The sequence below is a fragment of the Vigna angularis genome, chromosome 9, assembly GCF_016808095.1.
Source record: "Vigna angularis cultivar LongXiaoDou No.4 chromosome 9, ASM1680809v1, whole genome shotgun sequence".
NCBI lineage: Eukaryota > Viridiplantae > Streptophyta > Magnoliopsida > Fabales > Fabaceae > Vigna > Vigna angularis.
In genome coordinates this window covers 23192782-23264870 of record NC_068978.1, presented here as the reverse complement: position 1 = coordinate 23264870, position 72089 = coordinate 23192782, and the positions used below count along the sequence as shown (strand labels likewise).

General features: G+C 32.0%; 3 protein-coding genes and 2 long non-coding RNA genes across 5 annotated transcripts; 4 read left to right on the top strand and 1 right to left on the bottom strand.

The window, feature by feature from the left end:
- Positions 1 to 10330: 10330 nt before the first annotated feature.
- On the bottom strand, positions 10331 to 11450 carry LOC128194069 (uncharacterized). Its single transcript, XR_008245355.1, has 2 exons — positions 10704 to 11450; positions 10331 to 10634 (listed from the first exon to the last, which is right to left on the bottom strand). It is a non-coding gene; the product is annotated as an uncharacterized LOC128194069 (long non-coding RNA).
- A 5300-nt stretch (positions 11451 to 16750) lies between these two features.
- LOC128194110 (uncharacterized) lies at positions 16751 to 18443 on the top strand. The gene is made up of 3 exons (XR_008245428.1): positions 16751 to 16971; positions 17419 to 17478; positions 18373 to 18443. It is a non-coding gene; the product is annotated as an uncharacterized LOC128194110 (long non-coding RNA).
- Positions 18444 to 20206: 1763 nt separating this feature from the next.
- Positions 20207 to 31773, top strand: LOC108322543 (7-deoxyloganetic acid glucosyltransferase). The gene is made up of 2 exons (XM_017554674.2): positions 20207 to 21065; positions 30705 to 31773. Exons 1-2 carry the CDS (start codon positions 20489 to 20491, stop codon positions 31640 to 31642), a joined length of 1515 nt encoding a protein of 504 aa, XP_017410163.1. The 5' UTR covers positions 20207 to 20488; the 3' UTR covers positions 31643 to 31773.
- Positions 31774 to 43403: 11630 nt separating this feature from the next.
- LOC108322535 (universal stress protein PHOS34) lies at positions 43404 to 45854 on the top strand. Its single transcript, XM_017554664.2, has 4 exons — positions 43404 to 43679; positions 43816 to 43925; positions 44025 to 44143; positions 45551 to 45854. Exons 1-4 carry the CDS (start codon positions 43505 to 43507, stop codon positions 45636 to 45638), a joined length of 492 nt encoding a protein of 163 aa, XP_017410153.1. The 5' UTR covers positions 43404 to 43504; the 3' UTR covers positions 45639 to 45854.
- Positions 45855 to 63044: 17190 nt separating this feature from the next.
- Positions 63045 to 67750, top strand: LOC108322537 (glycinol 4-dimethylallyltransferase). Its single transcript, XM_052868386.1, has 13 exons — positions 63045 to 63236; positions 63354 to 63404; positions 64758 to 65038; positions 65493 to 65579; positions 65676 to 65750; positions 65907 to 65990; positions 66073 to 66162; positions 66555 to 66656; positions 66757 to 66852; positions 66962 to 67033; positions 67121 to 67216; positions 67396 to 67500; positions 67595 to 67750. Exons 1-13 carry the CDS (start codon positions 63185 to 63187, stop codon positions 67634 to 67636), a joined length of 1233 nt encoding a protein of 410 aa, XP_052724346.1. The 5' UTR covers positions 63045 to 63184; the 3' UTR covers positions 67637 to 67750.
- Positions 67751 to 72089: the final 4339 nt, after the last annotated feature.

Here is a 72089-nt window from a genome sequence, read left to right as displayed (position 1 = left end):
AATTATCATACATAATACAAATCATTAACAATATTTTATAAGAAAAATTATTTCTTTCATGAAGAAAATCTTACCTTGAGATACAAGGACAAATAAGAGAAATGAAACAAAAATCTTTTCCATTTCTTATAAAACAAATACAAGTTTCAATTCTTCAATTTTGTTTAGAGAAAGAATATACATGTATTATTTATAGACCTATTTCAATGTACCATTAAGTTTTTTGAAATCAGAATTGAATAGTTATAAATTATAAAAATAATGTAAATTAGGAAAATAAAGATATAGTTTTAATTATACACGTAATTATGTAAATAAATACAGTAGGAACAAAAATAAAAAAATATTACAAAATAATAGTTGACTATTCATGCTTATATTTATTATATCATTATGATAATGTTCTTTCTCATTTCAAAACAAATCTTATAAAGGTAATGCATCAATAAATTCCATAATAGACACGTGTAATAATTATTTTTTCTCCTTATATAATACGACAATATTTAAGTAATTCACAGAAATTTAAAAATTGAATTGATATAGTTATCATTTTCTAATTTTAATAATTTTATCATTTTTCTAAAATTGTCTTTAAAATCAATGGGACTAAAAGTGTTAAATTAAGATGACTTATTATTGCTTAGAATAAAATAACAATATATTTTCTATGTGTAAGACCCAGGAAAAATAATTATCTTAATAGTAACAATTTTATTATTAGTAGTAATAAATTTCTTTGTGAATGGAAAATATAATAAGTTTATAAAATGTGGAAAGTTAAATAAAAAATTTTGGTAGCTTAATTGTTAGAAAATTTTGGTGATGGGTTCAAACTCTTTTCTACCTTTTTGTAAAAAAAAAGTAAAATAAAATTTAAAATATTGATAAAGGAGAAAGCATTCATATTTTAAGGCATAATTGAGGAATCCATTATGTAAGTGAAAATTAAGAAATTAATATAAAAAATAATAATAATATTAAAAAAAATTGATGAATAGTAAAATTTTTGAACTATAAATAGTCATGAAGGAGGAGGCTATTTTGCACAAAGAGAGGAAGAATCAAGTGAGAAACCTTGAGAAATAGAGAAGAAAGAGTTAGGAAGAAATTTTTAGTTGCAAGAAGAATAGAGCCTCTGGAGGGTTTTCGGGAAAAACAAATTCGAAGCAAGAGAAGTCTGGAATAGAGGTAGGGGAGCTAACCTTTCTATGTTTTTATATTATGATTTAGTATTGTTTTATTATTATTCATGTATTGAAATTCTGTGTGAATACTGTTAATGCTTATTGTATATCTGTCTATGTTGAATTTCGGTGTTAATATTATATGCTGGTGTTTCGAATCTGTAAATAAGAAATTTGTTAAAAACTAGTTGAGGAACACTTTGGCTAAGGAAAGACTTGGTACTTAAGTTGTCTATTGTGACGCACCTCTCTTTCTTGAAAGTTTACTCGACAAGTTTTTAACTTAAATCCTATTGAAGAGATTATGTACTATTAAATTATTGTGCAATATATCTGATGAATTCATGTTATTGTGGTAGATATGGAATTATGAATTATAATTGTGATAGTAGGATAGAGGAATCTTAAAAACCAGAGTTGGTACATCCTTGATCATAGAGCAGCCCTGGTCCAATCCAGGAAGTTGTGACTAGTCATATGTACTAGCGTTTATGGTGAGTTTGATTCGTCAAACATTTGATTCTTCTCCGGTGACCATTTATGATGATATTTTAGAATTGTTAATTTATTTTGTGATATATTCAGTTTGTATGATTTCCGGATTGATTGGATTTTATTGGATTTGAATTTATGCATCTGAACATGGTTGTGAACTATAATGATGTGATTTATGTGGGAAGTATGTGAATGTATGAGATATGTTGGATTCACTGTGATAATATGATGGTATCCGGTTATTCATGTCTTGGGTTAAGTTTCAAAGTGACAATATGGTTCATGGACGTAATTCCATGATCCTCAAGGAGAGCATACATGGTGGTGCCCTAGTAGTGTTTAGAATGAAAGTAGGAGCTCAGTCTTGGGGGTCATCCTGAAACTCCAATGGTCTTTCTTCTCACGTAGAGAGGATTGAACCATGTGGTGAGGAGTAGCAGGAGGTCCTAGTCTTGGGTGCTTCCAGTATGGCCCAGGGTGAGTGATAACGGACTAACCTCGTGAGTGTGGTAGGGTGGGGGAGCCCAAGTTTCATAAGCCACCACGAGTGCAAGATCCGTCATAACTCGACTATCATTCTAGTCCAGACGAGTCGGTTTATAAAGTAACAAGTCCTATGATGTAATTTTACCATGTTTGAGTGACTTTTGTATGTCGTGTGAGGTTGTATAACATGTTTTTTATATCTAGCTCACCCTACTTGTTTGTGTTTGGGTATGTGCGATGATCGTATAATTCGTTATACGGGAGCAGATGAAGGAATATCGTCTGACTCAGTGTCAAGGAAGGGAAAGATAGAAGAATAAAGTAGAAGAACTCAAGTTATAATTAGGATTTTTCAAATATGAGTTTACAACATGTATAGACATATATCAACTATAAATTTTTTACCGTAAATGTAATATTACAATATATAAACTATAAAATTTCAAGTGTGAGATTTTGGGATGTTATACTATGCATATCTTCATTATATCATTAATTATATGATAACATTCCTATTGATTTCAAAATAAACCTTATAAAGGTAATGCATAATAAATTTCACAAACTTTCCCAAAGACATGTATAATAATTAATTTCAAATAAAATTCCTCCTGAATAATTAATTTTGTGACATTATGTAATAATACATTAGTTAGGTAATTCACAAGAATTTAATTAATTTAGTTATTATTTTAAGTTTTTTTAAAAAATTATTATTTTCCTAAAATTATCTTAGAGTCATGGGGACTAGTCATATAAAATATTAAATTAAGATGAATTATTATTTCTTAGAATAAAATAAAAATATATTTTCTGATAATATTCTTATTAATTTAAAATAAATGTTATAAAGGTAAAGCATCAATAAATTCCATATTCTTCCCTAAAATCATGTGTAATAATAAATTTCAAATCAAGTTCATCGCTTAATAACTAGCCGTGTCCTTATACAATAATAAACTATTTAAGCAATATAAAAAAAGTAATTAGATTAGCTATTATTTTAAAATTTGGTAATAATTGTATTACTTTTTAAAATTGTAGTTAAAATCAGTGGAACTAATCATAAAATATTAAAATTTTATAACTTTTATTGGTAAGAATAGAATAATAATATATTTGTTACTTAGATACAGAATGATCGTATAAATTCGTATCATCACTTCGTCATTACTCTAAACAATTGTGACTTTTAGTCACTGTATTCTTTTATAATTATAGTAAATTCTTCATTTTTAATTTAGTATTGTCTTAATATTATTGATTCGTATAGTTGACACAATTGATTAAAATTAAAGAATAGATAGGGTTATGTAACCCAAGTTATCTTCTAATAATTAAATAAAAAACTTTATTAGACAATACTTATAAGAATACGCAGATAATGTTAGAAGCATACAAAACAGTAAAAGAGGTTTTAGATAACATAATATAAAATATTAAAAGGTATATGAAAAAATAGATTGATTGTCCAACTCTTCCTTTCATTGGTTATCTATTATCATCGTCCATTCATTTTATAAATATATACTTTGAATTAACTAAATTACTTTCTCATTCTAAGTGTTTATGTTAGAGATTATAATTATACTTACGCAATCCAAACATCTATGATTTAAGTTTTAATCTATTCTTTTTCCTTTTAATTAAGTTAATTAATATACAAGTGAATTAACTTAAAAGATTCATCTAGTTCTCTCTTGTCCCAAGCATATACAAATGAGAATCTATTACAAGTACAAAATATGATTTCTAACTCGCCTATTAGATTTAGGTTTCAATGAAAACAAAGTATAAAAATTTGTGGAAAAATTTTTGTAATTTTTTGCGAACATATATTGATTAGAGAAAAACTAAGGTCACATTCTCCTTTTGGCTTCGGTTAATAAACAACTAAAGCTTGAAGGTGGGTCACACAAGCACAAATTGAAAATTTTCAACTTAGTGCCCAACAACCAAACTCTATGCATGAAGCACTTCGAAAATGTAGAACACTATTCCATTCAGCTTCATAGGACGTGAATAATAGAGGGCTCTCATTAGGTTTTGCTTTAATTTTCGTTTTTCTATTTTAATATGCTAAACTCATTTTCCAATATTAATTATAATTTCGTTTCATTGTTCTTATATTTGCATTTGAGTTTTTAGTCTTCGATTAGTAGGTTAATTTGTGTTAGATTAGGGTGAGAGGAGTAGATAATTATTGGTAATCAAGGATTGGAAGCATTGTAGTCGAGCTAATAACCAATATGTCCTTATTTAGTGTTTGAATTTGTGTCTTTAATTCATGTCTTTATTCGTAAATTTGCTCACACAAATTCCCCACACTACGTGTTTGATCCATTGACTGAACCACATTTGGTCCTTGAGAGACGACCTAGGAGTCACTCCCTAGTATACTACATTTCTAATTGCACATTAATTTGATTCGAGTACGACCTCGATCAAATTTGGCGCCGTTTTCGGGGACCAACGGTTTTGTTTTAGGTTTGTGTGCTAGTGTATGTTGTGTTTTGTTTAGTGTGTGTCCTGTTTGTGTGTTTTTAGTTTGTGCATTTTGTTTTGTGGTTTTTGTGTCAAAATTAGGAGAATTGGAGCTATTTGGCATGTTCAACCACTATAAAATATTGAAAACCACCTTCAAAACCACCATGAATAGTGCCATGAATAGTAACCGATTTTCCTAATTAATTGGCGATTTTTGTTTTGGTATATAGTGGTGTTATTTTTCTTTGAATTTTTTTTACTTCTTTTGGTCTTTATTTTGTTAGAAAAATCACAGAATCACTTATGGTAGTCCAAATTCTTAGTTACAAAAAATTTTGAAAACAGGATTGGTCAAAACTTCAAACTAAAATAACTTTTGATCCTTTTATCAAAATTGGACATATCATGTATGAATTTTGTGAAGAAAAAAAGATAGAGTGATCCCTCGTATCTCCAAAAAGAGGTCGTTTTATGATTCTTTTTTATCTTTGAAGTTTTATTTCCTTATTTCTCCATAGGTTCTTTTATTGGTAAAAATAGTCATCCTTTTAATTTTTCTTTGAACATTTTGGTGCTATCTTTTCATGATTTTAGGGTATTGGTCACAAAATTTCATCTCATTTGGATAAGGTTTGCATATACTTTCAGTTGTAACCCCTTATGTTTGCTTGTGTTGTTGACTTTTCATGATATGCATTGACTTAGTGCATGACTAAGGGCAATCATGGACCATTACCACCCTTTGATCCTAAAATTGATAGAAATTTTCATAGATTAGTTAGGAATTTTAGAAATTTGTCTTTAGAGTCGATACCATTTGAGTTCGTACCATTATAGTCTGAGTATTCTACTTCTGCTTCTATGTCTACCATTCCTTACTTTATGCATTCTACATCTGCATCTACATCTGATTCTGACTTTGACCCTGTTGTTTTCTATACTGACAATAATATGGCTCAACCTTCACCTCACGAGAGACTCTTAGGGACATGGTTGTACCTTATTTCACTTATGAAAGTTTGTGCATCCAGTATCCTGATGAGGATGTTCCATATGATCTCAAAACTGGAATAATCCACTTATTGACAAAGTTTCATGGTCTTAAAGACTGAAGCCTTTCCTCAGTAACCCTTCCTTGCTGGATGTAGTCGTGAAGGAGAGGTCTTTGCTTGACCCAACTTCTCTTTCCCCCTGACTCAGGGAGTTTTCTTTCCCCTTCTCCACTTTTATTTCACTTTGTCCATGATCTTTCAATTATACTGATTGCTCTGATCTTATGTTTGTGACATTCTCGGGATACTGTGTAGTTTAAGTGTGGTCTATTGGGGAAGATTTTTCTTTGTTTAGTTTTTTTTCTTTTCTAGGTTGTTTTTTTGTTATTTTAAGCTTGTGTTTGTGGTCTATTGGGGAAGATTTTTCTTTGTTTAGTTTTTTTTCTTTTCTAGGTTGTTTTTTTGTTATTTTAAGCTTGTGTTTGTGTACAGTTTTGCATGTTTCTCTTTATTTTTGGATTTTGTTTAGGTTGTAGGTTCTTCCTTCACTTCATTTATACTGATTGATTTGAAAATCTTGGTTTTCTTTGCTTGGAAAGATGATTATGATGCTTGAAAGGTTGATTTGATTGTGAAAAAAATACCTTGTGTGAGGATTTGAGCCTTTTGATGTTCTTTCATGTGTGTTATATCTCTTGATTGTTTGCACATATGTCTTGGCTTGACTCTTTTTGATGATTTTTTATTGATATGCTTGTTTGGAAGTGATAAAGGCAATTTTGTTCTTGAGCCTCTCTAGCCAAGTAAGCCTACCTTGGTTTAATCCTTTGATAACCCCTTTGAGCCTATGTTTTTCCCCTTTCCTTTGTTTTGAAGCTCATACATTAGCCTTAAGTGAAAAACCATGATCACCTTAACATTAGGGAATTTTGGAGCTTTGGAATTATTTTGGGAACAAGTGTGGTCTTCATGGGATTCTTATGAATTGGCTAGTTGGTTTTCTTGGTTCCTCTTCTTGTTTGTTTTGTAAATATGTTATGTACCTTGTCTCTTACAATTTGTGTTCTAAAAAAAAGAGAAAAAGAAAAAGAGACAACGCAAGAAAAGAAAAAGAAAAAACAATTGAATGGAGTCAAGAAGAGGATTGAATTAGAGGTTTTGGGTGTGCTTTTATTGTATTTTCACTTGTTCCCCATTGTTCCTCCATTCCTTTTGGTTTGTAGCTTATGATCTATATCCTGTCCTCCCTTGTCCTTGGCCCCATTACAACCCATAAAAGACTTTTGATTTGAACATGCATATGTTTTGAGTGTTGATATTAAAGGCTTGCAAAGTCTATTTGTCACTTGCTTTCTTGAGTGCATTGAGTTGAAATGTTTACCTTAGACACTTGAGAGATACAGAAATAGTGCATCTTGTGAGGTTCTGGTACTTCTCATTCACCTCTTGAGCTCATTGATTATTTTGCCATGTCTTGAATTGCTTGGATGATTTCCATTAGTATCTAGTTTCTCTGATTCTTTTTTTGTTGGATATTGTCTACTCCTTTTCTTTTTCCAAGATTCATTGAGGATTTTGTAAATTTGCTTGTTTACTTTTGTGTCTTTCTTGTTTTTATGTCCTAAGGTTGTGTCACTCTTTTGATGTCTTCTGAGTTGTTCCTTGATCTATGTCTTGATTTTTCTCATGAGTGCAAAAGACTAAGTGTGATTTATTTTGATGAGTCGTTATTTTGTCTTATTCACTTAATTTTTTGCACCGAATTGAATTAGTGAATTGTGCTTAATTATCCATTATTTCCTTAGTTTCGTTATTTGGGCTTAATTTGACCCGTAATTCTTATTTTAATTAATTTGAATTATCTAAGCTTAATTATTCTTGTTATTATTTTTAGGGACAATTTTAGGATTATATTTTGGGACTTTAAGAAGGCTGCCATCTCAACAACCATTTTCCAACTCAGCATTTTATTTTTATTTAGTTTTAATTTCGTTTTTATTTGGTTTTGAGCTTTTGGGTCAAAATTTTGACATTGGGCCAAATTTTGGTCAATTTGGAAGAAGTCCATTTTAGGGGTTGACTTACTATCCCTAGGATTGAGTGCTCAATAGCCTCTCTTCATTCATGAAGCACTTGAAACACATAGAACACTATTCCATTGAGCTTCATGTGACGTGAACGGTAAAGGACTCTCATTTGGTATTGCTTTAATTTTTCGTTTTTCTATTTCTCTGTGCTGAACTCATTTTCCAGTATTAATTATAATTTCGTTTCAATTTTCTGGTTTCTACACTTGCGCTTTTGGTTTTACTTTAGTATTCAAATTTTGTTTCTGCATGTTCCAATTTCGTTTCTACATTGAGAATTTTGTTTCTAGGTTGATTTCCGTTTTTTGTGTTCATTTCATTTTCTAGGTTCATCTCGATTATCCAATTCGCATTGTCTCTGCTCTAATGTTGTCAATTTCGTTTTGCACTTCGTTTTAATGGTAGCTTGAATTCTGCTGGGTTGGTGATTAATGAGACTACAACGTTTTCATGAGATATTTGTGTTGTTATCATGATTCTCATATTTATCCTTACATCGTATAATATGTTTTGCACTTGTAGTTAGGTACTAATTTGTGTTTAATCTTCGCTTAGTTGATTAAACCATAGTTGCTTAATCTGTGGTAGGGCAGAATTGATTAAATGTGTGCCTAATGAAAACTGTTTTAGTCTTCGTTTAGTAGGTTAATTTTTGTTGGATTAGGGTGAGAGGAGCAAATAATTATTTGTGATCAGGGATTGGAAGCATTGTAGTCGAGCTAATAACCAACCTATCCTTAATCAGTGTTTTAATTCATGTCTTTATTCATAAATCTGGTCACACAAATTCTCCCTCCCTCTACGTGTTTGAGCCTTTGACTGAACCACATTTGGTCCTTGAGAGACGACCTAGGAGTCACTCCCTTGTATACTGCATTTCTAATTGCACATTAATTTGATTCGAGTACAACCCCGAGTAGTTTTGTATGATTAGGTGTTTTGTCTTGTAACTTGGAAAGTTGTTTTGTATCTATTTGTTTGCGTAAAGTAGTTGAAGAGTGTAGGTTTACGTAGTTCTACTTTTTCACCTGTGTGAAGTAGTAGAAATGGACAACCTCTTCGATTGTGTGAAGCAATAAATGAGAAGAGTTCGAGTATTGCACATTTCGCCTTTGTGAAGTAGTAGAAAGGGGATTTCCCCTCGGCTATGTGAAGCAGTGGGGAAGGAAAGTATTTTGACTTGAACCACCTAACCTTACTATATATAATTGTGTGATGATAGCATATGAGAGAAGAATGGGCGAGTTAACTTTACAAAGTAATAACAATAATACTACAAAGACAATCAGTGGAAATAAATTAAATAAATTTATATTATTCGTATAAATAGTATTGGTGAGTGTTATGATATTATATGTTTATTCTATGTTGTTCTGGTTAGCTCACCCTACTTGTTTGTATTTGTGTTTGTTTTTGTGCGATGATTATAGAATTCGTAATGTTATATGGGAGCAAATGTTATTAAAGATGAAGCAGGAGCCGTTTAGAGCGAGGATCGTGTCGGGAATTTTAAAGTTATATTAATATATTAATGGTTATTTTGTATTGTATTTAAAACAAACTTTTAGTATATTTCAATATGAATTTATTGTTGCATGGTTTTATTTGAGCTAACTTAGTAATGATAGAAAAAATAAATGTCTTTATCAATGAATATTTAAATTTTTTTTTTCAGTGGCACTTTGAGAAGGGGTGTTACAAAGAACATTTTGGGAATGTTTCCCTTGAAGCCTTCTACTCTGTCACATCGTACAAGCTATGTTTTGATAAAGGCTATGACAAAGCATTGTACCTCTGTAAGGTAGACTTGAGTCTGACTTCTCAACAAAAGGCTACATGTTCTACATGAAGTCAATCTTTTTTTTAATGGTTATCTCCCAAAAAAAGAAATAAATAGACAAAAGCTTGAAGAAAAAGAAGGATAATATAAAGAACTTGTGAACGATTAAATAAGCGTACTGTACTCATACATCATCTAAAGCAAAATATTTTCTAAGAGAGAAAATCCTTAACAATATCTCAAGTTCCTTTGTATTGTTCCTATCGTCTCTTTTAGAATTATCAATTTGTATTTTCTCATAACACTGATTGTATTTTAAGAGACGTTAAATTGGCGTCGAATTTTTTAAATTCGACGTCAAATTAACGTCAAATTTTGTAAATATATGACTGATGCGGCTGTCGCGGCCCATCAAATTTGATGTGCATTAAAGAATGCAGTACAATGCTAGGAAGTGACTCCTAGGTCGTTTCTCAAGCACCAAATTGTGGTTCGAGTCTTAAGCCAAACACGAAGTGGAGGGGTTTGATAGTGTTTTTGTGATTCAAATTTTTGTGAAAGAATTTTTTTTGTGAAAGAATTTTTTTTGTGAATGCAAATGACGAAATTAAAAATGAAAATGAAACACAACTGAATACAATTGAAGGCATTAAAATGCATGAACAAAGCATTAAACTGAACACTGCAACAGATAATTATCCAAACACAATTCAAGCTATGAAAATGTAATGCTTAAACTAAAACATTAAATGCACAATGCAGTAAAAGTAAATGCTCAAGGCAAGGTGTGTGTGACAAATTAAAAAGCAAGTAAGCTTGTAGTTGGACGTGGCAGCCATGCCCTTCCTCTAAATTAAATCACTTAAATTAAATGTATCACCTTACCTTTCCTCACCCAAAACATAACAGCATCTCTTTAAAAGAAATTGAAATTTTAAAAGCTTCTAAAAGAAAATCCTCTTTAGCAGTGACATGTTAAGCTTCCATGGGTTTCATTCTAAGAAAAATAGAAATGGGAACCATTTCCCTCTTCCAGCAGCGTGCCTTTCCAACATCCATTACCATTTTATTAACACTTGCAATTGAAATATTACTTCTCCACATAAGCAACGTGCACACCCTTGCAATTAAACATATAATGTAAAATATTCTAAAGCAAAAGAAATAAGAAAATATAAACTTTCTCTACCATTTCTCGTGACCCATGTGCTCTCCTCAAGCCAAAAGTAAATTGGAATTGCTTCTACAATGGACACCACCCGTTGCTGTTGGACCGTGAAGCTGGAGCGTGCTGGACGATGATGCTGTGCTGCCTCCCTTTTGAATCACCGTGCAGCACCTCACCAAAGCTGCTCCTGCTGGACCAAGGCCGTGACACTCCCTCCAAGCTCCTCTTGGACGTGTGCTGTCTTCTTCAAGGCTGCTGGACGCTTCTCCACCACATGCTAATTGAAATCAGCAGTGTGCTTCCTCTCCATCCAGCCGTGGCAGCAGCTCTCCAATAACGAAACACCTCTCCCAAAGAAGTCCAACGTGTGCACGTTATTCCAGCCATGGCACCACTTCTTCTTGCTAGCCGTGACACCACCATTCAGCTCATAGAATCAAATTGCTTTTTCTTGAAAGAAAAAGAATGAAAATACCGTGTGCTCCCCTTCCATGTGCGTGGCCTCCCTTCAACAAGTGGTGGTCCCCCTTTTTCTATTGTGGTGTCTGCTACTTTCTAAAAGAGAAAGAAGATTCCCCTTTGTGTGGCTGGCTGCCTTAGGCCGTGTGGTGTGTTGGTTGCAAACCAATAATTGTGCTTTAAAATTCAAGATATGAATGACTTGCTTCCCCCTTTCACGTCCAAACCCACTTTTACGTTCAAACCCATGTGCTTATTTGGATGTTGCCAAATTCCTTTTACCGTGCACTTCCTTCTATTTTTTAGCCAATCCAAACAGCATATTTAAGCTCAAGTCTCCACGGATTAACACATCTTTTTTTCCTATTCAACATAAAATAAATCAATGCAGCGTAGCTTCTTCCAATTAAATAACACACAGTGTGCAAATGAATATTCTTCCAAATGTCCCAGATTGTATTTCCAAAATTTTCCTTGCAATCAATAATTAAAATAATAAGCTCAGATAATTCAAATTAATTAAAATAAGAATTTCTGGTCAAATTAAGCACAATTAGCAAAAATGGGAAAATACTGGACATTCAAGCACAATTCTCTGATTAAATCCGCTACAATAAGCTAAGTGAAGTCAATAAAATATTGACTCATCAACGACGTTAACTTAACGTCGAATTTTGTTAATATACGACGTTAATAATTTTTTTTGTTTTTTTAATTAATTGTGATCTTTTTTTACAACTCTACGAGACCTCAAAAGAAGAAAAACAACAAATTTCAGTTTTTTGTATTTAAAAAAAGCAAGAACTATGAACGTAGTATCAATAACAAACAACAATAACCAACAACAAACAAGTTCAACTAAACAACAACAAACAAGTTCAACAAAAAAAAACAAAAACAAGGTCAACAAATAAGTTCTTCAAAACGAAAACGAAAACTAACCTTCAAAAGGTGGTTTGTCGGAATAAAGTGTCGTCACCGATGACAGAGAAAGCAGGATGCGCTTATGAATAACAAAAGCACGAAAATAATCGGTCAAAACAAATGAAAATCATAAATAAAATGCATTTGTATCAAATGAAAGAAAGATTACATGTGATGGTCGTCAAACTTCGTTTGAGAAAAGTTTGAGAAGATAAGAGGGTCTCGCGCGCTAAGATAAAATGAATGAATTTTCAATCTCCCGCTCAAATTTTTATTGAATTCACAAACCTTTTGACGTCTAACGCTGGGGCATTCGACGTTTTGTATCATTTTACATCAAATTACAATTCTAAACGATGTTTAATAATTGCATTTATTTACAAAAATGTCACCGGTCATTTTTAAGGGTTGCTATTCAATGGTTAGACGTTAAACGTGTGACATTATACGCTGTTTTTATACTAGTGATAGTCTAGATAATTGTCTAGGGTTGAGCGCAGAAGTGGTTAGAATACTTGTATGTTAAACTCAGACTAGTCATGTTGATTAGGTGAACCAAGACTAGTGAGAATACTTGTTGTATACCTAGAGAGATAAAACTCCTGTAGTATTTTTGAACAAATAGTGGAATCCCCTGACACCCACAACTGACACTCCGAACTCACTTGTAATAATCTATTTTGGAGGTTAACTAAAAGGTGCTGGAATCATAGAAAGTCGGTTTGGGTACGGGTTAGAATTTCGATCAGATGCAAAAGTCAACACCTCAATCAATCACAATTCAACATTCAATGAACTCCTAACTCAAATAAGTGAAATTTTCTAGTGTGGAGACAAAAAAGTTGTCACGTATATTGATTATTGTCGTCCATTAAAGGTACCTAACAACCACCTCATTCATGATACAACTTTCATTAAATGTGATAGTGACATTGCACAAATGATTGGACGTTGGCAAAAGGCACAAACTATTGACAAATCTGTTAAACGTCCAAACACGTCTCAGTACATTGAACTCTTCGTCCAAACAATAAATATTTGTCCTCCAACTAACGCTGAGCTCTACGAGGATCTCAAAGATTGGACTTACAAAGACGAACACGGACAAACAAGAAAAAGATTCATATTTCTAGTGTCATAATAATTTGTATTATTTAACACTCTTTATATTGTTTTAAATTGTTTACAACTCTTTAAGACTACAACTTGGATGACTTTAATAATAATATGTTATGTTTTGTAATAGTTTTTAAATTCGTAATGAAGTTCCCCTTTAATATATTTCTAATTAGTGCTATCATTTCATTTCTTTTTTATTTTTATATATGTAAATACTAAATATCAATATAAATTTATATCCTTACTTTAATATTTTTATACAAAGATTTTAATTTGTATTCTACATCATGCAAAAAATAAAAAATACATACATAAAATATATTATACAATGAATTAAACTAAAACTAAAATAACAAACAAATGTATTTTTAAACCAAAAGGTCCTGATAATCGATTACCGAAACCTTGTAATCGATTACCAGGGCCACTAGTAATTGATTACAGAAACCCTACCCTATAAATTTAACTTTTTCTCTCTCGTCACGAACACCCACTCTTTCCCCTTCGATCTACAGCGCCTCTCCACCATTACAGCACCTCCCAAACCTCAAAAATCACACATTCTTCTACTCTTTTCACTTTTAAGCAACATTTTCCCACTCTCCTTTCAATTCTCTTCAATTTCCACCGATTGCAATCTCAAATGGCGGAATCTTCAAAGAGGCAAAGGGTTAGGGGCTCATCTTCTACAGCTGCGGGACGTTGCCGCCGTCAATCTTCACCGATTGAAAGCTCACCCTCACCCTCACCACCACCGTCACCGACTCTAGCACACCAAAATCTTCAGTTTTCGACCCTTACACTATCCGAAAGGTATTTTTCACTTTTCAGTGACCGCCACGTCATTGACCCAAAATTCCTAGATCAACAATATTTCATTAATCATAATTTTGAATTTTTCCACATGCTGACAAATCTAGGCTTGGATAATTTTGTCCGTAATGGTGTTGACTACTACCCTGATTTAGTATGTGTCTTTTATAGTAACCTCAAATTTTCTGATAATGGAACCATTAAGACTGAGGTAAAAAAATGTGAAAATGATTATCAAACTCAGCCTATTAGCTTCCATAGCCAACCTCCCCTCTGTTGGCTTGAACTTTGAAGGTAAATTAGTTGAGGAATGGGAGGATCAATACAGTATGGACGTAGCAAGAGACTTGATTTGTTTGCCATACAAACCTCGTACTAGTAGAATTCTAGCCGACTCTATGACAGTTGAGGCTAGAATATTACATTATGTTATATGTCGTGTTTTGTTTCCACGTGTTTCTAACTTTGCATAGGCTACTGAGGAAGATATACTCTTAATGTGGATTATAATGACGACAAAGCAGATAAACTGGAGCCATCTCATCCGACCTAGGATGAAGAAGGCTTTGTTGCCATATACTCCTTTACCATATCCTTTCTTGGTCACCCGGATTCTCCAACATTTTCAAATTGAATTGGATGATGAAATACCTGCCCCACGTAACATGCATATGAAAATAGGCCACACAGCGATTGACTCCTTTGGATTGACCCAAAACGCTGACAACAAATGGGTACACAAAAATTCTCCTCCTCCTCCTCAACGCCATAATGAAGCACATCCTCAACAACCACCACCACCAACACCCCTTCTTCAACAACAAACTACTTCATTTGATGACGTCATGAGGGGATCAATGATCTCCGAACATTTGTTGGGGACAACTTCAATACTATGAATGAAAGCATGAATGCAAGATTTGAACAACTAGAGTTGAACATGGGTGACCGCTTTGATACAATTGATGCTCGAGTTGAGCATCTAGAGCACGACATTGGCTATCTGCGTCGTCATTTTAGTCCACATGGTGGATCATCTTCCTAGATACATTTCAATTTTATTGTACTTTTCGCTTTTTTTCATTTTTAGCTTTTTGCTTCTGTAATGCATTTTGAATTCAATAAAATAGTTCAAATTTCATTTATGAGTTTGTCTTATGCTTTTACTTTGTTGTGTTTACATTAAATAAATAACTCTTCCTAAACATAACAATACATCACAATGTCATCAACAACCATGTGTGCTTACAAAAATTATAATAATTACACATAAATAACCTCTAATGATGTTTTACAAGAACAAAAAAATTGTCATTCAACACCCAAACACTCTGGTAAGCGATTACAACAGGGAGTTTTTGCCTACTGGACACTCTGGTAATCGATTACCAGGAAGTTTATCCACATTGAATCTCCTGGTAATCGATTACAGCAATGTAATCGATTACTACTGTCATTTTTGCCTACAAATCTGAAGTCGTGTCACTACAAGAAAATTGCATTTTATATACGGATTATTACATACGGATTTTAATTTGTATATATTAAATATTTTACATACAGATATTATATACGGATTTTTAATTAATTAATAATTAAAAAAACTTTAGAAAAAGCCCCGATCTTCTTCTAACTTTGAAAAAAAAAACCTAACTGCAACTCTCCAAAATGAGTCCCTCACTCACTCACTGACCCTTCCTTCTTCCTTCATTTCAGATAAAAAAAAAACCCACAAATCCTTTCTTCTTCCTTTTTCTCAGTAGAAGAAACACTCAGATGCTTTTGTTTCCCCATCTCACACCCTTACTTCTTTCTTCTTCCTTCCCTCCTTGTAGCCATGCGTTCTTCCTTTGCCATGTCTTCATTCAGACCGCATCATCAGCCACATTCATTTTCTTCTCGAGATCTCACCATCAACGGTAAGCTTTCTTTCTCTTCAAACATTCATTATCTTATTTCATATTTCTTTCCTGCCTTAGCCTATTTAACAACAAAATTCCTCTTCCACCGATTATCTTCATCTCCTTCTAGGGTTTCGTCATCCTTTCACCATTTTCTTGAAGTTTCACCGATTAAATCCTCTTTTACTACGTTTAAAAGCTTTTCCTCCGATTGAAAATTATTTTCCACCGTTCAATCTCGTTTTGAATCGATTAATCGATTCATTTTAAGTTTCCTCCCTTTCTTGGGTTCCTTCAGTCCAGATTAGGGTTCCTACTCTATTTAGGGTTTTTGTGAGTCCTATCTCTGATTCGGTTCGATCTCATTCAAATTCTCTCTTCTATTTTTGCCCAGGGTTGGTGCGAAGGTTATCGCCCTTAGGTCTTGGTAGAATCTTTCTCGATCTCTAATTCCTCGTTATTTCGCTGCGCGTCGCGCGTTCAGTCCTCTTCCTTGGAGCCTCTTCCATCAGGTGGTATTCAGAGCTTTGATTCTTCCACGGAATTCAAAAGCTAAGTATCTCTCCTTTGTGTCGTGTTTTCATTTGATTCATTATTGTGTTGACATTGTTTCGCATCTCTGTTTTGATGTTTTTCTCTGATTCATGTAAGGTTGAATTTGTATTGGCTTGTTTTGTCTTAATTCTGAGTATTATATGTTAATTTTGCTCATAAACTGTTTGTTTAAATGTCTAAGAGAGCTAATATGAGATTGTTCATTCTTGATAACTTATTACTCTTCATATTAAAATGCACTCTCTGTATCCTCACGCCAAAGGCATATTGTCCTCAACAAATTGGGCTTCTCCTCACTCTGTCACACAAGTCAATTCTTGTGCTTATCTTGCTTTTCCAATTCAAATTTAAAGCAACATGCACTAGGTTTTTATTTCTCTTGTGAACTTTGGTTTGTTCAGAAAATATATTCTAGCTAGACACATAAAATAGATCATTTTCAGCGGATTCATTCGAGCACCGCTGTCCCTTTCAACTCCATGCTCTTTTTCGATGATGAGAATAGGAACATCCAATCGGTAATAATATAAACTCTCACGTTTTCTTTTAAATTCATTTCGTTGTCATCATCATCGGATATTATTGCCTTAGGTCTCTAAAATGGGAGTAACTAGCATTTTGGTAGGAGATGGGGTAAATCTTGGGTCGTTAACTCGAAACTGGAACGCTTCACAGAAGAACAAGCAAAAATGGCTTTCCAAGTACTCTAACAAGCTAGATACTTCCAACCCCGCTGCATGATTTTTGACATCCCATTAAGTTTTCTCTCTCAGAACCACACAATATTTTGTACCAATCGTTGCCCTTCAAATAAAATGAAGAAAACAGGGATTTGAGTTATTAAATTTATATATGAAGGAAAAGTATTGTATTACTATAATATTGATTAAGACTTTGATATAATTTTCTTTATATTCAAAAGTAATATTGAGTTTTCTCGTTATTTCTTCAAGTCCATATTGTAGGATTGTGTTGCTACAAGATGGTACACAGCCCCAAAGCTGTATGGCTCCTTCTTTTCTAAGGTATATAATTTGGCCAAAATTTATGTAATATAGATCATTTATAGAGGCATATATGCTTATTTTTAGTTGCAAGGCAGTATTGTGATATTATTGTTGAGACTTGTTTGAGTTAATAACAATTTTGTAGACATCATTATTGAATGTTGTTGTATCATAATCTTAACTGGATTTGTTTGATTTTTATTCAAGGGTTGTTCCCCTTTAAATTTGCATCTGAGGGAGAAAATGTAATTTCATTTTGTGGTTGCAGAGTAATGTAGAACTATGAAGTTAAGTATGCAATATAAATGTTAATAAATTGATGGGAAATTTGGTTATATTTTTTAAGAAAACATTTTTAGAAATATCTGAAAGTTACTTTCATTTTGTTAGAATATGCTATCTTAGTTTTAAAGTTGATTGCACGTTACCTAACTGGATGGTTTGGTTACTTGTGGTTTTGGAAGGAGTTTGAATAATAGTAAGTTTATTAATGATTACTAGGTGAGTATAGTAAGTTAAATAAAATATATGCACATTTTGACGAAAACTGAAAAAAAAAACTGAAGAATGAAAATTCACTTTTTGACGAAAATAGTATGCTACAAAAAGTGAATTTAGAGTACAAAATAAGGTTGAATATATAAAGGTTAAGTCAAACAAGTTTAAGTTTCATATTTCAATGATATTCTTATTGATGTTATAAAGTAATTGTTCTTTATTCTTATGACATGTAATCTTACATTACAAGAGTTATTATACAATATCTTAGTTAATTTTTCTAGATTTCTATCACATCATTCTTAATATATTTGTGCAATTTTATTTCAATAAAACGATTTTAATACATCTGTATAGCTATTATTAATGTTGTAAGTTGTTGTCTTAACTAATTCTTATGTTCTTTTGTAATAGCTGCAGTTGAAGCACTGTGAAGATGGTAGAGAAAGTGGAAGAGTTTAACATGAAGTGAGTGATAGAGGAATTTGAGAGGGTGACAAAGGATGCTAAGAGGTTCACGACTGCAAAAGGAATAGAAAATTAGGATAATTTATTTATTTTTAGTTTAAGACAAAAAGAAAACAATTTATTTTTTTTTAGTTCAAGACAAAAAGAAAACAGCAGCTAGAACTTTGTTTTTCTTTCAGAGCATTAGCATTTTGCTGGTAGTAGGGGTGTGGATAAAGAGGAGCAGTGGTTAGTGGAGAACCAACTCCAAGCAAAAAGTTGAAAGTAATTTTATCTTTTTTTCACAAAAAACAAAGACATGTGAATGTTGTTTGGCAAGACATGGAGTTCATGAGTAGGAGAGAGAAGTGGTGGTAGTAATTTCTGTATTTATTTCTTTCAACTCTCTTTATAGAGTATTCAAATAAAATTTTCATGTTTTAATTATTTGATTTTCAACACAATTATATATTATAAATTCTTAACATTTATAATCTGGTAGTAATTATTTAAAATTTTATGAGAAGTTTTAATGTGTAAAAATTTTAATATTAATTATATAACTATTACAAAAAACCAATCTAATTAAATATGTTATAAACAATAGATACATATGTATCTGTAATTACATACAGATTTATCCGTATGTAATATCCGTATGTAAATTACATACGGATTTATCCGTATATAATTTATATATGGATTTTTCTGTATGTAATTTAGCTACGCTTTTTTTATATACGGATTTTTGTCCGTATATAATTCGTATGTAAAATCATTTTATATACGGATTTTTGATGGTATATACGGATTTTGGCGGTGTGTAATAGTGATTTTTCTTGTAGTGTGTAGGAAGGCACGACTTCAGCATGTTGTAATCGATTATAGCTCTTAGTAATCGATTATAACACCATAAAGTCATTTTTGGGTGCACGACTTCAATACTGGTCAAATGAACAGTATTAAGTTGTGCAGGGAGGACACGACTTCTTCATTAGAAGTCGTTTGGACCCTTCCAACTTTTCTTTCGGTCAAAATTTATCCATTTTCGTAATATGGCCGGCAAATTTGTCTAATCTAATACAAAAACCCCATTCTTAATGTTATGACGGCAAAACAAATAAAGTTAGAAGGGAACTGAAGCCGGAAGAAACTATATGGGACGAGCCTTCAATCAATATAAAAGCAAAGAACAATTTTCTCTCTCCTACTCTTAAGAACCAGCGAAACTCCCTGGGAACTATGTAATATTGTTAGGAGGTCCCTTTTTTTTTTCTATTAGGATCTCTTCCATACTTATAAAGGGTTGTTGAATATAAAAGTAAAGTTACTATATCCAATTTTGGTTATGAGTGTCTCTCTTTCAGGGTGAGTCTATCCCTTAATCTTAAACATTGGTTCAAGTGGTAGCAATCATGGTTCATCTTGGATTGGTCCATCTCCAGAGTGACACGTCACCTTCCCCATCCCCTTCCATTTCCTTCTTTTTCATCTCTGATCCTTTATTTTAAGTTCTTATGTTGTTATGTTCCTTTTATGTTTGTGTTATGTTTATTGTCTTATCTTTATTTATTTCTTTCACTTAATGAAATCCTCTTTATATATATTAATTAAAATCTTTCAACTTTAGTTACATCTTCACATTTAAACATTTATTTAGATATAAATTTGAGATCAATTCCTTCGGTGCAGATATAAGTTAACATTTTTAATTTATTCAGATGACTTTTCAGGAAGAGAGATGCTGACCGTGTCACATATTGTAATCTTACAGATATGAAAGACAGGAAGAAAAATCTTCCCAAGATAATTGCCCTTCATTTTCTGATCCACATAATCAATGCCTAAAATGAACATAAAAACATGTCTTAAAACATCAACTTAGTTATAATGATAAAGTACAACCCATCATAAAAGAAATTACATAACTTTGCCACGTAATAGGTTTAAAATGGGGTACGAGAGTTAAAATTATTTTTTTTCCATTACAAATCCTCCAACGCGCCTCGCGTGGGTTATACAAGACAAGCTTTTGCCGAACGTATCTTTTCAATCTTGGGCAAAACAAACTTTATTTATTGAGATGTGTGTTATAGGATCAAACGCCTCCATCGATACTGGTTCAAGTCACTGTACCTCTTCTCCCCAACCACCGATCATGGAACAACGCTCTCTGCACGTGGTGGCCTTACCCTTTCCAGCTGAAGGCCACATCAAACCCATGTTTAATTTAGCAAAACTTCTTCGCCACAAAGGCCACAAAATCACCTTCGTCAACACCCAACACGCCCACAATCGCCTCCAACAGTCCACTGACTTACCGTCCTTCGACACCGGTTTTCGCTTCACATTCGTCGCCGATGGCTTGCCTCACGACGTTCCTCCGAACAACTTCAGCGTGATACTGTCTTCGACCAGCAGGTCCAAGGTTGCCGAGGAGTTCCTAGAGATGTTGAGGAGCTTTGTCGAGAATCCTTCGCAGTGGGGCCCGCCTTCTTGCGTCGTTGTCGATGGAATGATGTCAACGATTGCCATGGACGCTGCTGAAGAGTTGGGGGTTCCGGTCATCGTTTTCCGAACCTACAGTGCCACTGCGACGTGGGTCACAATCCATGTAAGCAAAGTTATTCAGGAAGGAGTCATGAAGATGCAGGATCCGGGTTAGTATATAAATTTCTTCGTACCAAAGATTTCATAGTTTACTTGTAGGATACGTCCAACGAAGACTATAATCACACTAATTAAAGTTGGCACCATTATCAATGTGATATGTACCAATCGAAAGAATAACCTATTAAAAAAAAGTTACATGTATAAAACAAATTGTTTCGGTTGATATTTTGCGGGATCGAGAGACTAACCTGCTAACGCGTTTGGGCCACTCGTTCACTTCTAAACTCCTACTGTTGGTCGATCGATGTTGGCGCAAATCGATCGGTCTCCTTCTTGACGAGGGTGGATGTACCTGCAAAAGGTACTCCGACGTTCAAGTTAGGCGTGTGATTTGAAGAGCCTCGGCTCTTGGTTGAATATTTAGTGAATGATTATCACTATTGAGTATTTGAGAGTAGCCTAGAGTGAATAATGCGTAAGTGGACGTACCTGGCTTTCGGCCCTGGCTTTGTATTTATAATTTACCTCATGGATCCTAAGCTGATATAAGCCCAATAAAATATAAACAGAATAAGATATAAACAGATTACCTGAATATCCGGTTGGTTGTTTGTAACCACTCGGTTAATATTTTATATTGTACACTATGCCCCCCAAGTCCGAGTTAAGCGTTTGGCTTTAGCCGTGGTTAACTATAGGACTGATGAGTTTGAGGGAGGCTGCGTTTGCGGAATTGAAAGCGTTTTACCGCTCGACCTTCAACATTAACTGAGCGGGATTTACCGCTCGTCCTTCAACAGGAACCGAGAGGAATTTACCTCTCGGTCTTCAACATTAATCGAGAGGGCTTTACCTCTCAACCTTCGACATTAACCGAGCGGGATTTACCGCTCGTCCTTCAACAGGAACCGAGAGGGATTTACCTCTCGGTCTTCAACATTAATCGAGAGGGCTTTACCTCTCGACCTTCGACATTAACCGAGCGGGATTTACCGCTCGTCCTTCAACAGGAACCGAGAGGGATTTACCTCTCGGTCTTCAACATTAATCGAGAGGGCTTTACCTCTCGACCTTCGACATTAACCGAGCGGGATTTACCGCTTGTCCTTCAACAGGAACCGAGAGGGATTTACCTCTCGGTCTTCAACTTTAACCTAGGACTTACCGTTCGTCTTTGAGAGGGCTTTACCTCTCTCGAGAGGGATTTACCGCTCGGTCTTCGACCTAGGAGTGCTTCCTAGGGAACGGGCTTTACCGTTCGGCTTTGAGAGCGTTTTAGTGTTGACTATGAAATTCTTGATCGAAATTGGTAACCGATGATCGAGCGTGAATTGCTCGGTTTTATTCATTGCATAATGAAAGTTTAATAAAATAGAAAAAGTCTAAATCAAGAATTTAAACATGACATTAAATAGAGATTTGGATTCCTATCTTCAGTTTATAACTCCGCGAACCGATCGTTCGCGATGACGAGCAGGACTGCGACTATAGTCTCGCCTTCGTTCGTTCTTCCGATACGCTCGTTCGGGACTTCTTCTTGCTTCTTGTATGTACTTACGGAGGTGTCCTGCCCGAATGAGACATTCTATTTCGTTTTTCAGCGTAATACATTCTTCTGTAGTGTGCCCCCGATTCTGATGGAAATGACAGCTCTTCCTTTCATCTGCGTATCTTGGAGATGGTTTCGTTTGGAGTGTGAGAAGTTCAGCGTTTAGAGCTTCTTCAAGAACTTTTTCCCTAGGTGTGTTGAGGGTTGTATAGTGGTTAAATTTAAATGTTCGGGAAAACTCCCCGCTTTTACCATTATTGCCGAAAGGTCGTTTACCATCCTTTCTACCTCCACTTGCCTCAGCTTCTTGTTGTCGCTTTCTTTGTGAGATTCGCATATCCTCCATGCGGATGAATTCAGCTACTCGTTCTTGGAGCTCCTCCATTGTTTTTGGCGGTCGTGCATACAATTTTTCAGCAAAATACCCTGGTTTTAGACAGGAAGGCAAATTGGTGATGATAAAAGATTGACTTACCTCTTTAACTCGTCGTGCAGTTTCCATATACCTTTTCATAAAGGCCTTCAAAGTTTCTCCCTTTTCCTGTTTAGTATTTACCAATTCCGCTGGCGTTACTTCCTGATTACGATTGGAGGCGTATTGCCTTTTAAAAAGGTTTTCCACAGTGGCGAAGCAATCCACTACGTTTGGGGGAAGAGTGTTATACCACTCTAATGCTTCGTCCTTGAGTGATAAGGAGAAGGCTCTGCACATAACCGGATCACTGTCCGTGTAGAACACCATTGCATTGGTGAAAATCCTGAGATGACTGTCGGGATCTGTCGAGCCATCATACTTATCCAATACAGGAGGGTTCTTCTCTGGCATTGGAGTTTGCATGATGATCGCAGTGAAAGGGAGCAGACTGGAGGGTCGATCGGTTCGTAAGGGGGGTGATTCCCTTCTTCCCCGATCGTTCGAGTCAGTATGCCGAGATGGCTGCTGAATACGACTTCCAACGTTATCATTGTGTTGGTGGTTACCCCGATCGGCTGTGGACTCCGAGTGTTGAGCTAACCGTTCGGCACGACCTCGCTCTGCTCTTAACATTGTAATTTCTTCTGCGTGCCTTCGCTGCATCTCTTGTTGTGCGTGTATCTATGCTTGTATGGTTCTGGCTTGTGCCTGTATTTGCACCTGCATCTGCGCTATCAAATCTCTGGTGTGTTGTTCTTCCTCCATGCTCCTCGTGGTCACCATTTGGGTTTGCCGCTCGGCCCCACGGTGGGCGCCAAAATGTTTCGATTGATATTTTGCGGGACCGAGAGACTAACCTGCTAACGCGTCTGGGCCACTCGCTCGCTTCCAAACTCCTACTGTTGGCCGATCGGTGTTGGCGCAAGCCGATCGGTCTCCTTCTTGACGAGGGTGGATGTACCTGCAAAAGATACTTCGACGCTCAAGTTAAGCGTGTGATTTGAAGAGCCTCGGCTCTTGGTTGAATATTTAGTGAATGATTATCACTATTGAGTATTTGAGAGTAGCTTAGAGTGAATAATGCGTAAGTGGACGTACCTGGCTTTCGGCCCTAGCTTTGCATTTATAATTTACCTCATGGATCCTAAGCTGATGTAAGCCCAATAAAATATAAACAGAATAAGATATAAATAGATTACCTGAATATCCGGTTGGTTGTTTGTAACCACTCAGTTAATATTTTATACTGTACACAAATAATAAAACATATACTCAATCTATACCATTATTTTTAAATACATAATTTTAATTTATAAATAATATAATAATTTTAAAATATTTATTTAAATTTAATTTGAATAAAAAATATAGATTTTTTTAGTATTGTTTTATAGGATCAAAATTATAATAACAAATAATTTTATTTTCTTGACTTTTTCTAATTGAATAGGACTGTATTTAATTTTTTTAGTTTAATTAAAAATATTAGAAATTGTGCCCGTAGACTTGCTATCTTTATATATGGATATGGGAGAGTATACTGGGATGGTTAGGGAGGTAAAGATGATGTTTAAATTAAAGAAAATATAGTAATGAATGAAAATTTTCTAAAAGCTATTATTGAACATGCAATTGGTAAAATAGATTAAACTTTTTTATTTAATAGGTAAAAATGGAAGATTAACCTTTTGTCCTGATAAATGTAATATATATTTAAATCTAAATAAGGGAAATAACCTTAAAATAAAATCAAATTATTATTTAAAATTAGAAAAATATAATTTATTAGTATTATTATTATTATTTTATTATTATTTTATTATTAAAATTATTTTTATTATAATTATAATTGTAATTATTATTATTATTATTATTATTATAATAATAATAATAATAATAATAATAATAATACACATTCGACAAACCTGTTATTAGTTTTACAATTCTAATTATTATTAAGGTTTATTTGTATTGTTGTAGATACTAATGCAACGAAGAAAAATGACAGGTTGTTTTCAAACTAAAGTATATACTGACAAGGTAACAAGATGGTGGACTTTTAGCCTTTATTCCAACTGAGGTAATATAGTGAGGATTTATGCTTTGGTTCCTCCGTAACTGAAGTAGTAAAGTAGAAAAAAAAAGAGAGTAGGGAGGAGGGGGGAGTTTTGACCTCGGTTCAACCGAGGTAATAAGATAGGTCTATGGCAGCGGTTCAAGCAAGAAACGAGGCCACAGCCCTTAAATTATTATTTTCTTTTTAAAATTTGAGAGTGTGAAAAGCCAATAAAAATGGACAACCTGCAATCAAAACGGTAGAAAATTCAATTATGCAAAAATCAAACCTAGACAAATATACAAACAAAATATTAGTTTCAGAAATAAAAACAAAAACCAAAACGCAAAAAAAAGAATTGAAAATTTACCTCTAAATGGAGAATCACAATAATAAAACCAAGAAGAGGTTTGGAACGATTTTGATCGATGATAATAGTTCCTAAACGTTCACAACGGTCACGGAGACGATAAAAAGCGACGTTGAACGGTGAAAAATGCAAAGAAAATAGGTATCGGCGCGCGATAGATTGGAGGAGCGTCTTTATTTGAGGGAAGAACAATTTTGCGAAGAAGACGAAGTTGTTCACCCTCTGTCTTTTTTTTAACCTAATAAAGGTTATTACCTCGGTTCTTCATAAAAATGATGCAATATTAGGGATAAAGCCTCGATTTCCCACTCAACCAAAGCCTAAAGTCATCCAAACAAAATTCAAAATTAATTTAAAATGGTAATTTTATTAAACATTTTTCCTCGGGTTCCGCCAAACTGAAGCATAAGATGGGTTAGAGTAAAGTCTATGGCCTTGGTTCTCAAGGAACCGAGGCCAAAAGCCTTACACAAATATTTGAAATTTTGACTTTTCTTTACCAACTTTTTGGAAAAGGATCTTTGGCCTCAGTTCTGCAAGGAACCAAGGTCGTAGACCCTTCACCAAAAAGTTGTCAGCTGAACAGTCAGAGCGCAGAGGTTCTATGACCTCGGTTTTGTAGACAACTGAAGCCCAAAATCATGCACAGAGATTTTGTTCAGATTGCATAGGAGAATGTCAGTGTGGGCAAAGGGTCTATGGCCTCAGTTCTGCAAATAATTGAGCCAAAAATCATGCACAAAGATTTTGATCAGATTGTAGAGGGGAATGTCAATGTGGGCAAAGGGGCTATGGCAGCAGTTGTCCCAAGAACCGAGGCCAAATACCCTTTATTGCTTGGGGTGGATTGGAACCGAGGAATATACTTTCGCGAAAATTTCAAAACTATCACCACGCCATGTTATGCTTCGCTTTTTGGTAAACAAAAGCATAATGGATGCATTAATATCCCTATTTTTTACTAGTAAGAAAGGCTTGAATTATAATTAAATCTGACAACAAATGTAATGTATCCAAGTAATAAGATTATATGGATTACAAAAAACTCATAATAAAGATAAGTTTACATAGCACACTTCATTACTAGTAATATAAATTTACTATAGTAAACAAAAGATATTTCAAAAAATTATTAAATAAAGGTTATGATAGTAACCTCCTTGAGCTAGGTTGGGCCAAAGCTTAGAAGAATGTAAGGAGATGGTCCCTAAGGTCAAATTGATTGCGTAAATGAGGTGGGGGAGGTGTATTGGTCACAAAAATGGTGGTGCTGTGATGGTAAGCTCACGGTTTTGAGCTAGGTGGTGAAGATGGAAGGTAGTTTGATGGTTCAAGGAGAGGTTAGGTCAACTCTATGTGGTAGGTGACTAGAAAGACCTCTAGGATTATTCTAGTCTTGATCAAGGAAGTTTATGTTTATAACATTACTTAATTCCAAGATGATTACAAGATAGGAGATACCTCTATTTATAGGTTGAGGGTGTCTCCTAAAAACCCTAAAAGCATGATCTCTTAAATTTGCCCTCATTAGCCAAAAATGAGGACTTCTAAGGAGTGGACAAGTGTCCACAAATTCTCTCCAATGAGGGGAGCACATGTGGCCACTCACAAAACGCAATCATCTCCAATTCTAGAGTGTCAAGTGACCACTATTAAAAACAAATTTTCTCCAATGGAAGTATGACACATGACCCATACTTTTCACATGGTTTGGATGTCAAACTAAGGAAAAACCCTATACTAATTAGGCTTTAATACAAGTCTTAGACAAACCTACACTTCTTGGCCAAAACACATGACCTAAATTAAACCTATACTACTCCAAGCTATGCTCCATGATGGCTCCAAAGGTAGTCCAAAGGGTTTAGACCATCTTCATAGATGACTTCAACTCTTCTTATAGATGTTTGACCATGGCTAGGGGGTATGCCATCAGGTTATCAATTCAATCTTTCAAATATTGCATTTTAATATTAGTTTTGTTGAATCTTTGGTTTAAATATATGTCTAGGACAAGCCATCTTCCATCTTTTGTATCAATCCTGAATGTTTTTAATTTCTCCCAAAATTTGTCCAACTTTTCATCATAATTGGGGACTCAACAACTTCTTGTTGAAAATGGTGTTATGGCCCAACATATGTATCACCCTAATTTGGGATGTCACGTGTTTTACAAAAACTTTTGAAAACTTAACTTTGATATTATTGTGGAATACGAAATAAATAAAACTTTCAAGAAAACTTCATAAATCAAGTAATTATAAAGCATTTATAGAATCTCATTACAAAACTATTAGTATTAAAAATAAAACTCCATAGTTCTTCCACATATCTCATTGCTCAACTTCTCTTTACCTATACGTGTAACAACATCTACTCTCATACAAGTACGATCATCGTAGGTGAAAACCACAATAACATGCAAGGGTGAGCTAATAGAATAAACATCAATTCACTGATATAACATTTATATCATAGTTATTAAGTCTTTATCGCAATTTCACCACCTTAAACAATATCAATGCAAAATAAGTCTATAACTACCAATACAATAACCTCACATACATTCCCTTAAACGCATCATGATCAAACCATTAGATATATATCACCGGCCAATTAAAGGAAATTGCGCCAATACCAACCATCTCTATAAACGTATGTTCTCTCCATACTTCATCATATCATTCTTGTTTACCAAAATCGGACGATTCGAGTGGTGCTTCACCAAAGTTTCAAATCTCCTCTGCTCCTAATCGTTCATCCTAGCATTAAACTTAGCATGAGTCGAAACGCTACGGGTGAGATGTCTATCCCATTTTGCCCCTTTGCAAGAGGAAAGAGTGACACTCGAATCTCAGTCTCTTCTACCGTCCCTTATGGACGAAGAGACTTGTCTCTTCCATCGCCTTTTAAAAGTGAAGAGACTCATCTCTCCCACTATCTCTCAAAGACAAAAAAATTCACCTTACTACCCTCTCTAAAAAAAAAGGTACAATCCAAAATAAAAAAGTATAAACATAAGAGATACTTAGAAAGAAGTATTTTTATTTTTACAAACATTCATCTAAAAACATACTCATTAATTATTATTTTAACAAACATTCATCTAAAACCACATTCAATATTAGCTTAATTAATTTTCTGATTAATTGAGTAGGCTATATATAAGTCTATTATATTACTTGTGGGAGATATATACGTAGTTAGAATGTTTTTAGAACATTGACATATTGACAACCAATAAAAAAGAAACAATTAGTTTACACCTAATTATATTAATATGTTTTATAATTAAATTATTAATTTGTGTGACTATATATTATAAAAAATTCAAGTGGTTATTTATTTGATATACAGATGTCAACACTAGTACAATAAGAAGAAATGACACCGGTTACTTTTTCTTATAGGTCTCGGTTCTACAACCGAGGTGTATACAAACGAGATAAAAAATAGTAGGTTTTATGCCTCGGTTGCTGGTCGAGTCAAAAAGAATAGGATTATGCCTCGGTTTTCAGGTAACCGAGGCAGTAACGTATTATTTTTTTTTTCAGCCGTCCTCAACCGTACTCAGCCGTCCTCAACTGTCCAGCCATTTGGGGGTTCACAACAAAAACAACAACATATTAGAAATGCACAACACAGAAGCTTCATAGCACAGTATACAACATCAACAAAAGACATCATCAACAAATCAGAAGTTTCGCGGAGGCCGTCGGGACTGAAGATCGCGTGCCCCAGATCGTGACGGTACCGGAGGCGGAGGCAACCCAGTCGCCGTTGAGGGAGAAACGCGCGATGGTGGCCGAGGCGGAGGCGACCCAGTCGCCGTTGGGGGAGAAACGCACGATGGTGGCCGGGCCGGAGGCGACCCACTCGCCGTTGGGGGAGAAACGCCGATGGTGGCCGAGGCAGAGGAGACGAACTCGCGCGAGGTTGAACGCTGATTTAGGGCTTCGGGATTTGGGCTTCGCGATCTGGAGCATTGTCGGAGGCAGAGGCAGAGGCAGAGGCAGAGGCAGCAGTGACGGTGGCGCGGTGGAGGAACCCTATTTCCGGCAGAGGCAGAGGCAGAGGTCGCGATCTGGAGCGGTGGATGAAACCCTATTTCCAGCAGAGGCAGCAGTGTCGGAGGCAGAGGCAGTAGTGACGGAACCCGCGACGCAGAGGCAGCCGTGGAAGAGGTGGAGGAACCCGCGACGCAGAGGAAGAATGGAGAGCAGGAGGAAGGAGAAGCTGAGGAAGGAGAAGCCGTGGAAGTGTTGATTTGATGCAAAGACGCTAAGTGCAGAGTGGCAGCGAAAATAAGCTTTTGCTTTGGCACCGGTTAAATGGCCAACCCGAGGTATAAAGCGCTGGAAACCATCTACGATTTCGGTTCCTAATGAACCGATGCCTTTAAGTCTGACGTAGCAGGTAAAGTTGCAGGTGTAGCAGTGATATAGGCCTCGGGTCTCAGATTAACCGGTGCAATATCGTTATTCTATCTCGGGTCTTAGCTTAACCGAGGCATATATGTTAGCTTTATTTACGATTCTGCCACCGTGCTTTTATATGCTTCGGGTTTACTTAGACCGAAGCGTATATAGCGATTTTAAATCCCCTTTTTTTACTAGTGCAAAGTATAATTTTCTTATTTTTACATGACAAATAAATCTAGGTCATATAAATCATCTATATATAATCACCATAATATGTAACTTCTTTTGTATGAAATAATCCTGTAATTTCTTAAATATTAACACTATGCATTTGAAAAAATAATTTTTCGCTAATAGATTTTTTGTATTACTATTTCGAATAAAATATCTTGTAGAGCCACTAAATATATAAGAACACATTTTCGTAATTCGGGTTGGAATTTAATGAAATATGGTAATTTTTTATGTAGAAACATTCTTCATTTCTTGGTAATTATCCTATTTTAAGTTATTATATTTGCATTTTTGTTTCTTTCATCTCAATTTATTTTGAATTTTATAAAAAAAACTTTATTTTGTTAATGTTAGATAAGTGTAAAATAAAAAATATAGTGTCTATGTATTATTATATAAATTATTTTTTATTTTAAAATAAAAACTTTATTTCATTAATATCTTCATTTGTTGGACAATGATATTTTAGTATCTAAAAGTTTTTCAATTCATCCTGTTATTTTGTTCTTCTTTTTGTTCGCAAATAAAAAATTCTCTTTTTTATAATGCATAAGTTATCATACTGTTGTTTTCGATGTGAAATAATTTTTTTCCTTACTCGTCTTACACAATTTCATGATTGACTTGGAATTTAAATGCAGAAGATGTACATAAGGTGCTATCAAGCATTCCAGGGTTAGAGAATTTATTGAGAGATTGTGATCTTCCATCTATTTTCAAACAGAAACCTGGAAACTCTCTTCTAGATTTCTACATGAAAGAAACCCTAACCATGACGCGAGCTTCTGCTCTTATACTCAATACATTCGATCACTTAGAAGCTCCCATTATCACCAAGCTCACTACTGTGTTTCCCAGAGTCTACTCAATAGGCCCTCTTCACACTCACGTCAAGAACCAAGTCACGAAAAACCCTTCATTATCCCTTAGTGTTGCAAAAGAAGATAAAAGTTGCATAACTTGGCTCGACCATCAAAGGGAAAAGTCAGTTATTTATGTCAGCTTTGGCACTGTGGTTAAGCTTTCAGAAGAGCAGTTCTTGGAGTTTTGGCATGGTTTGGTGAATAGTTTGAAGCCTTTTTTGTGGGTTGTTAGGAAGGACTTGATGAATGAAGAAGGTGGTTTTTTCCATAAGAATGTGCCTAAAGAACTTGAGTTGGGTACTGAAGAGCGGGGGCTGTTGGTGCAATGGGCACCTCAAGAGGAGGTTTTGGGCCACCCAGCTGTGGGTGGTTTCTTGACACATTGTGGTTGGAATTCTACAGTGGAATGCATTGCTGAAGGTGTGCCTATGCTTTGTTTTCCTTCGATGGTTGATCAGACAATCAACAGTAGGAGTGTGAGTGAACAATGGGGGATTGGAGTTGATGTAGATGGGACCTGTGATAGGTTCATTATTGAGAAGATGGTGAAGGATGTGTTGGAGAATCGGATACCAGGGCTCAGAAACTCCGTGGATGAGATTGCAAAGCAAGCTCGTGATAGTATTAAAGAAACTGGTTCTTCTACTCGTAATATAGAGAGTATGATCAACGACATCTTGTCAATGAAGGAAAAAAACATTGAGCATGAGAAATAGTTCGTCGAAGAGCATTGATGAAGCATGTTTCTTTTTTATATCTAGCTACTTTGGAAATCTATGTAATAAATTTTAGTTTATAACTTAATATGTTATTTTATCATTATAAATATAACATTTTTTTTTTCTTAGATGTTGGGAAGATAAATGAATCCATTTTTGCATATTGTTCAAACTTATTTTGTACTCAGTTCTCAAAATTATCTCATGCAAATTTATATCTTCGTTTAACTTTTAATTTTGAATTTTGAATTAGTTTTTTTATTTAAAAGATACTTTTAATTAAAAATCCTTGTGGGAGACCAATTTCGTGCAACCCTCCTTCATCCCTTTCTCTCTTTTTTCTACTTTTTTTCCCTCTTCTTCCATTCTCATGGTTCTCATGAAGGTTAAACATCTTGATTTTATTAAATTTATTAATGGATTTCGAGATTAAATGAATAAAATTGTTTGTTCTCCTGATTATTGTTATAATTTATATTTATTTATGTTTTTTATTTTCTAATGAAATAAAAGTAATGATTTTTACATTGTAGAAAGTTAATACAATGTTAATTTATGTTAGAAGTTTCACATCGACTAAAGATAAGATCAACTTAGAAAATATAATTATGTCTAAATCTCACCTTTCCAAACCAGTTTTGTGAAATTGAGTTAAATTTAAAATCCATTTTTTAACATGGTATTAGAGTCATTGTTAAAGCATATCAAGCAATAAGACCAATTTAGAATAAAGTCATATCGATTATAAATAAGATCAATTTATAATATATAACTTAATGCAACCTTACACTACAAACTGTTTTTTTAGAATATATATTTTGAAAACTTTCTTAAACATGTTTTCTGATATTTTCAGAATAAGATTTTTCAAATCAAATTTTCATAATAAAATTTTTGGAATAAAGTTTTAAAAACACATGAATTGCATTTATAACATATTTTTCACAATAGGATTATATATATATATATATATATATATATATATATATATATATATATATATATATATATATATATATATATATATATATATATATATATATATGGTTTGCTAACGCACGTACGCCTGTTTTTTAGTTGATACATTTTAACAATGTGTACCGGGTTTTAGTAGACAAAAATACCCTTATATATCATGGATTCTAAGTTTTAAGGTTAAGGATATTTTAATAATTTTCATTCTCAAAACTAAAAAAAAAAATCCCCCAAACCCTTACTGACCTCTCTCATTCCTCTCAACTCTTTCTCTTTCATCTCTCTCACTCCAATCTTTTCTCTGTCATCACTACTGTAGCCTCAATTCAAAAAATCAGAAACACTTGTCGTTAAACAATTTGCCTTTGTAAAGAGTTGAGTAATTAACATATTCACCTTCAGGCAAAGGTTCATTCAAGATCTCTTCAATTTCACCATCTTCACTAACCTCTTTAATTTCATCATCTGCATATGTTGAATCATGATCTCTAAAAAAACCCTCCAAGCCAATTACCAATTCCTTCGGATGTCATTATGCTTGTGAAAATTAGATAAAATTATATACGACAAAAATTATAAAATGAAAACTCATTATAAAATCATTTTTTGTAAGACATTGTTTAACAACGAGTATTTCTGATTTTTTACAGGTCAATTACAAATTCCTTTGATGTCATTATGCTTGTGAAAATTAGATAAAATTAGATAAAATTAGATAAGACAAAAATTATAAAATGAAAACTCATTATAAAATCATTTTTTGTAAGAAATTGTTTAACAGCGAATATTTTTTATTTTTTCAGGTCAATTATTAATTTCTTTATGCTTGTGAAAATTGGATAAAATTAGATAAGACAAAAATTATAAAATGAAAACTCATTATAAAATCATTTTTTGTAAGATTGTTTAACAACAAGTGTTTCTGATTTTTTATAATTGGGGCTATAGTAGGGATGATAGAGAAAGGGTTGAGAGAAATGAGAGAGGTGAGTAAAGGTTTGGAGGGTTTCTTTTTTTTTTTTAGTTTTAAAAATGAAAATTAAAACTTAAAATCCATGATATATAAGAGTATTTTTGTCTACTAAAACCCAACATAATAACCTATATACGAAATGCTGACATGAATAAAAAAGGAATGGTTCAATTACCTTTTACTAACATTACAGAAAAAATTGTAAAAATACTTTTACGAGAGGGTTTTGTTGAAAACATCAGAAAACATAGAGAAAACAACAAATATTTAAAACGAATAAGTACACCAGGTCTACGAATATATTACAATTATCAACAAATCCCTCGAATTTTAGGAGGCATGGGGATTGTCATTCTTTCAACTTCTAGAGGTATAATGACAGATCGAGAGGCTCGATTAGAAAAAATCGGCGGAGAAGTTTTATGTTATATATGGTAATCTTTATTTTATAATATCCGAATTCGGTGAAAAACTTGTATATTACGTATGCACGTTACCAAACCCATATATATATATATATATATATATATATATATATTCTTGTTTTCTGCGACATTCTCTCCCTCTTCTGCGGAAGTGATGGTTAGTTAAAGCGACAATTATAGTGACTGGAATGGCGTGATGTAACGAAAGAAGGTGTTTGAATTATTTTTATTGTAGGTGTGCAGCTAGTAATTTTCAAAGTGCATGAATTAATGTATTTATGTCATTAAAAAATTCAAAAAATTTACATTTCATTATAATTTTTTTTAATTTTTATTATTATAGTATATTTTTAAAAAAATTATAATTAATTAATAAAAAAAATTATTATAAACTATTTAAATTAATAAAAATATAAAATAATTAAAATTGTAGGGGTTGACGACTTCTTGTCTTGAAGTCATGCACCCCACACACTTTCACTTTTTTAATTTTTTTATTATTTAAAATGATTTGTAGTTTTTAAATAATGTATTTAAATGTATATAAATATTTTAAATTATATATAATTAATAATTAAAGTTTTTTAATATGATTAAATAAATAAATTTTGTGGTTTTAATTATTTTTGTAATTAAATTAAATCTTTTATAAAATAATTTTAATTAAATAATTTATAACTATAATTATTGTAAGAATGTAATTAAAAATTCAAACAAAAAATTATATTTCATTATAAGTTTATTTTTGTTTAATATAATAAATTTACTTAAACAAATATTTATTATAAAAAAATTTATTATAATTAATTTATTATAATGAAATAAAATAAATTTATGTATTTTTTATTTATGGAAAGTTTATAGCATCTGTTTCGTCTGCCCAAAAGGATTTGACTAAACTTGAAGTTGTCAAGATTATTTTGGATAGACTAGCATCTCTGATTCCTCCTCCCACCAGTATAAAGCCTTCAAGTCGTGACAAACAGTTAAATTATTGTACTGTGGAAACATGACTATTAAAGCAGCTAAACATTGACTACATAAATATTGTGAGAGTAGAAAATGGTCTAAGCCAGTATACATGTACTTTTTAAAGATGGGTTATTAAAGGAGTAATATTGATTTTCATGTGTGAAACTTTTGACATATTGACTAACTAGTTATTTATTCGTAATCATTCACAGGATTGAGAAGGATTCGGGTCTCTCTCATGAAAGGAAACTTATTTGTTTTGTTCAGATAACTATGGTAGAAGAGGCGTGAATCCTTCAAATATCTGGCTACGAAAAGTCTAGGATGAAGGATGCACAAAACTCTGCTGCTTCAATGAGGCTTATGGACTTATTTGAGGTGTAATCTCATAGAATGAGTGATGTTGTAATAAGTTATATTGTAATTACATAAATAAAAATGCATAAATTTATTTTATTTGATTATAATAAATTAATTATAATAATTTTTTTATAATAAATATTTGTTTAAGTAAATTTAATATATTAAACAAAAATAAATTTATAATGAAATATATTCTTTTTTGAATTTTTAATTACATAATTACAGTAATTATAGTTATAAATTATTTAATTAAAATCATTTTATAAAAAATTTAGCTTAATTACAAAAATAATTAAAACCTTGAAATTTATTTATTTAACAATAAAAAAACTTTAATTATTAATTATATAATTTAAAATATTTTATATACATTTAAATACACTATTTAAAAATTACAAATCATTTTAAATAATAAAAAAATTAAAAAAGTGAATCATTTTAAATAATAAAAAAATTAAAAAAGTGAAAGGGTGTGGGGTGCACAACTTCAAGACAAGAAATCCCTACAAATTTAATTATTTAATATTTTTGTTAATTTAAATAGTTTATATTTAATATTTTTATTAATTTAAAATTATTTATAATGAAAAAAATTGTTATCAATTAATTATAATTTTTAAAAAATATACTATAATAATAAAAATTCAAAAAATAAATTATAATGAAATATAATTTTTTTGGAATTTTTAAATACATAATTACATTAATTATAGTTATAAATTATTTAATTGAAATTATTTTATAAGAAATTTAATTTAATTACAAAAAAAATTTAATTATAAAATTGATTTATTTAATAATATTAAAAAATTTAATTATTAATTAGATATAATTTTAATTATTTTAAATATATTTAAAAGCATTATTTATAAATTATAAATAATTTTAATTAATAAGGCAGGAGCACGACTTCAAGAGGAGAAATCGTCAACTCCTACGACTACTTAAATTCTTTTATAATTTTTTATGAAGAAAGACGTGGTAATCGATTACGGGTCAGATAATCGATTACCAAACCTTAAAATCGTTTTTGGATCCACGACCTCACTTCTAACCGATGTGTCAGGATGAAGTCGTAATGAAAACACGACTTTTTCTTTTAAAATCGTTTGATCTCCCACGAATTACCTACTTCCGTAATTCGAAATTTTTTTACTTATCGATAATTTATATTTCAAATTTATCTAGTTTTGTAAAAAAAAACATATAAGATAATTACATTATAAAATTAAAATTGATAATTTATTCATGTACGCAAAAAGACGATGAACATGTTAAAATTTTAAAACACTGTTTTCAGTTTCCATACTTGACAACATTCCTTTCTTGTTTTTACTGAAACAATATGTGGTTCCCTTCACTCAAATAATATTTCTTTTCATTTTCTGTTTGGTTTTCAGTTGCGGGCACGCGAGATAGTTGTCTGTATTAAGCAAAGGCATCATTGCCCACATACCCACGCGAGGGCCCACCACTATGGCACTATTTACCAATATGTGATTCATTTAAATATGTGATGATGATGGTGAAACTGACATGAGAATGCATTAATTTATTGTTTTCTATGTGATAGATTCTCTCTGTCCTCTTTCCACATGTCTTCATTTGGCTGTGTAAGAAGTAAAAAGAATTAAATGTTATTAATTGTTTAACATTATTTTAACTCTGATATAAAATAGTAGTTTAACGCCTCGTAGTTTTCTTTATTATGTTTTAACTTTGATAAAGTTATACCTTAAATGTTAATTTATAATATTATTTAACACGTAAAAATAATGAAGATTATTATATTCTTTATTTTTAAAAGTTAAATATCAAAATATATTAAAGTTTAGAATAAAGATAAGTTTTAAATTTTACATCTAAATTTAGAAATTAAAATATGTTTAACTAGAATTAAATGTGTTATTAATTGTTTAACATTATTTTAATTTTGATATAAACAAAGTAGTTTAGCACTTGGAAGTTTGAATTATAGATAGATTATTTATATAGAATTTGAGTTTTTAAATAAGAATTTTCATGTTTCAGATTTTTCTACAATTTCTGAGAGAATTATGAGTGTGTAAACTGATGTCGGAGGTAGTCAACTTTTACTTTTGATAATTGGTATGGGAAAGATAATAACCACACAGGATTTGAAAATTCAAATGGAGTGGATGGACATAAAGAAATAAAAAATTAATTAAGAAATTGTTGGAACGTTGTAGCAAATGTCATTAATTTCACATATTTTGTGTCATGCTAAGTGATTATATATTTATAAAGAAGATCTCTTGATGCATATACAATTCAGCTTTAGTCGAATAAGAATTGATTTGTATTTTGTCTTCTTGTCCTTAAGGTCTTAAATGGGAGTAATTATCTCTAAACAATCAAGGAAAATCTAAGTTTCTTAAGCAACCTCCAAACTTTTAATAATTTTTCTAATATTTCATTACTTGCTTGAAGATGCTTCCATCGACATTAAATGCATTTATTAAGATTTTTTAAAAAAGGAAAAGGCATTAAAAAGAGCTAAAGTTACTTAATGACCAAAAACTTCTCTACAAGGAATACTTTATACAAGAGTTTATATAAATCCATTTAAAAAAAATATAGATAATAACACAATACGCACAATGCAAAAGTGCTGCTAATATTTTTGGGCTAATCAAGAGTTTCAATGGAAAACAATACTAGTGTTCAAATATAGCAAGTTAGGAGAAAAAATGTTTAATCTCACATATATTAACAAATAATAATCTTCACCAAGAAGCAAAAGTGTGATCAATGGTCACAAATCAAACAATCTCTTCATCTCAATCAAGAGTGATTGATTGACAAAGATCACTTGTTTAATCCAAAAATGACTTGTGAAAGAATATTTGTTTGAGCCAGAGGTGGTTTGTGAATGAATACTTGGTTGAGCTAGAAGTGACTTAGTAAAAGAATACTTGAATGGAGTCAGTCAAAAGTGGTTGAAAGTCGATAAAATACTCTTACTAAGTCAAGAGTGACATGGAAAAGAATACATGGTTGAGTCAATGGTGGCTTGGGAAAGAACACTTGGTTAAACCAAGAGTGACTTGTAGAAAGAGTATTTAAAGGGTTAACTAAGAGTGACTACAAGTCTAAACAACCCAAGAGTTTAGTCGATCATGACTATGAACCCAAAGAATTCTCATATTGTGATTCACGTCATTAAAATGCTTTATGGAATTCAATCAACTGATTGAGAGTTGGATGTAGTTTGCATGATCAAATGAACTAGTATAAAAAATTGTATTTAATCTCTTCCTCTAACCATTTATTAGAATTGTGTAATTTGTATAATGAGATTTAATTATCAAGGTTAAGAGGTGATAATGCAAGGAGAGCAACTAGGTGCATAAGTTCATGAACTGACAAAAAGCTCAAATTGGTACAAGGCACTTGAGTGTTACATGCATTGCAAAGTTCGACTTTTCTTAATGTTGTTTATAGAGTCATTTAGGAAGCTCTAACAATAGAACAACAACATGAACTTTTCACAATTTTACACTAATTTCAATATTTATTTGTGGAATCTACCTACATATCACCTAAGAGGAAACGTAATCACTAGAGCGATTTAATTAATGATACGCTAGTTTTACAAGTGCAGAAAAACCCTTTTATATTTGTTAAAAAGGGTTTTTATATCAATTATGGAACCAGTATAAAAGTAAAAGGTATATAAAATATTGACATTTTATACCGGTTTAGAAAGTATCACTTTTTATATCAATTAAAGGTACAATCAGTATAGAAAATTTTGTCTTCCTCTCTCACCATGGTTCATCTTCTTCTCTTACCAGCCAAAATTAAGGCAACCACATTCAAAACCCTAAAAGCTTTAACTTTTTAATTCCCCTCAAAGAAAAAAGATAAAATAGTTCTTGTAACATTACAAAAGTTTTCTCTCTAATGTATTGATAAACAAATTTGTAATCCCTGAAAACGGAGTCAAAAACTTGTTAAGACATCGGAAAGTGTAGCAAATCGTATCAAGTAATAATAAATGGTAAGATCAAGTATCGTTTCCCAAGAGACTCACGACACTAAACAGTTATGTGATTACTCAACTAATTAAGACTCTAAAGAACAAATTTTGGGGTTTTTGAATGCCAATGCAATAAATAAACATGAATTCAATTTGATCAATTGAGGCTAAACACAAGAATGAATGGATGAAGTTGATAATATGAGATGAATATGTTGTTGGGGTTTAGATTTCACCTAGTCTACTCTCATGCATATATGAATTCATCTTCTTCATTAATGTTAATGCCACTTTCTAATTTACTTTAAACCCGATGTCTCGGTGAAGAAAGCCTATCCTTAATTACTAGTTTACAATGTCTTGTCTCCCTAGCAATTAATTATGCATTACATTCGCACAGAAGCTTAAAGGCAACCGATCCTCCTATTCCTATGTCTAGGTAATATTGCTTCCAGGAGAATTCCCCAGATCGTGATCTGTAAGATATCTCTTAATAACAATCCTAGGGAGAGAAGAGGAGAGTTGTCACATCCCCAAATCGTCCAACCCTAGGAGTACGAAATCTCCTAATACTTACAAATAATAATATTTATGCCATACATGAATAAAACATCACAAGCATTTGAGCAAAGAAGAATATCTCTAACAATTAATGAAAGAAGCGTATATCAATAATATGAATCAATTCAAATACAAGAGAGTTTAGAGGTTAAATCTTTCCCAACAACAAATAAGGTTTAGTTCTCCATCGTCATGGAAGAACTAGATGAACAATGGAATGAAAGAATGGAAGAGATAGAAAAACCCTAGAAAGAGAAGAGGAGAGCCATCACCATCTCCAAATCTACCCCCAAGGGGTGAAAAATATGTTTCTGTGCTCAAGCCATCAAAAGATATAATTGGTAAGACGTGCAAGTCCTTAAATAGAACATAAAAATAACAGAAAACAGGTCCAAGCCCATAAAAATAATAGAAAATAGGTTCAAGCCTACGTCGTCGGCGCTCAATGCCAAAATGGCGCTCAGCGGTAGCTGCGGCACTCAAAACTGGCGCTCAGCGCAACTTTTTCTGCACTCTAGTTGACTTTTCTGCACTATGGTTGACGGGTTGACTTTTCTGCACTTTGGTTGACTTTTCTGCATTCTGATTGACTTTTCTGCATTCCAACCATTCGGTACTTTAACTCTTCTTTCAAATCATTCCAATAGCCTACAAAATTAAGGGAATCTAGCAAAAACCATTAAATTCACCTTCAACTCTCTTATTCACAAAACTAAAGCAAAAACATGAGTTAAAGCAAGTTTCTAAGTCAAAAATGGTGTTTTTAATATCAAAATCAAGTATAAAAATAACGGTTTTTCAACCATTATCATGTATCTAAAAGAGGGAAAAATTAATTTTTTCTCACATATGACGAACGAGGAAGACGCATCGTGGTCCAATTGAAGGAGAAATAAACACTTGTATCCTCATTTGTGGGCAACTATGAGGGTTTCAATGAAATGCATGACATCAAATCTAGGTGTAAATTTCTTAGTCGAAGAAGATGATGAATTATGCGAGTAAGCGTTCTCACCAATTCTCCTATCATCCTACAAAAAAAAATAATAAGCTTCAAACAAAGAACACTGAAAAATGTTTCTTTTACAAAATAACAATATCTAAAGCTTATGTTGGGCATTGAAAATGGAAAAACTTTTTGGAACTTAATGGGTGGAGGAGTATAGAGAGGTGGTGGTGGCGAACACAGTGGCAACAGAAGTTTCGAAGCTAGACAACAACCTTTGCAACAAACCAAAAGTTGGTTTTAAAGCTAAATATGCTATCATGGAGGAAGGTACAGGTAAAGGGAGAAACTGAAGGATATTTCACTAGTGACCATGATGAATAAGCCCTCTAGAGGAAGAACATCTTGATGGGCGAAAAGTTTCATCATTTAAACTTTTCTGGAAAGTTTGAGAATGATTTTCAAGAAAATGAATAGTTTGAATTAGTGAAAACCACTTTTTAGAATTGGAAATCACTTTCTATACAAGTTATAATTAAAATCGATATAAAAAGTTTTATAGTTTATTACAAAAATGTCACTACATAACTGTTTATAATTAGAATCGGTATAAAATATTTTTTATTTATTACAGAAATGTCGTCATGCTTACTTTCTACACCTTTTATAACAATAATTGATATAGAAAGTTTTCTTCTTTATTACAAAAATATCATCGCACCTACTTTCTATACGTGTTATAACTATAATTAGTATAAAAAGTGTTATTTTATTTACGGGTGAATTTCAACCGGTATAAAAAGTCACTAAAAAAATATTTTTTTTAACTTGCTCAAAATCATTTAGATACCAAATGTTGAAAAAGAAGGAAAGAGAGACAAGTGTAGAGATGATTCATAAAAGAGTTATAAGGGAAAGTATTAGTTCTTATGCTTCTCCTTTGGTGTTGGTAAAAAAGAAGCACGACTCCTAGAGGTATTGCGCAGATTTTAGGAAACTTAATGCATTCACCACAAAAAAATGAAGTTTCCTATATCTAACATAGAGGACTTGGTGGATGAATTGAATATGACATGCTATTTTTTTCAAATTGGATTTCAAAAGTGGCTATAATCAAGTCAAATTGATTGATAGGATATGTACAAGACAATGGGGTTGTTTTACCTTTCGTTTATGTAATGCACCAACTACATCTTAATCATTCAAGAATGATATCTTATAAGTTATTTAAGGAAGTTTATCTTTTTATGGTGACATCTTAGTTTACAAATAGACTTGGAATGATCATTTGGAATGTTTGACTACAACATTATAGATTTTGGAGGAAAGTGGGTTGGTTGTAAAATATAAAAACTGTAGTTTTGGAAAGAAGAAAATATCATATTTAGGGCATGTGATTTCAAGTAACAAGATACAACTAGACGAAGGCAAAATTTATACAGACACACTATACCCCTGTTACTTATGCACTTTTTATAAATCAATTAGTTTTAAATAATGCTTAATTACTTTTTTGTTATTTAATTACTTTATTAAATTTTCTTTTTCATTGCAATAATCAATTTAATTTATTTGTTAATTATTAGAACTATATAATTTTGTTTTTTCAATCAAATTTTTACGAGATTGTTTATTTAATCTATTTAACAATTGAATAAATAAAAATTAAATGGATTAGAAAAAATTGTTGATAATTAAAAATAATAAATATAAATATAAATATAATTAAAAATAAAAGTAATAAAAAATTTTGAATCTCTATTATTATTTACTTGTGAAAACACATTTATTACTGTTAATTTTTTTTATGATAATTAAAAATAATAAAATTATTATTATTATTAATATGAAATTAAATATAAATAATTTCTATAATTTTATTGTAAATAGTTGTTATTTATTTTAGATTTAATTTCTTATTGAAAATTTAAAATAAACAATGATTAAAAAAATGAAATTGATAAAATAATTATTTTATTTTTAAAAATAAAACTAGAAAACAAATATAAAAAAATAAAATTGGCCAACCGAAATTTAATACAAGGTTTATTTTTAACAATTTCATTAAATTTAAGTAACAAAACAGAGAGATAAAAATATTTATAGGAATAAAATTTAAAATAATGCATACATATATTATTAAAACAAAAATATATATAACAGATAACTCATAAATAATTAAATACTATTCATTAAAATTTATAAATAATTAAATACTATTCATTAAAAATTATAAGTATGCCTTAGCAGTTCATTTATTACTTATTTATACTGTTTTTATTGCTATAAACTACTATTAAGAAATGCATATATTTAATATTAAGAGGAATAGAAAAGAGAGAGAAAGAGTATTGAAGAGAGAAAAAAAAATCTAAGATTTTCCACATCATCAAACAGTGCAATTATATAAAATGAAAATGAAATTGAACCAATTTAAAAAAAAAAGACGAATTTCACGCTAATCCCTAAATTTGAGAACAATTAAACACTTGAGCCTAATATATAATAATAACTATTATTATTATATATACGCTTTATTAGATGCCAAACTCTATAGTACTGTGTACGAAATTTAAACCCTTCATCAACTTCTCTGTTGTTCTTCTACTTCTACTCTGTTCACCAACTTCATACACAAACCATGGCAAAGGACAGGACAATTGGTGTGGCTTTGGATTTCTCAAACAGCAGCAAGAATGCTCTCAAATGGGCACTTGAGAACTTAGCTGATAAGGGTGACACCATTTATGTCATTCACATCAGCCCCAATTCTATAGACGAGTCTCGCAACCAGCTATGGGCAAAATCTGGTTCTCGTGAGTATCAATTTTCTGTCAATTTTACTTGTCGGTGTTTATTTATTTTATTCATTTGATGATAACGTTTTAGGAATCTTTTGATCTGGGTTGATCAGATCTGGTCTGATTTCGATTTTGCTTTGTGTTTTTGAAGCTCTTATTCCTTTGCAAGAGTTCAGAGAGCCTGAGATCATGAAAAAGTATGGTGTTCAAACTGATATTGAGGTTCTTGATATCCTTGACACTGCTTTCAGACAAAAGGAGGTGATATTCTTGATTCTACAAATTGAATTCAATTTAGACAACCCTGGTTTTGGGTGTTCCCATGTTTTAGTGTTGTGTCTGAACTTGCCGATTTTTTAGGTGCACATTGTTACAAAAATATACTGGGGGGATGCAAGAGAGAAACTTCTGGATGCAATTGAAGATCTGAAGCTGGATTCGCTGGTTATGGGAAGCAGGGGCCTTAGCACAATCCAAAGGTGCCTAATTTTGTCCCCTAATTATCTTTTTCAGCATCTCTAACCAGTTATTTCAAAGAGAAATGTTTGCATTGATAGATATATATGCTTTTCCTTTTTCTTTTGTTGTGAGTGTGACTTTTCTGTTGGCATTCTTGGAGAGTTTTGCTGATAATAATGTCTTTCTTTGTTGTGATGGATTTTTGTGATCTGCATTTATTGGGGAATTTACCTTAAATGATTTTGGAAAAATTACTAGATGGTTGCAATTGTATACAGAGATTATGGAAATGTGCAAACATTGAAAAAATTACCTGTAAGTAGTCTTTGCTTGCATTAATTTGTTTGAACTGAAGTCTTTGTCTGGTGTTTTTGTTTCTCAGAAGTTGTTACAGGAGTGACAACTTCTAACTTTCTATTTTTCTTTTCAATTCCAAAGAAGTTCATCTCATCGATGTGTGGCCTCTTGTCATCTGAGGTAAGGTTGACTTGGAAGGAGATGGTGGCGGTGGTGTTGGTGTTAAGATGGTGACGGTGGTTGTTGTCTTTAGGAAAACAGTTGAGAACTAGTGGCTTGTTGGAGGAGAAGCTCCCATTTGGATTTGAATCAATGGGGACTCCACCCTGTGTTGCCTTAAATTTCAATGGGAAAAAGGAGAGAAAAAGATGGAGACTAGGGATGGAGGGAGGGAGGAGAAATAGAGACAAAGTAATAGTAAATGATATTGAAAGAGGGGAGTTGAACTTTCATAGCAAGAACAAAAATGAAATACAAGTATCCTTTATATTAGCCTTGAACACTGTAGTATTCCCTTGGATTTTGATTTTTTAATGCAGATAGATAGACAAATACCACCGGGTCTCCCCACTTGTTCTGTTATTAGTTATTTATTAGCATGATTCATAAGTTTTGAATCATCATAACAAATACCATATCATTTTCTTTAATTTTATACACTTGTTTAACAATAGGGATGCTATTAATAGTACAATTGGGATACATTATTTATAGCAATAGGGATTCAATTTTTCTTATAAATAAAATACTATTATTTGTAGGAAAAACTTGTAAAAAACTAAATGATACATTAGATTAGAACTTCTTTTATTAAAATAATACGACTTGTTTTGTTAGTAAACCCATATCAGGCATGATCATGAAACTTGGTATTTTAGTTATAGTGACATATCAAAACACACCAATTATTTACCATCATATAAAAAATTTATTAAAAAGAGAAAACAAAACAAAAAAACATGGAGGGTCGAACCACACCTTTGTACAAAAATGCAATGTATGACTTATTTATGTAAGTAATTTTTTCAAAATCTCCTTGTTATGATAATTTTGGTATAAAATTATATTAATCTCATATATCTCCTATGTTATTGAAATATGAGTCTCATTGACATTCTGTTAAAACACAGGATCATTTTGGGAAGTGTAAGCAACTTTGTGATGACCCATGCTTCTTGCCCTGTGACTATCGTGAAGGAACCAAGCAGCAGCAAGTAAAGATAATCAATTGGGAGAGAACATTTAAGTTTGAAATGATATTTTCTTTGCAGTGTTCTTGATCTAGCAGAGTTATATTTCCTTTCCTTAAGTATTTTGGTGTCTGATGAGAATGATAATGAGAATGAGTCTCGTGATACTTTGTGTATTTTAGCTCTCACTCTTTGACTTTGAAGGAATAATTTAATGTGAGTGACATCAAAATTTTACTTTAAATTTGTGAGATTTATATCAATGTTGTTGACGGTTAACATGTGAAAACAAAACGGATTCACAATCCTAAATAATTTCTATATCTTGTTGCATATATGTTCTTGATATGTTTCGAAGTTTGCACGGCACTGCCATTGTCAAAAAAAATCTTTAGTAAGAAAAAGAAAAAGATTCATAATGAAAAGTTGAAGACCCAATCCAAATGGCATTTTCTAAAAATTAATATGCTACGCCATTTCTTTTGACTGTTAGAAGGAAAAAAAATCAACTTTGCCGTTTTTATTTTCCAAATTAAATTCCCTCTGGCATCCACATGCAACACGCTTCTGGTGCAACTGAAAGATTTGTAAACCATGAAGATCCACTGTCATGTGCGCGGCATAGATTGGTGGGTCAGCAATATTGAAAATTCTGGCGTGATAATGGGAAAAGAGGGCTTTTTTTTGTAATATTGAAAACTACTTTTAGCAAAATATGTAATAAAAAATAATTTTTTAATATTTATTTTTTTAACACAATTTTTAATATCAACTTTGGAAGGTATCATCCTTCTTCTTCCTTTCACTCTCCCAAACCTAAGCTCATCTACCGCACCATGCCTTTTTGTTTTCTCGTTCAACCGCCACCACCTCAAAGCATAGCACAAGAGGCAAAACGCAGTGTTGGTCAAAGAAAAACGCATAACGCGCTCTGACAAACACTTCAACCCAAACGTTATAATACACCCAATGAGAACTACTTAGAAAAAGGATGGGAAGTAAAACATATGATAACTAATGTCATGATGAAAAACAAAAGATGAGAAATGCAGAAAAGATTAACAAAATATTAAGTGTAATTAATGAGAACCTAAAAAAAAATACTTCGATGGCTATGTTATATTATAATTTAGGTTTAATTGCTTTCTTTGCCTCTGGTTTGGGTATATTGTGTCAAGTTCGTCCACCTTTTTAAAAAAGTTTCAATTTCGTTCAAACGTGATTTAAAGTTTCAATTTCGACCAAACGTAATAAAATTTGTCTCAATCAAGTCCCTTCAGTTAAATACAAACGAACAGGTTAACTCTTTTTTCTCTCTCCTTTGTTTTTATGTGCAAAAGGCATCTATTTGTTAGTACTTTTCTCTGCAACTATGGATAAAGTGATGCGAAATAAGTAAAAAATTGTTAAAACTTATGAAATCAAAATTCCCGGTCATAATTTATTTAAATAATTTTTTGATAAAAAACTTTTTGGTGACTGAATTTGTATAAAATATCTATGACCATATTCAACCTTCATGACAAACATAAGTATAAAAAATTCTATTAATTCATCTCAATTGACTCCATTTATTCAAATTCAATTTATTAACAATTTGATAATATTATTGCAACGGTGATTTTTCTTTTAATATTATATAAATATATACTACTTGTTTTCTAAGTTTATGTATAAAATTATACGATCAATTTTGTTTATAATATAGATTTATTTAATTATTAAAACAATATTTTAGAGATTAATTATTTTATGATAATTAAAGGTGTTTTAAAACTTGTACTACTAGAATCATACTAATTATTTTATTATAGAGTAATTTAAAATTCAATTGAATTTATAAAAAAAAATTGTAACCACATATTTCTATAGATAAAACCCTTAAAAAATAATCTTCATCACTATTAACGAATTTTATTTAAGTTTTTTTAAAGTTAAATAATCAAAATAAGATTATTAGTTAAAATAATATTAACGTATTTTATATATTTATATACCTTTATTTAGAATTAAAATTCCTTTTTAAGAAAAATATATTTTGTTATATTTTGTGATACAATTTTTTTAAATTGTTTTTTAAAAGATAAAATTCATTTCAACTAATGTTTTATCATACAATTTTTTTAATTATATTTGAAAAATAATTCATAAATAAAAACTTATATATTTTTATTTTTGTTTTATATGATTCATTGGTTATGTAAAATAGTATAATCCTAAAGTTAAATTAGAATAAAAAATGTTTAATTATATAAAATCAATAATTTTAAATTAAAGTTTAATTATAATAGAATGTTCATGGTTACTTTTAATTTTAATTTAATATTTTTTTTAACAGGAATGATGATGAGAAAGGGGTTGATTGGTTCACCCAGTGCTTCGAGCTTGAAGATGATGAATGAATGTTGGATTTGAAATCAAATAAAAAAATAATACAAAGTATTGTTTTTTATCAAAATCAAAAAGGAAAAGTGATGAAAAGGAGTGTGAGATTTGTTAGAGTAAGAGAGACAAATTTTGTTAGAGTGTGAGATTTAAGTTTTTAATTTATTATATACTTGATTTTAAAATATCATTAAAAGTACAGGAACCATATTTTACTTGTTTTGTATTACTTTACCCAAAGTTGCAGAGGATAAAGTACTCATAAAGACCTGTGTTACACAGAAAAGCAAAGGAGAGAGAAAAAAAGTTAACCCCGTTAGTTTGTATTTGACGGAAAAGACTTGATTGAGACCAATTTTTACACGTTTGGACGAAATTGAAACTTTTAAACCACGTTTGAACGAAATTGAAACTTTTTTAAAAGGATGGACGAATTTGACACACTACACCCAAATCAGGGACAAAGAAAGCAATTAAACCTATAATTTATTATGTTTGTGGGACCTTAATTGGATAAGCTTGGGCTTAGACTTGGTGTCCATTTACTATAACGCCTCAATTTCAGGATGTGAGGAGTTATTACAAAAGCCCATAATTTTTAAATCATTATCATAGCTCATAAACAATATTTTTGAAAACTCAACATCTAAACGTGCATAAATAATTCAAATTATAGCAATTCCAAAAGCAATGTCCAAATTCCATTATTCACAAATTTAAAAGTATTCAAAGAAATACAATAACTCCAACAAGTGTTGTATCCATATGGATTTGGTAGAAAACACAACGTTCTATACTAGCTTGACTTTGAATAAAACAATAAAAATGGTGCATAAAGAGTGTGGAAACATAATTGATGTACAAAACCAAAGCTATTTTAGCAATATAACATGTTTTAAAATAGTTTGAAGTTAAAAAGGATTAACTTCAGGATGATAAAGGCATGTTTAAACTATATTTCACCACTTTGTCCCTCTCTTGTAAAGGTTATGATGGCAACCCCTTTAGGGACTTCCCATCCAAAGAAGTATCAACTTAAGATTAAGAAAGGGAAGTTGAATAAACAAAAGGATATTTTCTTTCTAAGTCTTAGAATATTAACTAAATACATTTACTTTGTTTTGTAGGTCACCAATAAAGGAGGAAAACTATGCCTACACATCCTAGGAAGCTTGCCAAGCAAGGGAGCACAAAGGAGACAAGCTAAGTCGTGTAGGCTTCTTCTCTTTGGAGCATGTTTTCCACATTTTCCATGTGAAACACATCCAGCCGTGTTTCTTCTTTCCTTTGAAGCACATTCAACATATTTCTCAGGTGGAACACAAGCCAACCGTGAAGCTTCTTCTATTTGAGCATATTTTCAATGAGTTACACATGGAACACACATTTTGAATATGTATCTTGCACGTTGGAGAGTTTCTCATCATCTATAAAAGAGAGCTCCAATCCTTTGTAAATTTCAACTTGAGTGACATAGTGAATTGCTGCCAAATTGGATTTCCAGCCACTTCTCTCGAGTTCATTGCTTTGTGCCACTTTAGCACACTCATTCTCTAGCTTCCTTCCCTCTTGGAAGGCTTCCTGAGTTAGAGCCACTGCATATACACTTCCAAACTGCACCAAACATTTTCACAAACACCTTCCGTGCATTGCCTTCACTTGCCAACTCTTCATTCCGCTGCCACCTTCTACTTCGAGGAGCGGTCCAATCTTGAAGATTGGAGACGCTTCTATCAGGTTAAGTTATTAGTTATAAAGACATCATTAATCATGTTCTGAGAGTTCTTTTTGAATGTAACTCTAGATCCGTTCCTGATACATAGAGCCTAAGATGACCAAACTTCAATATGATTTCTCAATGACTACTTGAATGAATCATTTGCATTATGATCAGGAATCAACCAGAACATCTAGTCCTTGAACCAACTTTTGATTGTTCAAATACCTTCTATCTTTTAGTTTTTAGATTTGTTTCAGGGCAAACAAATTATAAAGTTAGGTGTGTTGATAAGTGCCTAATATGAGTTAGCTTTGATGTTAATTTGACATTTATCTTGTTTTGATTCTGTTAAATATATTTGGAAATCATCCTAATTTTACTTGTTTTCCAGGTTTGCTAAACTTGGAAATTCAAAGGTGAAATAAGAAGAAATTAGAGGAATTTTGAGCAAAATACAACAAACTAACTTAAGCGTGGTTGCCACGTGGAATTTGAGGCTTGGACCACATGAAGAAACCCACATTGGGAGGAAACCTCAAGCCTTGACCTAAGGCTAAAACCATGAAGAATCTTTCTACTAGAAGTTATCTCAAGGGGCTTGATCGTCGATGTTGTGCTCGACTCAAATTAATATTGTAGATTAAATGAAGTAACTAGGGAGTGACTTCTAAGTCGTCTCTTAAGGACCAATTTTGGTTCAATCAAATGATCAAACACGTAATTGGGGGGTGAACATATTTTGCACCACTACAGATTAAACAATTGTGACTCTAATCAACTAAGCAAAGATTAAACATAAAGTAGGCAACAAAGCATATACCTAATTGTAAGAATAAAACAAATTAAGGATTATGCAATGTATGAACAATGAAATTATAATGATAGTGCAATAATCTCAAGGACGCAATTGCAATCTCCCTTATTACCAACCCAAGAAAATTAAGCTTCCATTAAAATGAGTTTTAACACACCAAAACTAATTAGAAACATCAAACAACAGAGGCAAACAAAATGCAGAACGTTAAATTGGAAAATGGTATTAAAATTGGAACAAAAATGAGCATGAAATTGTAAAGCAAAATGAGAAAACAAAAACGAAACTGGATTATGAAATTGGGGATGGAAATTGCAGCAGAAAAGAGGCAAACAAAAATGAAGCAAGAACAAAAAACAAAATTGGAAATTAAAACGAAAAAGATTCAGTACATCGAGGGAAAAGAAAAAAAAAATTGAAAGCTAAGGGAGAGCATTTGTTCCTACGTTCTACAACACCCAAAATGAATGGAATAGAGAGTTCCACGTTTTTGCTCTCTTGGGTACTAAAACCTAGGCCTCAATCTGCCCTACCAATGGGCGTCTCACTAATTCACTAAAATGGGTCCAATAAGTCAAGTTTGACCTAATTTACATTAAAAACAAAAATAAAAACGAAATAAAAATACAATGCTGATGTGGATAATAGAAAATGACATGGCAACTCTCTTTATGTCCCAAAATATAATTCCTAAAATTTTCCTGAAAATAATAATGGAAATAATTAAGCTAAAACAATTCAAATTAATTAAAATATGGATTACTAATCAAATTAAGCCCAATTAGCAAAACTGAGGAAATAATGGAAAGTTAAGTGAATAAAAAAAATTAATGATTCATGAGGGCTCTAACACAGAGGCACAAGGCCTAAGCCATAGAGGAAACTCACCACAGGAGGAAACCTTAGAACTGGAGCCATGACGCCATCGCTGAAGCCACGTGTTGGAAGTATATAAAAGCAACATTTCCTCTCTATTTTGAGAGAGCCTTTATGGAGATTTTATACTAGACTTTCTAGACAGATTTAGATAGAGACTTTAAAGAGTCTTCTCATATATTTTTGATGAGTGCATATTTATACTTTCATTTAGCCTTTAATATTGGATTCTTAATTGATTTTGTACTTTAATAGAACATTTTAATTAGGATTTTTTATAATTGGGTTTTATTCATCATGAGATACAAAAATATGTTAAAAATATGTTTTTAGTTGTATAAATGTTTTTTGGATATTTTGAGGTGTGTTAGTGCAATTGCAGCTAAATCGAGCTCATTGAGATGTGGAAATAAAATGGTTAAAGTTTCATGATACCTGAAATATAAATCCAAGAATAAAAAATAATCAATACCACAAGAAGTCAATCCAAGCATTGCATGAAAAAAGTAAATAAATTTGGCTAAGCCAAGAAGAGGGATCATGCAACAAAAGTTGGATCTTACAATTTTCTCTAGTTTTTCTACTAAAAAGGCTTTTATAATTAATAAATGTGATAAAAGATAATTTGGGAAAAATATAACTTAACATATTTTATTTGATATTTTTAAATAATTACCTTATTTAATTATATCAGTAAATATCGAAAGATAATACTTGTCAAATCTTTTTTAATCTAGAAAAGATATTCTCAAATATTTTTAGATCTCCACAACAATCAAATATATCTTGAAGATATTGGATTATTTAAAAGATAATTGGATGAGATTACATTATTTGAAAGGACATTATAATAACAAAAAAACCCAAAACAAAACCTAGTCTAATTCCTATATAAAGAGACTAAGGGAAATACATTAGGGGAGCAGAAGAACCCTTTGGGGTTCTAATTTCGTTCTCTCTCTCTTCTCTCATGTTCTCCACCTTCTTTGTAACACCCCGATTTTTCGAAAGGTCACGGTGTAAAAATTTTCTCAAAATATTTTTCCATAAAACAATCTATTAAGACGATCAAACTTTATTTAATTAAAATGCAGAAGCAAAACACAATTATAAACATGTCTGTCCAAAACGAAATCTGAAATAAATCCTTTTTACATTAAAGATACCAAGTCTGAAAACTTTTAAATAGAATAAATCATCATTCCCAAAATATAAGATCCCAACTCTCACGTCAGCTACTTCGATCCAGTTTTATCATCAATGTCATCTACTCCTGTACAAGTACGATCATCGTAGCTCGAAACCACAACCACAACATTTCAAGGTGAGAAACCAGAAATATCATAACTCACAACAAAAAATATTTCATTTTAATCACAAAGTAATATAATTGCATAAACATATTCCATCACAACATTATCATCATAGTCAAGCCATTCATGAACCAATGTCATTTTCTTATATTGTGTTGTCATGACCTGTTCTCGCTAACAGGGGCCTGTTCTCGCTAACAGCTAACAGGGGCCTGCTCTCGCTAACAGCTAACAGGGGCCTGCTCTCGGTAACAGGGGCCTGCTCTCGGTAACAGGGGCCTGCTCTCGGTAACAGGGGCCTGCTCTCGGTAACAGGGGCCTGTTCTCGGTAACAGGGGCCTGTTCTCGGTAACAGGGGCCTGTTCTCGCCAACAGGGGCCTGTTCTCGCCAACAGGGGCCTGTTCTCGCCAACAGGGGCCTGTTCTCGCCAACAGGGGCCTGTTCTCGCCAACAGGGGCCTGTTCTCGCCAACAGGGGCCTGTTCTCGCCAACAGGGGCCTGTTCTCGCCAACAGGGGCCTGTTCTCGCCAACAGGGGCCTGTTCTCGCCAACAGGGGCCTGTTCTCGCCAACAGGGGCCTGTTCTCGCCAACAGGGGCCTGTTCTCGCCAACAGGGGCCTGTTCTCGCCAACAGGGGCCTGTTCTCGCCAACAGGGGCCTGTTCTCGCCAACAGGGGCCTGTTCTCGCTAACAGGACAGTTCGAGTCGTCTTCCATCTCAACTTCCGACCTATCTCCCCGACTTCTCAAGGACTAACGAGTAAAAACACTGGCACTACGCGCACCAGTGCACTATACTCAGCACGAGCCGAAGCCTTTTGGGCGAGACATCCACCTCCCCGCGCAGAGGGAAGTGACACTCGAATCACTATCTCTAAACGAGAGTCCAACACATTCTTAACATAGTGCAGTACGAAAAGTCCATCCATGACCGACGACAGTAGGAGGAAATAACATAGTTTCATGTTCACATCTCAAATCAATACTCATTATCAATATAACATGTAATACTCATCATTTTATTTAATCAACATGACCATCAACATACTCATTTATCAATTGTCTAAAAGTAAACCCCCAAGAGCGCACTAAAACTCTTCATCAACTAACAAAAATCTCCTACAAACAACATTATTTCCACGGTACCTAGCCATCTCTCTAGTTAACCCCGCTACCCAAGGATAAAAGCCACAAGCTTAAACTCACACGTCTTAGAACACGAGAACGACAATAATACAACATGTGCCCTTCCTCTCGGATTCAATTTCATACCACCTCAAAATCATAATTGACATACACATTCGCAACAGTAACAATAATCCAACATCCATCAAGTTTAACATTTTAATAGGCTACTCCAATGATTAAATCATCACATAAAATTAATCTTCAATGACAACGAAAGAATAAACAAAGATCACCCACGGTTTTACCCCCATTCTTGACTTTAATATAAAAACGAACTCAACAAAACAAAGATACACTCCATTAATCGTCCATTCACGCACATACCGAAAAGAAGCTATATACACCTAACAAAATAAGCCATTTAGGCCAACGAAGTTTTTTATAAATGCATACACTCCCCTTTCCGTTTTGATTCAACAAAATATTTCCTTATGATCTATCTGAGATACAAAACCCACAATCCAGTATTTTTTTTCCTCTTTCAATGTAGAGAACAGTTTACGTTCTCTTTCCCTTCTACCTAATGAAACAAATAAAATAATAATACCCCAAAAGATAAAATAAACAACCTACCTAAAAGGAAAATATTAACTTCTTTCTCTCTCCTAAAATAACGTATAACTAATGAAAACCATGCAACATTAAGCACACAGAAACACACATACAACATTAACCACTAGACCAGCATTATCACGTTGATAAGTTAATGCAAAGATTAATATTTAAATACTTGTTCCACCTATTTTGAAAAATAAAAATAATTATAAAATAATTTTTATAAACTCTTAAACACTTTTGATATTGGTATTTGGGATACTGTTGAAAATGGTCCTTTTGTTCCTAATATTATTGTTAATAACGTGTAGGAACCTAAGACTTATGCCCAATGAACTGGTGATAAGAAAAAGAGGACTCAATATGATGTTAGGGCTAGAAATATTATTTCATCTAATTTAACCATTGATGACTTTTACATGATTTATATTTGTAAAAGTGCTCAGGAAATGTGGGAAAATTTAAGAGTAACTCATGAAGGAACAAATGAAGTTAAGCGTGCTCGAAAGAACTCTTCAATCAAATAATATGAGATGTTCTGGATGAAACATTAGGAAACAATCCATGATGTGCAAAATCGTTTTACACACATCGTCAATCAATTATCTAATTTAGGTAACAATTTTGGCATTGAAGAGTTAAATATTAAAATTCTAAAATCTTTGAACATGGCAACCAAAAGTCACGACCACCACAGAGTAACAAAATCTTGCAACCATGTCTATGGCAACTCTGTTTGGTAAATTAAGAGAACACGAGATTGAACTTAAAAGGTTGAAAGAAGAAGATGACCAAGGAATAAAAAGAAATATTTCTTTTAAATTTGAGGTTGTCAATAGCAAAAGCGTCAAAGACGGTGATGATTCTGATTGCGAAGATCCAGACCAATTGATAAAAATGCTCACAAAGTTCATGGAGAACAAAGGAAAATACAAAGATCGCAAATAGAAGATTCAAGGATCCTCCTCAAAATTTAGGTGTTATAATTGTGGAGAATTAGGACATATCAAAGCAAATTGTCCAAATAAAGAAAGAAAATTCTCCAAAATAAAGGAGTGGGAAGAGTATAATTCAAGCTCTTCATCAAGCTCTGCATCAAGCATTAACGACTTTAATGAGCAGACAAATATATGTTTAATAGACGACGATATAGTTGGAAGCCAAGTAAGTACCTTTAGTGATTCTGATAATTCTAATGATATATATTTTGATGAAGATGAATTGCATGATACATTTAAGGAATTATTGCTAGAATCAGAAAAACTAGATCTTGCTCATAAGAAATTAAAAGTTGACTTTAAAGAATTAAAATCAAAATTTGAAAATATGCTTGAAGAAAATGAAAATTTGAAAAATAAAATTTCTATTTAGAAAAAGATAACTTTGTTAATGTACATCTTGCATAAATTTGAAGAAACTACCCGAAACAACCAAAAGAGAAAGGTTGTTAAAAATGTTCCTAAATATAATTATAATTATTACGATTATAATTATAATATTAAAATTAAAAATGTTCCCAAATATAATTATAATTATCATGAGAATAAAATCAAGTATGTTCCTAAATATAATCAAAATTATTATGATTATAATTATAAAAATAAAAAAAATATAAAAGAACCCGTAAAGTTTGGGTAGAACATGGAACTACTTATAGGAAACCAAATGTTGCTACATGTTTTTGTTGCATGGAAAAGGATCACACCTCTAATAAATGTAGAATAAAACATTATGGTGTTCCAAATGGAATATATACATGGATTCCTACTATAAAATAACCTATCTCTAACTTTCAAGGACCCAAATAACTTTTTTTGTGTTACCAAAATATTATTTTTTTTATTTTGCAGGTTATTTAAAAAATAAGGAAGAAGCTTTTGGGTGTGAACCAAAACTTGATAAAGTATAATTTGTCAAATTAAGGGGGAGTTTTCAACATGAAAAGAAAAATTTTATTTTTTAAAACTACTTCTCTTTCTTCCTTAAGGTATCAAATTTAGGGGAAGATTAATTTTGTTTAAGTTACTCAATAAGGAAGAGTACTTCTTTACACTCTTTTTATTTGTTTGTTATTATTTCTAAATTTATTGTATTTACTATGTTTTGAATTATGTCTTTTGTTTCCCTTTAATAAAAACTGTGATAACTATTATTTATTTGTTTTGCCTTATTTTTTTATGGTTTATATTCAAGGGGAGTTTTATATTTAGGAGGAGAAATATTTTCAATCATACATAGCTTTTTTTAATAATGATAAAAAAGGGAAGAAAATTATTTAAAAAGCTTAAATATATTTATCTCTTGTCCACTAATCCCTTTCTTTAAGTTAGGTATGAGTTAAAGATTCATATAGGTTACAAAAAGCTTTAAATAAAAGAAAATTAAAGGGGTTTTGATAATCATAAAAAACGGAGAGATTAAGTCTCAAGTGCTCTGTTGCCAGAAGATCTTTATGAAGACTTGTTTGTGTTAAAGCTTTTTTTAATTTACTATATTTATGTAAATGATGTGGTTTATCTTTGACTCTATGTATTGTTTGCCTTAGATTGCGTTAAAATTCGTTTTGAATCAGAAAACCAAATTTTATACTCAAGATAATCGATTATCAACTTATAATAATAGATTAGTGGTAATCAATTATGACTTGCCATAATCGATTATTGTGAGCAATTATGATAATTTTTAAGCAAGCTTTTTACCGTTGTGCATTCGTTAAATGCATAATCGATTACCATAAGTGGATAATTGATTATCATAAGTGGATAATCGATTGTCACACGTTAATTAGCTTACATCGGATTTTTTGAGGTATCCTTGAGTGATTTTTTTATAAATTGGATTGGGACTCTCATTCTGAAATACGAAAGATGTTGTATTCAAAATTCTAATTTGTTATGTGTTGTGATAAGTGTTCTAGGGTTTGTGTAACCCTTGTGCTTCTGGCTTTGAGAACTTGGTGTTGGCATAGAGTGAGAACGGGAGTTGTGATTGAATGTTGTTGATGGACGTATGATTTGTGTGATCCGAACCAATATAAAAATCACTTGTGCATTTTTTTATCTTCCTTACTCTATAATTTGTTTAAATTATTGTTAAAGAATTTATACTTTACAAGAAAATTATTAAAGGTATTATTTGCGATAAGAAACGAATTCACCCCCCTCTTGGTTTGTTGTACACGTTAACCATTTCGCTGCTATACTTTGACAGTTATCAGCAACAAGTTGTCACATCTACTACTGCACCTTATATAAGTAGGTTGACTATAGGTCAATTAAATGATTATCAGTTATAAATTCTTTTGAAGATATGGGTTGAGTAGAATTTGTTGGCTACTATCTTAGCAATACTGAAGTTGCTATAGTTTAGTAGTATTAATCACGTCAACGACACCATTATCAAATGTAGTTCTTTTAAAAAAATCATTAAGGGACTAGAAGATGAAGTTCCTTTCTTGTATTAACTACCCATCCATTATGAAGAGCTAAATCTCCTAGGTATTGAAGTGAGATGTAAACCACTTTAAACTCTCTTGTATTAGGTACTATTTTATTTATGAATGCTTGATTTTAATTACATGTTTATGAATTGGTATATACTTGTTGTTAGATGAATTGATCAGTCATGTTATTTTACTAGCTTGAGATTGAGTGGAAACTAGTTTCAAGTTGTGGTTAAGTCAATTCTCCTATATGTTTTTAAATGCTAGGAATAAATCTAAGGTTGCAATTGGCAATAAAATCCTAATTTTAATATAGGTAATCCATTCAAGTAGTTATATGCTGGAGATCATATTGATGTTTGGTTATCCTAGGCTCTAAGTGTCAAGAATGGATCTAGAGTTACATTCAAAGAGAACTCCCAAGACTTGATTATTTGTAGCGTAATATTTAACAATAAAACCATTACTAGAGAGGGACAAAGTGGCAAAGTCGAACTTCAACACGTTTTAATCATTTGAAAGTTAATAGTTTTTAATCCAAACAATTTTATCACGTCTTTTACTCGGTTTTCATGAACAAACCTTGTTTCGTACATCTTACAACCCATTTACTGTTTTATCATCAATCAAACTAGTTAGAACATTGTGTTTTCTGTCAAATCCCTGTGGATACGACACTTATTATACTACAAACTACCCAGTATGCTAATTGGTATATTTGATTGTAGAGTGGGCTTCCAGCACAAACCTCAAGATGATTTGAGTTAACACGTACCTTGAGTTGAGGGAAGTCAAGTCCGTGTTAGACCTACATTTGGTCAATTCATGACAAGCCCACAATGGGTTGTGTAGAGTCAAGCCCACCTTTAGCCGACTCAACTTAGGCCCACCTTGTAACATCCCTTTTTTTACACTTTTAAAGTCGTTTAGTTATAAACAATAAATAATTTCTAGTAAAACCTCTTAAAAATATGATTTTTGAAAAACTTTTTCTTTTAAATTTTAGTCGTCTAATAGTTTAAATTAAGTCGTCTAATAGTTAAATATTGAGTCCTCTAATAGGCTAAAATTGATATCATCTAATAGACCATATCTCTAACGCATTTAATGAGTGTAATGAGTTCAAGTGTTATCGTCTAATGTCTACTATACAATAATCACTTCCAAAATCTTATAAAAAATTACTTAATCTGAATAATATGAAGTCTTTTATTGAACCTAAGAAAAACAAAATCAATTGTTTTTACATAATAAATTTGAGTGACATGAAAAAAAAAAGAAAATTATAAATGGCAAGTTGTTACCCAAACACATCTCATTTTCCTCTCGTTTGTAATTTCTATGCATCCATACATGCTTCATCATTTGCTCCCATGTTACGCTTCGTCGTAGATAAAAACCACAACTACAAACACAAGAGTAAGCTAATAAATATAACATACATCACAACACATCATTCATTATATTATGGAATTCTAGCCTTGGTTCTACTTGCCTTACATCATCATCTCAAACGTCTCATACTTCTCGAAGCATTCATGGAGACATGCTCATTCGACTCTAAGCATTCATGTGGACATACCCTAACGCTTGGGAGAATTCATGAAGACATGCTAAGGTCTCAGATTTCAGAAAAATAAACATACTTAGATGCCTAGGAGCACTCTTGGAGAGATGCTTACACTCGACTCATCATAGTCAGATGCCTAGGAGCACTAATGGATACATGCTCACACTTGTTTTGGAGCATTCACGGAGACATACTTATAACATATCATTAGTTTAGTAATACAAAACATGACAATGATATTAATACTCATATCAAAATCACATGAAATATTACTTCCCTTAACTTGGATTGAGTACATAAAACTTTGAAGTTTCTCCCTATGTTTGAATCTTTACTTTTCATTCAATTATACTCGTCCACATTCTTTCTCACCCAACATTACACTCAATCACTCATTTAGTATGAATATTTATAGGTTTTACTTTCACCCTTAAAATCCAAGATACTCTAAGAGATTTTATGTGATGCTTCTATTAACCATAAAATATCAAATATATTTATTACTACATTTATATTTTCATTTCATTTTCTTAGGAAAAATCTTATTACATCTATAAAATAAAATCTTAGACTTTAGAGATAATCCTCGTAATATCCTTGGAGATAAAATAAGAAAAATTATTTTAAAGATGCTTTCACACACTCTATAATCTTATAAAAATTATCTCTATATCATTAAATATTTTATCTCTTTAGAAATATAAAAAATTCTTGATTATACATCAATATTCACCTTATTTCCTACGTAATCTTAATTTAACAACTAAATATTTCCTATAATAACAAATTATATTCCTAATACCTTCTAGATAATTCTTTGAAAGATAATCTTACCAAAATATGTTATGCCTCATCGATTAGTTTAGTTATCTTCGCCCAACAAAATGATATTGTTTACTCCCTTTAGTTATTTGTATAGTCTATTGCTTATGTTATGTAGTACTTATATTATTAAGGCCATCTAATTCTTATATCTTCACACCTCTAGTCATCTAATGCTTACATTGTCTACTCCCTAGTCAATGCTCAGTCATCTACTCCCTTAATTGTTTACTCCATTCACAAGAGTCATCTAGTGCTCATATTTTCAACAGTAGTCGTCTACCCTACCTTATAGTTAACATTTATTACCCACAACATTTATTTTGTTTTATATTTATACAACACATTTTCAATGGTCTTAGACACCTTTGGTCGAGTAATCTTGGGCACACCTTAGGCCGAGTTAATTTGGGTCCACCTTGGCCAAGTTAGGTCAGACCACCTAAGGCTAAGTTGATTCGTGCATGCCTTGGACTGACTAGGGTTGGAGCCACCATGGGCCAAGTTAGTTTGAGCCCACCTCGAACTGAGTTAGTTTGGGGCCACCTTAGGTTGAGTAGCGTTGAGCCCACCTTTAGTTGAGTAGGGTTGAGTCAAGTCGAGACAAGTCTACCTCATGTTAAGTCGAGTTAGACCCATCTTTGGTTGAGTCAGATCGAGTCAAGTCCACCTCATGTTAATTCGAGTAGGACCCAACTTGGTCAAGTCATGCTAGTTCCACCTCGGACTAAGTTGAGTCAGACCCATGTTGGGTTGAGTAGAGTTGTGTCTATATTAGACTTAATAAAATCAAACCACATGAGATTGATTCGCTCAGGCCGAAATCAAATTGAGTTTAGTTTGACCTACATAAGATCGAGTCGATTGACCCACCTAATCTAAGTTGAGTTATACCCACCTTTGGTTGAGTTAAGTAAAACTAACCTTTAGTTTAGTTGAGTCAAATGCACATCAAATCGAGTTAAATCAAGATGATGTTGGACTAAGTTGAATATGACCTACATGAGGTCGATCTTAAGCCAAGTTTAGATCATGTCATGCTAATTTAGGTTAGGATAAGATTGAACAGGATCATACCTACGTTGGATGATATCTAGTCTAGTTGAACCCAAGTTGAATTGGTTTGACTGTGAATTGAACTCTAGCTTTCTAATTAAGTTACAAATAATAAAAATTAACTAAAAAATAATTTTAATTAACTTAAAATTTAAAGATTCCTCCTTTTATTATAAAAAAATATTTAGGAGTTCAGTATACTTTTGTAATAAGTAACAAATCTTCTAAACCTCCACTTTAAAGAAAATATTTAGGAGTTCAGTATATTTTTTTGTAGTAAGTAAGAAATCTTCTAAACCTCCACTTTAAAGAAAATATTTTGAGAATTGGAAATTTTCAGTCTGTTCGTTTAATAGACCGAATAAAAAGAATTATTGAATTAATGCTGGTAAAAAACCATGATGGAATTGACTACTCTACTTATAAAATTAACCAAATTGTCAATTGGAAAATGTTTGGTCAATGGATCTAACAACAACTACTTGTTAACGTGATGATTTCGACTTTGTTTCCGAATACCTCCTACGAAACTTTACATTTTTCCTCCTTGTAATTACTTTAAATTTTAATATTAACTATTTTAAACGTTTTTTCTAGAATTAACTACTATATTTCCTCAGATGTTCGACCACTTTATCTTTTATTTTTGACTTCATCCTCATCATATTTCAGTTTGGCGATTTCGTCATTGTTCGGCTGGATTATTATATTCCTCCAAAGTTTGACGAGACTTTATTTTTACTTGTATTTCAAAAAGCGCCAGAGGAAATATTTTAAGTCATGTATTATCTTTTCTCTTTTTTAAAATTATTTTTTATGTTAATAATACAAAAGCATAACATAAAATTTGGAATATCTTTAAGAAAGTCTATCTATTTAGCCAAACTGAAATATGATGAGGATGAAGTAAAAAATAAAGATAAAGTGGTCGAACTTCTGAGCAAATATAGTAGTCTAGCTATTTAAAATCTAATTCTAAAATATAAATAGATAATGTAATTAGACGATAATAATTTAAAACAATATTATACATAATTAAATTCAGAGATATACGTAATTATATTTAATGCATTTTTATTAAATTAATTAATAAAAAATAGAAATCCAATTTTGACTGAAAAACATTACTAATATTGATAGCAATAAAACTATATCCAAACTATATCCAAATTATATATTAAATTGAAACACCGAACCAGATTCATGTGTATCCAAATTTTATATTAAATTAAAACAGCTTTAGACTTTTTCAACAAGTGCAACAATCTTGAACCCAAATGTAGACAATATGATATTATTGAATATCTGAGAACAGTGATAACGAAGAAGTAGTTTCCAGATAATTTTGGAATTTAAGAAAAAGATGTTTTCCACACTACTGTATTATTTTTAGACCGTTAAAACAACAGTAAATAACACCACATTAAATCAAGTTATTTAATTGAAATATAAAGTAAATTATCAAGTATAGACTTCATGGACTGTGAGCAAATCAGGACCATTCAGTTAATTGATGAATTCAATTTTTAAATAGTAATTCAAAAGTTACATGTTTTTATAATAAATATTAACAAATATTTTTAGGAGGCTAATCAAAAATTCAATTTTGACCACTTTAAATATAATAAACACAACCCATCCAATTGGTCCAAGACGGCTATTTAATCTTTTGTTATTGTGTATCTGTTTGTCTTTTGAAAGATGGTCAAAAGAAATGTAATATATAAATAAAATAAATGGAATTGAGTATAGTATATAAATCCCTCTCCCCTGTCATCTTCATTATCAGGGTTTGTTCGTTTATTTCTTCATCAGAAAGTGCTTTTGTGTTCCATGGCTTCAATGTCTCTTAGATTCTCTCCCAATATCTCTTCACTCACAAACGGTACCTATATCAGCAATTACTTTCTTATTATATTTTTCAATTATTTTTTTATGTAAAACTTTTTTTTTCCATTACTATTTTTGGTTACTAATACGATTAACATTGATAATATTGTAGGTGGAAATCTCTGGCGAAGCAATCATTCCAACAAGAATTTTTCCTATGGAAGTATGTTTTACATATTCTCTGTTTCTTTAATTATTTAACCTTTTTATTTGTTATAACTTTAATATGTTATTAGTTATAACCTTCTTAGTTATTATAACTATAATTTCGAAATCACCCTGACTCGGCATCTTAACCTTCACATTTATTAATATTATTATTCAACATTCAAAAAATTTATAAAATTAATATTATTAAAAATTATATTTTAAATCTAATTCAATCTCAAAAACAATCCACTAATAGATAAAACTTTCAAAACAAAAGTTATAATTTTCAAATCTATTTTTAGTTATTCTTCTTTCTATCACTTGATATTGATATGATACTTTGAGAATCAACAAATATAATTTTTAGTTTCATACTTTTCTCTGTTTGAAGGAAAATTTACTTTAATTTTCCTTTGTTTAGGAAATACTCAAGTACTTTTATCTTTTATTTATTTATTTTGCAAAGTTTGATATAAAGATGTAACGATGTACAATTTTGGAATCATAATAAAATAAAGGATAAATAAAGCTTTTCAAAGTTATATTGTTTGATTTATTTTTTCATTTTTAAAGTATTTAATATAGTCTTTTAATGATGTATTATTGTCTTAAACGCTTTGAAATAGTGTGGTTTTATTTAATATCGTATATTTATAATATATCTCTTTTATTAATAGAAGTAAAAAAAAATTTAATTATTTCATTTGATTTGTACCATAAATTTTAATTTAGTTTCCTCATGAATTTGTTCACTATATTATTTTATATCTTTCCCAAAATTCGACGTATGTATTCGGATTATCACTGCCCAAGTGTCACTACTGAAATGCTGCAGTCATCACGAGATATAAATATTATTAAATACTTTCCTCATCATAAGAAATAAAAGTAAGGTTGAATACTGAATATTGAGAACTTGTCCACAAGAGCTTTTTTCATATAATTTTCTAAATAATAAAATTTAAAAAAGCAATAAAAAGTGAAAAAAAAATGGCAACCATAAAATCTGCAACAAATAATTAATAGAAAGATTAATCGAAAGTGAAAGGTTACACAAAAATACTTAATATATAGAAATTTGCGTTTATTTTTATTTACACTATGAGTATTATGTTCAATGAATTAATTTTAATATCATTGGGATACCAAGATCAAAATGAATTTGTTTTTCTAAGAAATATAAAAACTAATTATATGTGACTTTGACTACCTATATGCTACCATAATTGAGGAAAAATTAAATTGTTGAAAACAGTTTCAACTATTTCAGAAATAATATGGTTTTTGTCAAATCAACCATTTTGAATTTTGTTGTGAATGGTCACTTATACTGCATGCAATTAACATTAATATTTTTGTGTTGTAGGTTCTTTTGCACCAAAAACTTCAATGCACCAAAGGAAAAATGAAATAGAATATAACCTTTCGAAATTGCAACAACCGATTCTGAAGAATCAGTTCAAAAGTGTTGAAGGAGTGTCTACGAATGAAGAAAACAACAAGAAATATATTCCCAAAGCAATCTCCAAAGAATCTTTTGGGTCTGAGGAATCCATTGCTTCTGAAACAAAAGACATTGTTGGCTCTGTCAAACGTTTCCTTGTTGCCTTATATTGGTTTGTCTATCCTTACACAATGTTTGGTCGAGTAAGTTCAATCTTTGTATTCCTTTAATACATATAATTAATCCTTAATTCTTATGGTTAATACTTAATTCAATTTATTTTTATGAAACACTACTTTGGATATATATAACAGTTAAAATATATAATTTATAATATATAATTCTAGTTATATAATTGAACGTAAATCTTAATTTACTATCTCAGTCTTATAAAGATAACTTAGATTCAAATTTAATTTTTAATATGGTATTAGAAACATTTAAGGTTTATATCAAACACTAGAATAATTTAAAATTTATAAAAATTGAAATTCAAATCTATATTTTCACCCGTTATCAGATTTACTTCATTTCGATGTTCGATTTTCTTAACATAATTAAAGAAGTGTATTAGAATTGAATCGATTTGTAAAAATAAATTATAGTTAAACTAATTTCTAATATCCTAATTGTTTAAAATTTATTTTCCTTTGACAGACATTAAGCACGATTTCTGCATCACTTCTAGCAGTAGATAAACTATCAGATATATCATCTCCTTTATTTTTCATTGGTGTAATACAGGTGAGACTCCAAATATGTTCGTTTTTATTCTTAAATGTTCAATTAAAAGCAATCCTTTACTTTGTTAATACTTTCTGACTTTTTAAAATGTTTCAGGCTCTGCTACCTTTCTCGTTGATGGACTTTTACGTTAATGGCGTGAATCAATTGTATGACTACGAAATTGACAAGGTATGAAACTTTTACTATTAGAAATAAATAATTTGAAATAATTTATCACTTTAAATATAGTAAAAAAAAATGCCACCTTTTATATTTAATAAGCTTTTTGAAGGAAGTACTGTATTGCTTGTGTTTTATTAATCTCTGTTCTTTTCTTTTTTGAAGATAAACAAACCATTTCTTCCGTTGCCATCGGGGGCATTTTCCCTTACAACTGGTGTTGTTATTACTGTTTCATCTGCAATCATGGTATTAATCCATTTTTTACAACAGTATAGGGTCCTTTTATATATAGCATATGAGGCTTATTGTTTTATTCTTTTTTCTACAGGGCTTTTTGGCTAGCTATATGATAGGTTCTTGGCCATTATTTTGGGGTCTTCTATCATTCTTTTTAATATGGAGTGGTTATTCAATTAAGGTGAGTTCTCTCCTTTGCACCTGCAATTATCTTTAGCGGTGATTGACTCGATTATTGTTAGACTCTGATTATTGTTAAAAAATAAATTTTAAGTTTAATTTAATTTTATAAAACTAATTTGTAAAATAAGATTTGTCCTATTTATATATTATAAATTGACTTTATAATTTTAGTTTATGTGAAATTTTTCAACGATCGTTAAAGTGTTAACAAGGATGTCCTGTCTAGTATATCAAATTTCCTTAGTTGATTTGTCAAACTCATAAGTTTCTTTAACTTGTTATATATTTCCAAAGTAGACTTTTAATACCTTATGTTTTTCCTTTGTTTGACTAAGTTTTAATGTTCTTAATTTTCTTTTTTTGTTATAACACTATTTTGTAACTTTTCAGGGTCCCTTCTTGAGATGGAAGAAAAATCCACTGCTTGCTGCAACTTGCATATATACTACTTTGGCTCTTATATTTCCCATTTCGTTCTTCTATCACATGAAGGTTTGTCCTATGCAATATTATTAATTAAAGTATAAGAAAAACATGGGAAGAGTATTTTTTATTTATTTTTTAATGAAATGATTTGTGTGAAATTGTCCAGACTTTTGTGTTGAAGAGAGCAGTTGCCTTTCCAAAGCCACTGATGTTCTTTGTTGCATTCACAAGCATATACTCATTGGGTATAGCACTCTTCAAGGTAAAGGTTTATTCTTTCTCAAACTATACATACATTATTTAAACATCAAATTTTTTTTGGTCTGATATATGACTAGTATAAAATATTTTATTGGATGTTTATTATATAGGATATACCCGATATTGAAGGAGATAAAGCATTTGGCATCCAATCTTTTTCAACACGTTTAGGTCAAAAAAAGGTATGGTTTTTTGAGTAAAACATGTGATGTTTTTTTGAATAAATCACATCTCTTTGATGTTTCTAACCAATCTTCCTTAATTATTAGGTATTCTGGATTTGTGTTTCCATTTTGGAATCTGCTTTTGGAGTTGCCATTCTGGCAGGACTATCATCTTCTCACCTTTGGGTTAAACTTGTCACGGTAATATACACTTTTCACACGTATACATTGTAATCATGAACAAAGAGATTATAATGTCACCTCTTAGAATTGTTTTTTTTTTTTAAATATCATGCTTAATTTCTTTATTTTATTAGTATAACAGATATATTTAAATCTTTTCAATAATGCTTGAAATTTTTTGGGTGTGAAACATTTAGGGTCTGGGAAATGCTGTTCTTGCTTCAATTCTCTGGAACCAAGCCAAATTTGTAGATTTGAGTGACAAAGCTTCCATTAGATCCTACTATATGCTGATTTGGAAGGTAATACTCTTAAATAATGTTTATAATATAAGATAATGTGACAAACATATTTGGACGTGATTTGTATTGATGTGTTTTTTTTCCTTGTTTGCAGCTATTGTACGTGGCATACTTCCTCACGCCTTTAATTAGATAAGGATATGTTTGAAGATTAAAGCAATATGTTCACAGTACATTGAACAAAATAAACGATATTTGTTTTGCTTCTAAAGTTAATAAAACTGTCAAAAGTGTAGAGATTTTTTTTTAAGTAGTTGTTGTATTCTTTCTTATGTGTAACCTGTCTAAATCTTTTATTTGATAAAGTATTGTCATTTATCTAACGGATGTGTTATGAGAAAAGAAAGGATAGGAATTGTATTTCTTATTCCATCAGAAGAGAGTACAATTTTACATATATATAATTGTTTGAAACAATATATAAACGGAATACAAATATAAAAATAGAATATAAATATATGAAGATAAATGCACAGATATGAACGGAAAATAAATTAAATCTAATATCCCCCTCAAGCTGCAGCATATATATCCTTAATGCTCAGCTTGGACAACAAAGATTGAAATTGTGCTGGATGCAAAGCTTTAGTATGAATGTCTGCAAGTTGTGCTGAAGTAGGAATGGACAGGAGCTTAATTACACCAGCTTGAACTTTATCTCTTATGAGATGACAATCAATTTCAATATGCTTTGTTCTTTCATGCATGGCTGGATTTTGTGCAATTTGTATAGCAGATTGATTGTCACAAAACAGAGAAACTGGTTGTGGTAGAGGTTGTTTCAAATCATGGAGCAAATACAGAAGCCATTGAATTTCACATGTTGTGGAAGCTAAAGCTCTATATTCTGCTTCGGTTGATGATCTAGATATAGTACCTTGCTTCTTGGATTTCCAGCTAATTAATGATGCACCATAGAACACATTAAAACCAGTCACAGACCTTCTAGTGTTAGGGCAAGCAGCCCAATCAGAATCACTAAAAGCCTTGAGAGCATGTTCTGTGTTGGAGGGAAAGAATAATCCTTGTCCTGGATTGTTCTTGATATATCTCAGGATTCTTATTGCTGCTGCATAGTGATCTTCCAAAGGATTGGAAAGAAATTGACTGAGAGTACTAACAGCGAAACATAAATCTGGTCTTGTGTTGGTTAGATATAGTAACCTGCCAAGAAGTCTTCTATAGGCCTGCACATCTGAATAGGGTTTCCCTTCTGTCTTGGAAAATTTTGTGCCTGGCTGTATAGGAGTAGAAACAGGTTGACACCCCAACAATCCTGCATCTTCTAGTAACTCTAGAGCATACTTCCTTTGTGACAAATTAATGCCCTGTTGAGATCTTGCAATTTCTAAGCCCAGAAAATACTTGAGTTGGCCTAAGTCTTTAATCTTGAACTTTGCATTCAATAGAGCCTTCACAGTTTGGATTTCCTGGATGTCATCACCTGCCAAAACTATATCATCTACATAAACAAGTAAGATGGTAATATGAGCAGAATCACTTTTGACAAAAAGTGAATAATCTGATTTTGATTGTGTGTAGCCCAAAGAAAGTAAAGTAGTTGTCAACTTGTAATTCCATTGTCTAGAGGCTTGTTTGAGTCCATATAAAGACTTCAACAACTTGCAAACTTGTCCTGGTTTTTCAGATTTATAACCAAGAGGAAGAGACATGTATACTTCTTCATCTAGATCCCCATGTAAAAAGGCATTAGTTACATCTAGTTGATGTAAATACCAATGTTTGGAAGCTGCTAAAGCTAGAACCAATCTTACTGTTGTGAGTTTGACAACAGGTGAAAAAGTCTCAAAGTAATCTAAACCTTGTTGTTGTGTGTAGCCTTTGGCTACAAGCCTTGCCTTGTATCGTTCAATACTCCCATCAGCATGCCTCTTTATTTTGTATACCCATTTACATCCGATAGGTTGCTTTCCATTAGGTAGATCAGTCAAAACCCAAGTTTTGGTATTTTCTAAAGCTGCAATTTCTTGATCCATGGCATTTCTCCAACAATCATGTTTGATGGCTTGGTTATAGGTTTTAGGTTCACTAACTTGGGAAAGATTAAGGACATATGATTTATGAAGAGATGATAATGCATCATATGATAGATATGAAGAGATAGGATATAAGGTACCTGTGGATGACTGAGTGGCGGAAGAAGTAGATGACATGTTGCAATGATAGTCCTGCAGATAAGATGGTGTATGTTTTGGCCTAATTGATTTCCTTTGTGGAGTAGCAGTGATAGGTTCAACAGAAACAGGCTGAGAAGAGAAAATAACAGGGTCGGAAACAATAGAAGGAGGAGATGTAAGTGGTAAAGAGGGTTGATCAGTAACTTCTGAGAAAAGAGGTGATGGAGGTGAAATAATTTTGGTGACAAAATCCAAGGAATTTTGTGTATTAATAGGTGAGTGCTTGTCACTAGTAAGAAAAGGAAATATATTTTCATAAAATACTACATTCCTTGATAGAAAAATTTCCCTAGAATTGAAATCTAACAAAAGGTAGCCTTTCACTCCTGTTTTAAAACCCAGTAAAACACATTTTCTTGCACGAGGTTGAAATTTTGTTCTATGAGTTTGAAGAGTTGAAGCATAGCAAAGTGAGCCAAAAACTCGTAAGTAAGTAATGTCAGGTTTAACATTGTGTAACAGCTGAGATGGAGAAAAATATGTCAAAACTTTGGAAGGTAAAATATTAATGAGTTGCACAGCATAACGAACAGCAAAAGACCAGAAAATTATGGGCAAATGGGATTGAAACATTAAAGATCTAGCAACATTGAGAATGTGTTGATGTTTTCTCTCAACGACTCCATTTTGTTGAGGTGTTTCAACACATGATAATTGATGTTGTATCCCTTTTTGTCTATAAAAATCTGTCATTGCAAACTCATTACCATTATCTGATCTAACAGCTTTTACATCAATGCCAAATTGTGTTTTTATATAAGAAACAAAGCCAATAAGTTGTGATCTTGTATCTGATTTACTTGTCATTAATTTAATCCATGTGTATCTAGACATATCATCCACTATAGTTAAGAAATATTTGAAACCATCAACAGAAGAAGTACTATAGGGCCCCCAAATATCAACATGAATTAAATCAAAAGGAGCTTTTGAAACAGTAGTACTTAATTGAAAAGGTAATTTTCTTTGCTTAGAATAATGACAAGCATCACAATGCGTGTATTTTGTATTGGGTAAAGTGGCATACATGTTGCGTAATTTGGTATAACAAGAAAAAGAAGGATGCCCTAGTCTATAGTGCCAAATATCTATAGAGTTATGTCTTATTGTAGAACAAGCAATAGAATTCTCAGAAGTAATAGCAGCTGGTGAACCAAGGGGTGTGGGTGCAGGAACTATCATGACATACAAGCCATCTCTTTCTTCAGCTTTGCCAATCATCTGCAGGGTTGACTTGTCCTGTATTTCACAGGAAAATTCAGAAATGTTAAGTTTACAAGATAAAGATTTAGTTAACTTTGTGACCGAAATAAGATTGACAGAAAAATTAGGAATAAACAAGACATTATGTAAAGTAAGGTGTGGGCTAAGTGAAACAGTGCCAGAAAAATGAGCAAATGAAGAGTTCTTGTTGGGTAGTGATACTGTAATTGGTGAGATTCTATGATAAGAAATAAAATGAGACAAAGAATTAGATATATGATCAGTAGCACCTGTGTCTAGAATCCATTTGGAATAGATATTACCTTGAGCCTGGGAAGAAGTGGAAGCATTATGAGAGCTCACTAGATTAGTAGAATGTGGGATTGTGGGATTAGATTGAGGAAGAAGTGCCAATAAACCATGAATTTGCTCTTGAGAAAGTCCCAAAATTGCGGAATGTGACTGTGCCGGAGAATTATTATAAGAAGGAACTACTGTAGAAGAATCTGTTGTAACATTGTGGACTCTTTTGGATTTGAGATCAGGTGGTAATCCATGTATTAGAAAGCAAGTATCAATGGTGTGGTTTGTCCTGCCACAGTGAGTGCATTGTCGAGGTGCACCAAACCTTCCCCCTGAGGAACGAGCCTGAGAACCTTGATAACGAGCCTGAGAACCTTGATATGAAGATCTTCCCCGGCCATAATCATTGGCAGGAGAGGGTTTACCTCTGCCATTGAAGGTAGAAAAAGAAGGGTTAGATTGAGAAACTTGTGACGCCATGACTGGAGGTTGAGAAAGAATTCCTGATTGTAATTGTCGCTCATGTTGAATTATCATCGAAAAAATTTTGGGTAAAGAAGGCAAGGGATCCATGAGAAGGATCTGAGAGCGAACAACAGAGTAATTATCATTCAAGCCTCTAAGAAAACAAAGAACACAATCATTTTCACGATATTCCTTCATTGTCTTAGAAACAACACAACAAGAAGCAGAAGATTGGCATTCAGGAATAGGGCGAAAATTGCAAAGTTCATCCCAGAGAATCTTCATTTTAGTGTAATATGCAGTAACACTTAGATCAGATTGATGCATTGAATAAAGATCTTGATGCAATTGTGAAATTCGAACAGAATCACCTTGGGAGAAACGATCTTTGAGATCCTTCCATGCCGTAGCAGCAGAGTC

Coding starts and splice junctions, on each gene's coding strand:
- LOC108322543 (XM_017554674.2), top strand. CDS start 20,489: ATGTGTGTTATAGGATCAAACGCCTCCATCGATACTGGTTCAAGTCAC. Junction 21,066..30,704: donor CATGAAGATGCAGGATCCGG/GTTAGTATATAA, acceptor ATTTAAATGCAG/AAGATGTACATAAGGTGCTA.
- LOC108322535 (XM_017554664.2), top strand. CDS start 43,505: ATGGCAAAGGACAGGACAATTGGTGTGGCTTTGGATTTCTCAAACAGC. Junction 43,926..44,024: donor CTGCTTTCAGACAAAAGGAG/GTGATATTCTTG, acceptor CCGATTTTTTAG/GTGCACATTGTTACAAAAAT. Junction 44,144..45,550: donor GGCCTTAGCACAATCCAAAG/GTGCCTAATTTT, acceptor GTTAAAACACAG/GATCATTTTGGGAAGTGTAA.
- LOC108322537 (XM_052868386.1), top strand. CDS start 63,185: ATGGCTTCAATGTCTCTTAGATTCTCTCCCAATATCTCTTCACTCACA. Junction 66,163..66,554: donor GGAGTGGTTATTCAATTAAG/GTGAGTTCTCTC, acceptor GTAACTTTTCAG/GGTCCCTTCTTGAGATGGAA. Junction 67,217..67,395: donor TTTGGGTTAAACTTGTCACG/GTAATATACACT, acceptor TGAAACATTTAG/GGTCTGGGAAATGCTGTTCT.